At 35.1% G+C, this 72,089-nt stretch overlaps 4 protein-coding genes and 1 long non-coding RNA gene across 5 annotated transcripts in view; all 5 read right to left on the bottom strand.

Moving 5' to 3' along the window:
• The window catches only part of LOC116110786 (zinc finger MYM-type protein 1-like), a 2,442-nt gene extending 765 nt beyond the window's left edge, over positions 1–1,677 (bottom strand). Inside the window, exon 1 of the mRNA XM_031397002.1 lies at positions 1–1,677. This exon is cut by the window's left edge and continues 765 nt beyond it. Within this exon, the coding sequence (XP_031252862.1) occupies positions 1–1,677 (1,677 nt within the window).
• Positions 1,678–14,244: 12,567 nt separating this feature from the next.
• Positions 14,245–15,625, bottom strand: LOC116110819 (disease resistance RPP13-like protein 4). The gene is made up of 2 exons (XM_031397039.1): positions 14,443–15,625; positions 14,245–14,389 (listed from the first exon to the last, which is right to left on the bottom strand). Exon 1 carries the CDS (start codon positions 15,601–15,603, stop codon positions 14,497–14,499), a length of 1,107 nt encoding a protein of 368 aa, XP_031252899.1. The 5' UTR covers positions 15,604–15,625; the 3' UTR covers positions 14,245–14,389; positions 14,443–14,496.
• Positions 15,626–22,602: 6,977 nt separating this feature from the next.
• On the bottom strand, positions 22,603–23,858 carry LOC116110784 (disease resistance RPP13-like protein 4). Its single transcript, XM_031397001.1, has 2 exons — positions 23,661–23,858; positions 22,603–23,577 (listed from the first exon to the last, which is right to left on the bottom strand). The coding sequence occupies exons 1-2, from the start codon at positions 23,856–23,858 to the stop codon at positions 22,603–22,605; spliced, it is 1,173 nt and encodes a 390-aa protein (XP_031252861.1).
• Positions 23,859–23,908: 50 nt separating this feature from the next.
• LOC116110820 lies at positions 23,909–27,007 on the bottom strand. The gene is made up of 3 exons (XR_004124970.1): positions 26,916–27,007; positions 26,747–26,826; positions 23,909–23,979 (listed from the first exon to the last, which is right to left on the bottom strand). It is a non-coding gene; the product is annotated as an uncharacterized LOC116110820 (long non-coding RNA).
• Positions 27,008–39,104: 12,097 nt separating this feature from the next.
• Positions 39,105–50,954, bottom strand: LOC116110783 (probable leucine-rich repeat receptor-like serine/threonine-protein kinase At3g14840). The gene is made up of 31 exons (XM_031397000.1): positions 50,741–50,954; positions 50,510–50,657; positions 50,314–50,385; positions 50,055–50,126; positions 49,866–49,937; positions 49,666–49,737; positions 49,457–49,528; positions 49,258–49,329; positions 49,069–49,140; positions 48,914–48,985; positions 48,748–48,819; positions 48,531–48,602; positions 48,339–48,410; positions 47,834–47,905; positions 47,672–47,743; positions 47,456–47,530; positions 47,239–47,310; positions 47,078–47,146; positions 44,206–44,253; positions 44,008–44,055; positions 43,676–43,696; positions 43,550–43,564; positions 43,422–43,474; positions 42,970–43,334; positions 42,706–42,904; positions 42,479–42,601; positions 42,277–42,392; positions 41,640–41,841; positions 41,209–41,449; positions 40,977–41,127; positions 39,105–40,881 (listed from the first exon to the last, which is right to left on the bottom strand). Exons 1-31 carry the CDS (start codon positions 50,952–50,954, stop codon positions 40,672–40,674), a joined length of 3,306 nt encoding a protein of 1,101 aa, XP_031252860.1. The 3' UTR covers positions 39,105–40,671.
• Between the last annotated feature and the right edge of the window lie 21,135 nt (positions 50,955–72,089).

The following is a 72,089-nucleotide window of genomic DNA, read 5'->3' as shown; positions in this document are numbered from 1 at the left end:
ATCTTTTCTTTGTAATGCTTGTGACAGTTCATATGTGATTCCCAATACTTTCTTCATCAAGAATAACAAAAAGACGAATTCAAAATTCTCCATGATTCGTAATAAACTCCTTGCTTGACTTTTGTTTTGCCAATCATCTCCTTCAATCTCAATCACTCTGAGCACACCAACAACAGAAGAAAATAAGTTTATGACACTATGAATTGTCCCTATGTGTGAACCCCAACGTGTATCTCCTGGTCGTTTAATAGTACATTCTTGATTCAAACCGCGTCCCGTCTGAATATCACCATTAGAAATCAAAGATATCACATATTCATACTGATTGTCACGTAGAAGATCTCTGCGCTTGCAAGATGCTGCCACAGTGTTTGATAACATAGAAAGAGTTTGAAAAAATTCACCCAATGCTGAATGTTTACTTACAACTTTGACTAGCGCCAATTGGAGCTGATGAGAGAAACAATGAATGTAGAAAGCAAATTTATTTTCTCTCAATATTAAAGTCTTCAAACCATTGAACTCACCCCTCATATTGCTTGCTCCATCGTAACCTTGGCCCCGTAAACTTGTCAAACTCAATCCATACTTTACAAAAAAGGCATCTATTGCAGTTTTCAAAGACTTTGCAGAAGTATTCTTAACATGCACAATCCCAATAAAACGTTCGATAACACAACCCATTTTGTCCACATAGCGAAAAACAATAGCCATTTGTTCTTTCACTGCCACATCACGAGATTCATCAACCAGTAAAGAAAATGGTTGTTTATCTCTCACAATTTCTGCAATAATTTTCTTGGTCGTCAAATGAGCACAAACACTAGTTAGTTGCCTCTGGATTTTGGGGGCCGTCATTTGATGGTTTTTCGGAGCATTTCCCAGCACAACTTTCTTTATGTCGTCATTGTGATTGGATAGAAACTTCAATAGTTCCATAAAGTTACCTTGATTTTCAGATTCAACTGACTCGTCATGACCACGAAATGCTAATCCTTGATGTAAAAGAAATCTAATGCAATCAATTGATGCATTCAAGCGAATACGATAATCCAATTTGCCCTTTTTCGACACGCAACCAAGATTTACATCGATGTGTTGCCTTTGGTTCATCAAATCAACACACTTGGCATGACATTGGTTATGAGTACTAGAATGATCACCAACATGTTTTTTCACTTTTGCTTTATCTTTCCAGTTATTATATCCCTTATTCACAAAAACTTCACCACCTGCTTGGTCACCATAATCGGGTTTGAAAAGATAACAATTCAAACAGAAGATTGCATCTTTTGCCACACTATATTCCATCCAACATGAACCTTCTTTGTACCACTCTGATGTAAACCTACGTTTTTTATCTCCAAAAGGAGTGAAAGGAAAGTTATGATCTTTAGGTTGGCAAGGACCTTTCAACAAGTATGCTCTTCGAACTTCCTCTTTTTGTTTGTCAGTACAACAAAGCTCATTAATTGGTATCCTCAATCCTGGGTCAGTTTCAAGCTCATCTAAATTGAACACCCCGATTGAACGTTGAGCTTCTTTTTCTTGGTGTTGTTGTTGCTGTTGTGGGGTTTCTTCTTCTAATGGGGTTTGATTAACCTCAATATCAGTAGAGTCTCCATCAACATTTTTTGCTGGACTTTTCTTCAGTCTCTTGAAATAATTGGATATCATAATCTTATTTGTTAATGCTTTGGATTCCAAATCCAGTAAACATATAATGAATTAATACCAAAGTGGGATCCCAAAAATAAGAGACAAAGAGATTCCTATTAAAAAAAAAAAAACTAATTAATTTAGCAACTTAATTTTTTCTTGAATAAGATACATGAACAAGCCATGATATATTTAAATTCATGAAACATGATAAATAAGACATATTTTAATTTAACACATCTATTTAACACACGTTACACACCATGTCAATATGTCACCATATATAATACATTCAAATATTTAATTACATAAGACATGTTTGAAACAAGAGCCAGGAAAACAAAGTCAAAGATAATAGAAAAAAATTCTTTAACTTATTATTTGTCTCACTAAAAGTCTAAAACTGGGTCCACCACTGCTAAAATTTTTCACCCAAACGCCAAACCCAATACTCTAAAGGCATCAATAAGATTTTCTTCAAAAGCAGTAGTTTATTATTTGTCTCACTAAAACTGAGTCTGCCAGACTGCCACTGCTAAAATATTTCGCCCAAACGCCAGACCCAATACTTTAAAGGCATCAATAAAATTCTTCAAAAGCAGTAGTTTATTATTTGTCTTACTAAAACTGGGTCCACCAGGACCACCACTACTAAAATTTTTCACCCAAACGCCAAACCCAATACTCTAAAGGCGTTAATAAGATTCTTAAAAAGTAGGTAGTATGTCATTAAATAAGGAAATACTAATTACTAACCTTCAGAGTTCAGGGGCTTCAGCAGACGCAGTCACGCAGATGAGAGAAGTTGAAAAGGGGGATTTTTTTAATTTTCAGGTTGAGCTTCAGCCGCATGTAAAAAGGGAGTTGGGAACTGGGGTAGAAAAAGCTGAATAAGGAAAAGACGAAAGCTAACTTTTCAGTTTTTAACCTTTTATTTTATTTTTTAATCTTCCAAAAAAAATCAAAAAAAACTTTGCAATTTTTTTTAAAAATCTGAGGGCAGGCTTGGGCCTACCCTCAAGGGGCTTGGGTCCGCCCCTGCGTACACCTATCTATTTTGTTTAAGATTTTTCATTTTATTTTCTTAATTTTATAATTGGCGTCTTTTATATTATTATTTTAACTATTATATCATTAAAATAATTTATAATAAAAAATATTTTTCTTTGACTTAAACACTTATTATTTTAATTTTCCTTGGATAAAAGTAATTCTTATGAAAAACATTTTTCATATTTTTTTATATTCATTATATCTAATTATTGCTTTGTTTATTTTATTTATATTCAGACAAAGAAAAATGTTTTTTTATGTCTTTTTATCAAATTTCGTGTGTGAGATAACGGATTAGGTTTTTTTTTTTTTTTTTTTTTTTTTTTTTTTTTTTTTTTTTTAGACAATGTTTTTTTATCAACATGACATAATAAAATTTTAAAATTTATTAAATTTTCAAAATAATTTCATCCAAATCCAAAATCTAAATAACAATATAATATAAATAAAATATATTGAAAATCCAAACCTAAAGACGAAATAAAATTTTAAAATTCTAATAAACTTCCAAAACTGGCATTTTCGACCCTGAATGAATTTTTCACGATGGTTCTTTCTAAGTCATTGTCTTGTTTTGTTTCTTGATTTTAATTAATAAAAGTCGCTCTCTTTTTTTATTTCTTGATTTTAATTGATAAATTACTTCTATTTATTGAATAAAAGTAGAATATTTTATGGGGTTGTCTTAGATTTTAGAGTAATATTACATTTACATTACTCTTTACACTATTTTTGTTACATCATGATGTGTCATATGTCATAATTATATAAAATTTTAATTATTTAAAATTTTTAATATTATAATAGAATTATTATTAATAAAACGGTCATGATGTAATAAAAATAATGTAAAAAGTAAATTTTTTAATATTATAATAGAATTATTATTAGTAAAATGATCATGATATAGTAAAAATAATATAAAGAGTAATGTAAATATAATATTAAGGTAGATTTTAAGGAGGGAATGGGACAAGGTCTATCACCTCATAGGGCTAGGTAATCTGTCTTATTTCGATAGACTTTCCATTGACACCACTTTTTCATTATTATTTATTAAAGTTACAAGAAAAGAACCGCTAAATATATGAGTACACAAGACAGAAGCCATGAATGAATTTTCCACAATGGTTATTTCCAAAATTGTTCTATTTCTTCTGAGTGAACTTTGATTTGGACCTAGATTTTGGAGTTTAGCCCAGGAGTCGCCTTATAATGAAGGTGTTAAAATTTATTTAGATTTTTAATCAGATGTTAATAAATCTTAAATTTTCATGAAAACGAATAAAACATAAATAATCAACTATATACACAAACATAAGATTTATAGTAGTTACCGTTGTAAATAGAAATTACAAAAGTCATTCATAAGCCTCACAGATTGGCTGTCTCACTGAGTCTCTCTCTCTCTCTCTCTCTCTCTCTCTCTAATTGTAATATTGTCTTCTATTGTATTCAATTACCTAATTATATGATTTGATCTCTTTTTATAAGTAATATATATGATATTATTCATAATATGACTCAAATCTCTTATCCTAATATTGAGTGGGAGAGTGGCCATGCTAAATTAGGTCTCAAGGCTCTTACAAAAATTGGATCCTAGGGCTCTTTTAGAATGATGCATTCAGAATAATTGGATCCTTATTTTTAACTGTCTTAAAAGCTCACTTATTAATACTAATTAATAGGTAATGATATTTTAAAATTTTTTACAAAGTGACTCGGTCAGGTGATCGGGTCTTGGTTTGGGCGGCCAAACCAATTTGACTGACAGGTCGGATCAGCGATGTCATCTTGCTAACATCATTATGACCAAAAAATCCCAATAAATTTTAAAATAGTCATGTTCAGATTTTCAATTTAGTTTAATTAATTTCAAAGAATGGGATGAAATTGAACTCATTCTCATCCTTACCACTCAAAGGCTCACAAGAAATCCCTTCCACCAATCAAAACTCAAACCTTTGGATCATCTTGACCATTAGCCAATAACCAATTGCATTCCAGATAAGGCCATTTCATCCTCTCTTTCTTTGCAAAAAACCCAAAACCTGATCATGATCATCAACTAATACAAAATCCTCTTCCTTTTGTCCCTGAAGGATTAATAGCTGAATTGAAAAGAAAACTGAAGCAATGAACGAATCAAGAGAGAAAAGAAAAAGGGAAAAAAATCTGTTTAAAGTGTTCTGTTATTGAAAATTGGCAAAGCAGGTCAGTTACAGACGACTTTATATAGTCTGTTACAACTTTTGTTTCTTTACAAAAACAACCCTACTCAACTTCTAATCTTTGCAGAAACAACCCTGCTTCTTATACTTATTCCAATATCTTCCCGTAAACCAAAGCCCCTGAACTGATTTATCTTGATCAATATCTTCATCACAAACAACAACTCAGCTCTTTCAAAAATTCCACTATCACAAACATTTTTATTCCACTGTATCACAATAGCAGATTTCATTCCCCTGCATCACAAAAAGCTTTCATTCCACTGCATTTCACTGTATCACAAAATAGATTTCATGTTGCAGAAACTCCAAACCTATCTGCGCATCACCAAACAGCTTTCATCTACTGCATTTTCACGCATCACAAAACAGATTTCATGTTGCAGAGACTCCAACACATATTGCTTCCTGCAAAATCTTACAGCTTCACAAACAACAACAAGTTTCTGCAAACTAAAAAAAATCCACTGCATCACAAACAACAAACAATCTACAACATCCACTGCAAACAACAGCAACACAACCTGCAACATCCATATAACACAAAAAACAACCAAGCTGCAACATTCCACTGCAACATTCCATTGCCACACAAAACACAACCAATCTGAAAAATTCCACTGCTACAAAAACACAACCAAACTACAACATTCCACTGCAACACAAAACAGATTTCGTTGCAGAGACTTCAAACCATATTTACTGCTGCAAATTCTTACTGCATCACAAACGAAAAATTTCTGCACAAACTCCTATGTCATACAAATATATCCAAACTACTGTGAATACTGGTTGCAAGCTCATATGTGACAGTTAGTCTGTAGCATAGCAAAACGGGAACAAGGAAGGGCTTTAGTTAGGATATCAGCTATTGATTCAGAGAAACTACTGCACATTTAACAACCTTTTTGTCTAATTCCCTAACAAATGTACATCAATTTCGATGTGCTTTGTTCGGGCATGAAAAACCGATTTGAGGATAATGCCCTAGCACTCATGTTATCACACCATATGATGGGAGTGTTGTTTATATGAATGCCAAGTTCCTGAATAAGTTCTGAATCCAAACAAGTTCAGTGGTGTTTGACTAAGAGTTCGGTATCAGTTCGTAGAAGATAAGGACACTACCTTCTGTTTTCTAGATGACATTGGACCAAGTTACCTCCAAGAAATACATTGTACCACATAGTGGATCTCCTATCAATTTCTTCTCCCCCATCAGATCTGAAAATGCTTCTAAAGTAAAGGGGTTTCTTGGTAAAAGAATACCATGCTGCAATGTTCCCTTGACATATCTGAGGATTCGTTTACATGCTGTCCAGTGAGCTTAAGTGGGCTGCTGCAGAAATTGACTGAGCTTATTGACAGCAAAAGCTAAGTTCGGCCGAGATAATTAGATATTGAAGTCCACCAATGACACTTCTCTACAGTGTAGGTTGTTCAAACACCTTACTATCCTCCTTGCCAGTCGAGACTAGTAGCCATGGGAGTGGAACAAGGCTTCGAATCTGCCATTCTGCCTATGAGAAGATCATGTGCATATTTGGTCGGGACAGCAGTAAACCAGAATCATTTCTCTTTACCTCAAACCCCAGGAGTACTGCACTGACCAAGAGTTTTTAGGGCAAATTTGCTATTAAGTCAGACAACAAGCTGATATGAGCTCAGAATCATTCCCTGTTACAAGGATATCTCTACATACATAACAAATACATAATTGAAACTTTTTGTAAAAAAACAAACTCACATCTGAAACAGAATTTTCAAAACCCCAACTGATCAAGGCAGATTTGAGTTTATTAACCAAGCTCTAGGGCTTGCTTTAGACCATACAAGGCTTTACGAAGTTGCAAACCTGCTCAGGATGACCCTTGGCTGCTGCAGGACCAGGAATCCTTCAAGGGAAGCATAAAGACAGTTTCAGTTGTTCCCCATTCAGGAACGCAATTAACACAATTGCTGGATTTCCAATTTTGGTGCACTGATAGGATAACATGACCTGATTGTGGCTGCTTTAACAACCGGAGAAAATGTGTCGAAATAATCTAGACGGGTGTTTGTTGAAGCCTTTAGCCACCAACCTAGCCTTATACTTTTGAAGTGTCCCATCAGAGTTTAATTTTGTTCTAAACACCCATTGCATCCTACAAATTCATTCCTCTTCAAAGGAAAATCTCCTATTGTGTTATTGCTCATCAAAGCTTGATATTCAGAGTCCATGGCCTGTTTCCATTCAGGACTTAATAATGCTTCAGTAACTGTTTAGGTTCTGGAAGAATAGGAATATGAGTAACTTCAGCTTGATAGGCAGTGGAACCAGGATAATGGCTGACTTGATCTGGTTATCATGGATGTGTGTTTAAAGATGAGATAGAGGGCAATGGAAGAACTACTTCTAAGTTGATGCCAGTATGTGTTAAGTCTGATTCAAGGAAGGAGGAATCTGCATTATAATTGATGTATCAGACTTATTCGGTTGAACTACTGATAGGGAGAAAAATTGGATGTAGCAGCAGGTGAATAGGTCCTGAGTTAGGTGTAATGGTGATATTGGAGCAGGATTGGATGGGTAGCAGGTTGAACAGATTCTGAATTAGGTTGTAATGGTGTATTGGACCAGGATTGGAGTGGGTAGCAGGTTGACAGATTTGGTTTAGGAACACATTGAGGTAGAATCCAGAGCTACTAGAGGTGTTCATACTAAGATCAACTGGAGAGAGATCACCTATGATTGGGAGGAACCAAAATCACCTTTGAAGGGAAATCTGTCTCATAAACTGACTTGCTTGGCAAATACAATCTGCCAGTGGAGGCCAAACACAGTATCCTTTATGGGCAAGGCTGTATCCAAGAAAAGCACACTTCTCAGTGGATATAGGAGTTTGTGTCTGTGATATGGTCTTAAGTAAGGATACAACTACAGCAAATACCTTCATTCAGTGTAGTTGGGCTGCTGCTTAAACAAATAGAATAGGTGAGGCAGATTCAAGTACTGAGGTTGGTAATTGTTTATCAGGTATGTGGCTGTGCTAAGCTTCCCACTAGTACTTTAGTGGCATACCAGCATGAGCTAGAAGGGATAACCAAATTCTGTAATAGTTCTATGTTCCTCTCCACTCTCCAATTTGTGGTGGTAAATGTGGACATGGATGCCTAAATAAAATACCCATTTGCTGTATAAACCACGATGATCTATATTACCTCCCCAATCAGTTTGTAGGCTCTTTAGTATAACCTAACTGGTTTTCCACAAAGCAAGAAATTGTACAAATGTCCATAGCTTCCGATTTGAGTTTCAGAGGATAAATCCAAGTAAACCTAAAATCATCAACAAATATGATATAATACTTGAATCCTTCCTGGGTTAATTGGAGCTAGTCCCAAAGTCAGAAAAACTAACTCTAAAGGATCCTTGGCTCTAAGTGAGAAATAGGAATTGCATTGTTGTAACTTACCAAACTGACATGCCTCACCAAAGAAACTTATTTCTGCTTAAGAGGTGCTTTACATTCAGTTTGTCCAAAATGACATGAGGGTTCTACATTGGGATGTCCTAACCTTGCATGCCATAACATACACAAATCTAAATTTGCAGTAACAGATTGAACATCATCAGTGGAACATTATTAACCATAGCTGTGATAGAGCATGAGAGGATTCTGAGAACTGACAAGCAGCAGGGAGATATGGAACTAAGCTGAATGACTGATGAACCAGTGGTCTAACAACTGTGACAACTCAAGCTGATACAATCCATCTTGACTGCACCTTGAAGAAGCACAGCTCTACTACATTTATCCTTTACAAACAATGGTCAGAATGAAACTCCACAATGACATTGTTATCTTTAGTGATTTGAGAATACTTAGTAATGTTCTTGGCAATATTGGAACAATAGTATATTCTTAAGATGAATCAGTCTAGTTGTATCATAAGAGGGTACTAACATCATACCTGAATGAGTAATAGGGATGGATTCCCCATTCCCAACTTGTACTTTTGAGCCTCCTGAGTGAGCAGTTTTGAATGCCAAGTTGGAACCATCTGCAGTCATGTGATTTGAGGCTCTAGAGTCCATATACCAGGACTGGTCTTGCAGAATTTGTGGAGAGCCAACTGCTTGATAAGAGGTTGCTGAAGATTGAGATACTTCATTGGTGACTGTTTTTGGTGTAAAACTGACAGAATGACCAGTATTGGTTGAAGTATCAGGATGGTATTATTGAGTGGTATTGAAGAGAAATAAGCAGGAGTTGGTGCATTTGATTTAGGCATAGGAGGGTTGAGTAATCATGAAAATCTGCAAAATTATGATGATGAGTGTTGTGTGTAGTTTGGGGGTTGTGTGTAGTTGAATGTTGTGTGTAGTTTGCTGCAATTAGGCTTAGCAGTTCAGTAGAATGCTCAGTAACAACAGTTGGAGAGGGACCTATTGATATACAGAGTAGGCTGTATCTGGGAGCTATAAGAATGGCAGTAAAGCCTTGATACTTCTGATCAAATCGGTGGTAACACTGGGAGGAGATGGCCTATTTTGCCACATACTGGATACTATCTTGGCTTAAAGTAGCTTCGGCTCTGCCCTGCCATCATGTTGTTTGAAACTGAAAGTGTCCAGCAGAGTGATATGTGTTGGGTGAGTAACCAGTTCTTCCATAATTTGTTCTTTGATAACTGTTCTGTCCAAAGTCAAAATTACTTGCTGTAGGATATGCTGAACCAGGGGTTAGACCAGAGGTTGGAATGTAACATTGGGGTGTGTGAAACTCATGACCAACAGCCTGAGGATGAAATGGGACAAACCATTCTTTGACCAGATGAATTAGTCAGAGGACTAGAGCAAGTGATGTTTTCTTGCTTGCAGGCAAACAGAGCAGAATATTAAATGCTCATGAAAGTTTGACAGAGCTGAGTGTTGTCTCTCCATCTCATTTCATGTTTGTGAGCATGAATTGAGCTTGTTGAATGGTTGCTTACTAACTGGGATAGTAATAATCACCACACCGCATCATACTCTGGTTCTAAACCATCCAGTAGAACAAAAGCAACTCTTCTTCTCCAATATTAACACCACTTGCTACTAACTCATCCCCTAATTCCTTCATTTTCAGGACATACTCATTAATACTTAAAGAGTCCTTCTTTGTGGTCTGTAACATATTCCTTAAGTGAAGTGTTCTAGCTTTCGAAATTGATTGAAAATGCAATTCTAGTGTGTTCCATATTTCAAACGCACTAACACATTTGGCTACATGTCTGAACATAGATTCAGAAATTGAAGAAAATAGATAACTGACTAAAAATTGATCTGTTCTTTTCCAATTAAGATACTTAGGGTTTTGTTTCTTCACTAATTCATCAGTTGTAACAAGTTTTTCAAAAAGAAACATAGAAGGACAGATGCTCTCATCGGTGATAAAGCTTTCAAGACCGTGAGAGGCTAGGGCTGGAAAAACTTGTGATCGCCAGTGACTATAATTCTTCTCCACAAGTTTCACTGATATGGTTGGAAGCGTGGAGTGAACAGCTGAGTTATTTGCGTTTGCATTTTCAGCTGATTCAACTTCAGATTTTGACGAAACATTGAAGAACTCAGGATTCGAAGCCATTGACACTTGTCTACAGCTCTGATACCATGAAGGATTAATAGCTGAATTGAAAAGAAAACTGAAGCAATGAACGAATCAAGAGAGAAAAGAAAAAGGGAAAAAAATCTGTTTAAAGTGTTCTGTTATTGAAAATTGGTAAAGCAGATCAGTTACAGATGACTTTATATAGTCTGTTACAACTTTTGTTTCTTTACAAAAACAACCCTACTCAACTTCTAATCTTTGCAAAAACAACCCTGCTTCTTATACTTATTCCAATAGTCCCAAAAGTTGGCGGTGATGAGATATATCAAGAGATAAATGAAGAAGAACAACTTCTTTATGGGGTTTCAACATTCGATCCTTTTGCAACCGAGCTATGTACGTCTACCAACTCAAACAATGAAGCCGAAAAGAAGAGTGAGATTGGAGATCATGTAAATGGAAGCGAATCAAAAGTAATTGTAAAAGGTTATGAAAATTCAAACATGAGAGATGTGGATAGTTTACATGCATTTCTTCCATCTGATATGGAGCTTGCTGAGTTTGCAACTGTTGTACAAAGTTTGTTGGGATGGGGTTTTGAGAATGAGTCGTTCGCCATGGAAGAGTTGCGGTTGATGGATTACAAAGAGAGATTTGAAAGATGAATGAACAATGAAGCTCAAAGATGAATGAAGGAGAATGAATTTGATTTTGTTTTAACGGACCGGTTTTTCATCCCGATAATGAATCAAAGCGTGAATACAATGAATTTGACTTTTTGCATTTACTCTCACATCATTTTGTATAAATCTTTTGTCATATCATTTTGTATAAATTTCTTAGTATCTCTAACATTATTGTTAAAAATACCATCAATAACCATAAATTTTCAACAAAGAATCCATTGTTAAAATCTTAAGATGAAAAGTGAACCAATAAATAATAGTTTATTTGAATATAAAAAAAAAAAAAAAGGATATTTTTAGAAATATAGCCAATTTATATAGGCACCCGCAGAACTTTTCCAAAGAATAAAGGTACATGTAAGAAATCTTATTATCTTGATGAGGCATTCAAGGGCTGGCCTGAGAAGGTGAAGCATGCACTTCATGAGCATGAGCTTGTGCGCACTGAACGTACTATTTGTATCTGTGATGGATGTGATGAAGAAGGAAATCTCTGGTCATTCAACTGTGAAGAGTGTGACTTCGATCTCCATCTCAAATTTGCTTTGGAAGAGGATAAAGAAACCAAAGATGATGATGCCAAGGAAGAAAAACCCAACAAAGAAGAACGGATCTGTGATGGGGATGTCTGTCACAAGGCTTGAAATATTTGCCTTTTTGTGCTGACAAGAATATGGGTCTTTTTGTCCATGGACTCTCTTTGTTGTGTATGTCTTTTTATTAAAGAGTGATGTCTATTTGGCTATTAATAAACTTTAGTGATTAACTTAATAAGTAAATGATGTCCGACTTAGAATTATTAAATCGAATTTCATGAAACCTCTGGCTATGTATGGTAAAAGTTTCAATAAAACAGAATTAATTTATTTTATAATCAAAATTGTTAGATAATTACTTTTAAATTTAGTTTATCAAACACTCTTTAGGTTATTGATTAATAAATAAATAATTACTCTTTTTAAGTTATTCAATAAAACAAAATTCATTTATCATATGCATATACACTAATGCGCATAGTAAAATTCGGTTGGTTGTCATACAAGAAAAACTCTCCGCCTTTCTCTTTTAACCCTTGAAAATAATAACAGAGTGAAATAGGGACTGTTATTTATAGTCATAGTTTGTAATGCATCTGAGACTATATCAACTGTTTAAAGTACAATTGTTCCCTGGCAGTGGCACTTCAATTTTGTAAATTTTCTTCTAAGAACAAATCTTCTCCTTCGATAAGCATTTTGGCTTCCCTTCAAAGAACAACCAAGCTGAATGCATCTGGATCAACACCACCAAACTCCCAATATTTTCCTCTCATATGCAATGTCACAGAGTAAATTCACATGCTTATTGTCACAAAGAAACAGAGCATACATGAGTAACAACCAAAATACTTGCATACGAGCTATCTTAAAATCCCACAGCCAAATCGAATTTTGTTCATGAAGTTATCTAAAATAATCTAAGATATGGATAGGCAACATTGTCATCTAGAGAGCCTCTGAACTATGTAGCCAATTTTTAGCCCTTCAGCATTTCTTCTTAGGTTGAAAAACGAATCATAGGGTGACAAATTGTTAGATCGTTTAGCTATCAGTTTAAATTTGCGTACATCTTGTTAGATCTTGTATTAACATGAAAACTATCAGAAAACAGAGGAACCAAAAGAATTTGTATGGGATAATTATAAAATGCAGGAAATAGAGAGAAAAGTGTCTTTTAACTCACAATTTCTTTCCAACTTACAATCACTGATTTTTCACTAATAGAGAAGGCCAACGTATTAGCCATCGGAAACAACGTTTAAGTGCAAGAAGTCGGCAAAGTTTCACCCGAACTTTGATCGTGCCAACAGCGTCAGCAAACTCGTCTTTAGCGATGTCAGCCTTTCACCGGCTGCTGCTGATGTTTGGCCACATCACCAGTCAAGATTTTAATTTTTGCAATTGATATTTTCAAAAGGCCAAAAATTACAAAAATCTACTATAAAAACCATTTAGTAAAATAAATTTTTCATAATCTACCTCTTACACTTTTGGGTTTGTAGCTTAAGAAACAATTAAAGCTATAAAAACCTTAAACAGTTTAATCACAAATTTGTTAGAGAAAAATTATATGAAAATTTCTCCAATTATTTTAGATTACAATAAACGAATTTCATATTTTTGTTATGCAACGGAAACATAAACTCTAACGCTAGCTTATTGAATATAATAATACAAGTAGTAAAGCATAAATAAATTGTCAAAATTAAATGCAAAAATAAAGAATACCAGGAATTAACGAGGTTCAGTATTAAAACCTACGTCCTCGGGCGCTGCAAAAGAAAACTCCACTATCTCCAAACAATATTACAAATATTTGGGCAATACAACAAATACCCAAAACAAAGGGGAGATACAACAAAACTTGCAAACTAAAGGGTCCTTAAAGAAAGAACCCTAAACAAAAGAAGTATAATGGAATTACAACTTGGGATACAATTAACATTGATTTAGGTCCTTATATATAGGCCCCAAAAGTTTCCCACTTTNCAATATTACAAATATTTGGGCAATACAACAAATACCCAAAACAAAGGGGAGATACAACAAAACTTGCAAACTAAAGGGTCCTTAAAGAAAGAACCCTAAACAAAAGAAGTATAATGGAATTACAACTTGGGATACAAATAACATTGATTTAGGTCCTTATATATAGGCCCCAAAAGTTTCCCACTTTTCATTCCTTTTCAATGTGGGACAAACTAACTCATTTTGGCCTACATATAAGTCCCTAAACCTTTCTTCATTATCACTTCTACCCCATTTGATTTTGCTAAAAGCCATTTTTCAACAATTTTATAATTAAACAACTTTGATTGGAAAGAAACTATAAAGAGAAACTCGTGAAGTGAGGAGAAGGAAAGTAGTGTCCATGATGTGCTACTTCAAAGTTTGAACAAGCCAAGCAAACTGAAAATACATCCAAACCAGCAAAACAACAACATTACATGACAAGCAACAGCAGAAAGCAATTCATAACATGTCTTTGCTCACAATATATATATAAGTCGGAAATAGAGCGAGAACTTTCTTCAATTAACGATGTCTGTAGAACTCTTCCACCAGTGGTTTCTCAGTCTTGATTCTTCCTCCAAGTCATCCAATGTTGGCCATACAAATTGAGAGTGTTTAACAAGCCAAGCAAACTACAAATTTATTTAAACCAGCAAACCAACAACATTACATAACAAGCATATACAATGTCTGTAGAACTTTCCGTCACTGGTTTCTCAGTCTTGATTCTTCCTCCGAATCATTCAATGATTTTTAGACGAACTGGGAATGATTGTTGAGATGAACTGGGCAAGTTTTTCAAATTGTAACATTGGCTGACAAAAGCATAACGTAGTAAAGGCATATCTCTCTCCACATTCTGCCAGTCCAGGTCTAAGCTTTTCATGACACTTAAATGTAGACCCTTGAGGGCCCATGTGGAGCCGCTGCGATCCTCGCTTTCATGCGTAGGATTCTTTCGGAGACGGACGACGTTCCCATCCTCAAGACAAAGATATTGCAAACTCGAAAGTTGATCAGGATTGATCCATTTGGGGAGAATTTCATGACTGTAGCGCTTAAGATAAAGCTCCTCAAGTTTTGGAGGAGGGGAAATCAGATCAAGCATCTTAGATACACTTTCTTCTGTACAATTTTCTGCATCAATGGCTAAGACTGTTAGTTTCTCGAGCTTTGATAGCACGTTCAGTTCATCTTCTGAGATTTCAGTCTCAGCATTTATATTCATTCGAAGAACCCTTAGCTGCTTCAGGTTCTGCAGCTCAAGAAAGCGACAGCTTAGTTTGTTAGCCTTTCCAAACACTCTAAATCCAGATAGTTCTTGGAGATGGATTAGCTTCCCTAGTCCATTTGGGATGTATTGCAGTTTATATGATCCTACATCCAAGACAATCAACTTCTTTAAATTTGTAATTGATGGATGTAGTTCACTTAAATTACTGCAATTCCTCATAATCAAAATTTGGAGGTTCCGAAGCTTTCGAATAAAACGTGGCACATCCTTTAGGGTTGCTCCGCTCAAGTTGTGACATGCTAGGCGTTTAAGGGAACAAATCCACTTCCAGAGGTCTTCCACTTGATTTTCATCTAGCTTATTGTTAGAAAGATCCAACACCTGTAGCGACTTGGGCAACTTCACATCCCTACCAAAGGAAATTCGATTATTAGACATCATTAACAATGCCCTCAAATTTGAAGTCTCTTTCAATAGGTTTGGATCCATATCACTCATGAAACCCAACCATCGATCAGAATCTGTCGGTTCCTGTTTGCCTTGTTCATCAAAATTGAAAAATCCCTCATCTTTAGAGATCTTAATGGTCATATCCCTAATCAGATCGTGCATCTTGCAACTATAGACCCTCCCATCATAGCATCGTAGATTCTCGACGTCAATCAAGCATCTACTGACTAGCTCAGAAAGATATTCATATCCCAATTCAGTATGTAATACCCCGTATTTTTTTTAATGGAGTTTTATTAAATTTTATTTTGTGATTCTGGAGTAAAGTGTAATAATTTGAAAGTTTTGGGGAGTACAAGGTGATAGTCGAAATAAGTGAGGATTAAATTGAAATTTTCCAGATATTTTGATGAACAGTGATCATTCAATGAAAAGAAAAACGGGGAAGAAGAAGAAAAGAAAAGAGAGAAAAGGAAGAAAGAAAAGAGAGAAGAGAGAAAGAAGAAGAAGAGAAGGAGAGGAAGAAGGAAAGAAAGAAAAGAAAAAGATGGGAGAGAAAGATGAAACCAAGAATAGAGGGAGAGAGGAGATAGGAGACCGACGGAGGTGGCTGCAAAAGGGGCCGCCGGCGAGCAAAACTCCGGTGATCGGAGAGTGGGAGGAAGATCGAGCAAATGGGGTTAGTAAAGCTTGATATTTCTTTTTGGTGATTTATGATTCAGAACTCTCTTTGATTGTTTTGTTATGATTTGGTATAAATTCATGAAAACAAAACTAAAATAGGGAGATTTATTTTAATAATTTGGTGTGGGTAGAACATAGAGGTTGTTTTCTAAACAAAAATGGGTTAAAGATATGATTTTGAGTAAGGGTTTATTGTACAGAAATCTGACCATCTAGAACTTCGAAAATTGTTTGTAGTTTTGGGTTTTTGTTGAAGCCAATTTGGATATGGTGTTGTAGACTTCTGAGGAGTGTTTAGAAATTTATTCACTTAAAAATTCGAAGGATTGAATTTTATATGGATTTTTGAAGTTGCCTGTGATCCTGGAATTTTCGTTTCTGCAGAACATGTTTTGGAAAATGATTTGATGCATCTATTCTTATCCAAATTGAGTGTATTTAAATTCTGGTGAATCTATGTGTGTAGTTTAATCTGGAGAGTTTCATGAGGTTTGGATTAAGGGCTGAATTGTTATGTATTTTTCAAGTCAGTACCTCAATTTTGGAAACAGGGGACAGATTTGAATGAGTGAAAGGAAATTGTGTTTTAAATAGTTATTTATTCTGGAATGACTTGAGAAAATTATGGAACAACTTATGTGTCTTAGAACGCTCTGTAAAATTATGGCTTAAAAATGATAATAGAATTTTTAAAAAATCTGAGAGCGACGATGTTCGATTATGAGGAGTTTTGTTAAAGCAGAAGTGTGTTAATCTTTGGTGTGTGAAGTGTCCAATGATTTTAATATTGAGGCGTTACCTTATGGGGACTTATGTGGAGGATTTATTGAATTTGTACATAGGGAGGCAAGCGTGGGCAATTAGAAATTCAGTCATTTTTCGGCTTAAGGGTCGAGCTTCAAACGGTGAGTGGTTAATAAAAACTTTCCTTAAAAATTTCAGATCTATGCTTGTATGATATTTTCTAGTATGCCATTTTTATATATTTTGGTGAGGTTTAAGCCAAATGTGAAGCTGCTTGGTTTATTTCTTCTTTGCATGTTTTCGGACAAATTCTAGAATGGTTGTTTTGAGTTTTAAAGGGAATTGCTTGCTAATTAAACTGCATACATTTGGCTGTTTCATAAAAGAGATGGTGGTTAGATATTTTGGGTTGCATGCACTCAGCTGGATTGCATTTTGAGAGGTGCTTGAGTTATGTAGTTGGACTAAAAGTTGGTTGGTTAAATACACTTGTATGCTTCCAGTTGGACTGTCTTTGAGAAAATTGATTTCCAGGTGTTTTAAAATGCTGGAGGTTAAGGCATTTTGGCTGTTAAAATGTTAAAGAAAAGACTCAGATTTGTGAGGTTAGTAATAATTCTCAATCTGGGTTAACAATCAGTTTCTGAAACATGTTTAGAAAATTGTAGTTTCACCCTTATATGTGACTTTTGAATATATGTCAATATGTATGATTTATAAGCCATACGAAATATGCTATTGACTTACATGTTACTTGAGACTATGCATGAGTATGCTGTGGTGCTAAAACCACCTACGAAGTACCCATCCCCCAGAGTACAGATTTTGGCTTTGCCTGGGCGTTGAGTGGTCCGCAGGTATGACAGTTTCAGTGGCTCTGCCGTGCGATGATAGATCTTGCCGGGTATGATAGATTTTATTGGTTCTGCGGGCGTGAGTGGTCGCCGGGTATGACAGATTTTATTGGCTCTGCCTGGGGTTGTGGTGGTCCGCCATGTATGACAGTTTCAGTGGCTCTGCCGTGCAATGATAGATCTTACCGGGTTAGACGATTTATTGGCTCTACCTGGGCGTTGAGTGGTCCGCCAGGTATGACAGATTTTATTGGCCTTGCCTGGGGTTGAGTGGTCCGCCAGGTATGACAGTTTCAGTGGCTCTGCCGTGCGATGATAGATCTTGCCGGATATGACAGATTTTATTGGCTCGCCTGGGCGTTGAGTGGTCCGCCAGGTATGACAGTTTCAGTGGCTCTGCCACGCGATGATAGATCTTGCCGGGTATGACAGGTACGTCCCTCGCTCTGCCTGGTGGGGAGCCCACCAGTATGACAGATTTTCCCCAGGGTATAGTTGGGTGAGAGTTTTCACATGTGATTGAGAGATAGTTTGGATATGTATATCATTTATTTGAAAATGGGAACTAAAATGTAAATGTTATTCGTATATGAACTGTTTTTAGAAATGATGTTTAGAGAAACATGAGTATTTATTTGTTTATCATAATAGTGTTCAGAAAGAAGTCTTGCCATGAGAGATTTCAGCATGTGTATGAAAGATGGCTTATATTATAAAGTGTATACGGAAATGAAATTTATAAGCATGGGGTGTTTTATGTGATATGAAAGTTTTATTAATACTAACCCATTCCCCACTCACTGAGCATTTCTAGCTCACCCTCATTTTCAAATGTTTTTCTTCCCCCCACCAGGTCAGAAGGTGATCGTGTAGAGGAGTGAAATTCACTCAAGTTTGGGCCACACGACTCATTTCACCATGATCTATAGTTGTATTTTGTTTGCCGCTGCAAAGTTTATGTCTTTCATCATGTATTTATTTCTTTTGGATTATTAAAATATAGAAAATCTGATACCATAAATTTCATTTTGTGAAAATTCCAATTGCATTTGTTATATGCAAATGACGTTACATTTTTAGATATTTATTTATAAACAGGTTTTAAGTTTTCTCACATGGCACGTCTCGATACACTGAGTCTCATGGGTGCGCCGGAGCCTATGGGATAAGGGGGGTCGGGAGGGTCGTGTCACAGTAGCATCGTGTGTTGTTGCCTTGGATGAGACCCTCTCCAGCCCACCAAGTACTAACTGTTAGCTTGTATCTCTGTGAAACCCCGTTTTTAATCCTAATACAATTGCGTATTCTGTGTGATTTTATTTTATGGAAGGGGATTTGTTAGTTTTTAAAAGTTTATTGGGGATGAAATGGCAAGAAAAGGAAGCTGCTGGGTTTGCATGTCACAAGGGGCAAAATTGGAGGTTTATTTGAAAGAAAGCGTGATGTGGTAGGGGTTTAGGGTGATACTGTTCTAGGGGCAGAAGCATAAATAGAAAGATTAAAAATATATAAAAAAAAAAAAAAAAAAAAGAAGAGAGAAAAAAAAAGTTGTTCGCCCAAAGGAGAAGAAGCCGAGACAGAAGAAGACCTAGACAGGTGAGAGAAGGAGAGAGAAAAGAGGAAGGAGAGCGGAAGAGGAAGAAGAGAAAGAAGAAAGAGGTGTTTCGGTCTAGAGATAGAGTGAGAGAGGAAGAGTGAAGCAAAGATGGAGGATGAGAATTATGAGATATTGACGCAGATCCCACCATTTTTTATTTTAGGTGTGGAGGAAGAGAGTGCTTGAGGTTTCCTTTCAAAGTTTCGGTTGAGCTAAAAAAATGGTGAGTGGATTCAACCTGTATTCTTTTCAAACTTAATGAAAGCTTTGCATGTTAAATTTTATAATGCTATTTCAATGATTGAAGTAATTTTGGGTAAGTGTGATTATTTGGTGAATCTTGCTTTGCATGTTTCGGCTGACCTAATCTTTTGGTGAAAATGCATTAGACCTCGTTCCCAGGGTTGAGTTTTCATGTTGCATGCTATTTAAATATATGTATAACCATAAAGGGGGTTACTGGAGAGATGGTTAATATTATTGCTTGAAGAGTGGTTGAAGGAAGGGTTAGACCTGTCAGAATAGTCAAAAATGTAAGTTGCATGTTGCCATTATTGATTATCGGTAATCACCTATAAAATTACATGTGATTTTTCCTTAGTTTATTTAATTTAAATCGCTTCTCCATCATGTTGATTTCGATATGCCATTGGTGGATTTTCCTCAATTTGGAAAATATATTAAAATTGGAAATGTTGATTTCATGGGTGGTGACAGTTGTTGCTGTTGAAATGGTATTGAAGGAAAAATGTAAATGAGTTGAAAAAGAATTGTGTTTAAATAGTTATTGATTCTGAAATGACTTGAAAATATTACGGATCAACATATATTGTCTTGAAGCCCCATTGAAATATAGCTTGATTTGGTGAGTGGATTAAACCAAATCTTCTTCCAATCCTTAAATCCATGCTTGCATGTTAAATTGTGATTTTATTAAATGTTTTGATGAAGTTTGGTATATAGAATTTATATGTATTCATGCTATATGAATAAATGTTGCTGGTGAGAGTAAAGAATTGGTTGAATTGTATACGGGTTGAGGATCGTGTGTGGTAGATGGTTTCTTGGTAAAAAGAAAAAGAGAGGGTGCATTCTATCAGTTTTGAAAGTATGTTAAACTTGCATTCTACCCCCATTTTGCATGGAATTTCATACGATTTGGCATGATTTACTTTTATAAATGTGGTATATATCCTATGATTAGTGATGGACATATGCTATGGAAATGTGATATTGAAAGTAATTTTTAATCTGGGTTAAACTGTCAGTTTTAAAACATGTTTGGAAATTTTCAGTTTCAACCCTGGATGTGATTTTTGAATATTATGTCATATGCATGATTATAAGCACATATGTGGTATGTCTTGACTTAAATGTGTAGTTGAGATTATGCATGAGATTGTTATGGTGCTAAAACCACCCTACGAAGGACATCCCCCAGTTTTCAGGCTCTGCCACGCGATGCAGGATTCCGCTGGGTATGAGATATTTGGTCTCAGGCTCTGCCCACGCGATGCAGGATTCCGTTGGGTATTGAGATAATTGGTCTTCAGGCTCCGCGAGCGTATTGAGATATTTAGTGCTCTGCTGGACGTGAGTGGTCCGCAGGTATAACAGATTTATTGGCTCTGCCTGGACGTTGAGTGGTCTGCCAGGTATGACAGATTTTATGGCTCTGCTGGACGTTGAGTGGTCCGCAGTTGACAGATTTTATGGTCTGCCTGGGCGTGAGTGGTCTTTTTTTTTTCGCATTCTCGTTTTTCATGCTCATGCTTCCGTGTGCGTTATTTGTTTTGTTACGAAAATTTTTTTGTTGTTTTTTCTGTTACGCAGGTAAGACAGTTTCAGTGGCTCTGCCCGTGCGATGATAGATCTTGCCGGGTATGACAGATTTTATTGGCTCTGCCTGGACGTTGAGTGGTCCGCCAGGTATGACAGATTTTATTGGCTCTGCCTGGGCGTTGAGTGGTCCGCCAGGTATGACAGTTTCAGTGGCTCTGCCCGTGCGATGATAGATCTTGCCGGGTATGACAGATTTTATTGGCTCTGCCTGGGCGTTGAGTGGTCCGCCAGGTATGACAGATTTTTCCCCCAGGGTACTAGTTGCGGTGAGGGTTTTCTGTTATTAATATCATAATCAGTTTTAGAATGTTCAAAATCACATTCAGTTCTGAGTATCAGTTATGAGCGATAGTCTCAATATGAGTTTTCAAAATGTTAAGAGAGCCTTCAATATTAGCCACAGTTTTAAAATAAGATATCAGCTTATAGTTTTCAGTATCAGTGAAAGTTACAGTATCCAATTTAAAGTTCAGTCATCAGCACAAAGTTTACAGTATTCCAAAATCAGTTATCAATTTTATATCATCACAATAGTTATAAATTTAGTTACCAGATTTTGTCTTGTGAATCATGAGTGTTCATTGAATGATGGTTTGGATGTTTACAGCATGACTAGTAGAGTTGTTATTTCAGAATCACATGCATGAGAACCTTTAGTATCAGTTTACTGTTTCCAAACAGGATATCGGTTTAAAGTTTTCAGATACCAGCCTGCAGTTTTCAGTATCAGTTAATAGTTCAGTTTTCAGTATATGATGGATAGTTTGCATTAGCTATATGAAACAGTTGATGTTTGTAGCATGATTCATAGAAAACATTGTCTTTAGAACCATGAGCATTTACAGCTATTCTTTAAGTTCTCATAAAAGAGTTTTCAATATTTGGTGATGAGCTAGGATTCAGAAATTGTTGTCAGTTTAATTGATCATATTATAATACTTAGAACAACTTTAGAAAACGAGTTATACATGCATACAGGATGATTAGCTACCACCATATCATGTTCATAGAATCATGTTGTTTTCAGGATTTCATAAGAACTATTGCATGCCATGACTATTGTTGAAGAATGTTTTGCAAACTCACCGCAATCCCCCACTCACTGAGTATTTCAGCTCACCCCTTTTTAGACCCTTTTTCCCAGGTTCACAGGAAGAGTCGTGCTGAGGAGTGATTCCTCTCGAGGTTGGGCCCTTACGTCACCAACTCATCATGTGTGTAAAAATGTCATGCTTGTTACCGCTACCGAATTATGTTTTATCCTTATGATTATCTCTTGTGTTGATTATAAAAGATATGAATATCTGATACCATCCGTTTTTGGATTTTATGAACGTACAAGTTAGCTTTCAGATTTTCAAAATCTTATGTGTTTATGCTTTCAAAACGAGTCCAAGCAAATGTCTTTATGAAAAACTTATTTAGAGTACCGGTTTTTTTTTAGATTCCCACACGGCACGTGTCGGCCGCCCGAGTCTCATAGGTGCGCCCGGAGCTTATGGGGTAGGGAGGGTCGAGGCGGGTCGTGTCAATCTCAATGTCTTCAGGATAAATGGAGAAACACAATAGACATTGCTTTAGATGAGTAGGAAGTTCATCATAGCTTAGCTGCAGAGAAGGCATGATCGAGTTGTTTTCTTCTTCAGCTAATTTGAGAAAATCTTGATGAATCTTGTTCCATTCAGTAAGGGAGTCAAGTTTTGGCGCAAGTAAGGCTCCTATTGTCTTGATTGCTAGCGGGAGTCCCTTACATTTATGCAAAATTTCTCTGCCTTCTTTTTCCAAGTGGTTATTTGGGCATTTTCCATTGCTTCTGTCAAATGCAAACTTGCAGAATAACGACCAACTCTCTTCTTCATCTAAGAGTCTGGGTCGATGAATTCTTGAGTTGTCAACTCCCATGAGCTTTATAACAGCTTCATTTCTGGATATAATGATATAGATACTATGTTTATTACATAAACTACTCCAAAACTTTGTTTCCATCCTCCAAACGTCATCCATAACAATTAGGCTTTTTTTTGTACCAAGTTTTTCGCGAATTTTGCGCAATAGACAACCTTCATCAAATCTAGAGCCTTCCTCTCCTAATTGTTTCAGCATGACCCTCATAATCCTTTCTGTAGAGAAATTGTTAGAAACTGGAACCCAAATCGTCTCATCAAAATACTTGATTACATCTCTGTCATTGAATATTTCCTGGGCAATTGTAGTTTTGCCTAAACCTCCCATCCCTACAATGCCAAACTGACGATGTCGTTGATCAGTGAACAGCCAATTTTTTATCTTTTTTATATCATTTTGCAAACCAATAGGCTCAGATGGGTCATAATCCTGTGCCCCTGGGAAATATCTTTTATTTTGGTATGCTTCATATCCTCCATTGATTAGCCCCTTTGATCTCCAAGGATACGCCTGCAAGGAACGCTCTATACTTTCAATCCGTAAATTAATACCTTTCAATTTCTTTCCTGTCCTTATTAAAAAATACAATTCACGAGATGAGAATCTCCAGTTGCAGGCTGATGATCCATCATATTCCGATATTCACCTCTAATTTGGCAGTCTGTCAGTATATCATCAGCTTCATAAATTAGTTTTCTCATATTCAGCAACACCATCTTGAGATCATTCCCATTACTCCCAAGGTTTTCCGCGGACAAGAAGGCCCTCATAAGTTCAAGCTTAGTCCTCATTACTTCAAATTGATCTTTAAAATCAATTGCATTCTGAGCTTGAACTTGTAATGCACGTAACACTGAATTTAATAAGACAGTAATCATCGCTTCTGTTGCCATCGTCTTGCTTGTATTTTATCTGTGAATTGATTTTCAAAGTCATGATATAGTAAATAAACTCTCAACAGACAGAATTAGTTGAATATAATCACTTCTCTATATAAATATATACTTTCACAGGAAAGGTATATATTAAAGTTAAATCAGTTCACATTCCACTGTTGTGTACTCTATATTAGGTATTAAAAAGATATCACCCTCTTTGGTCTTCACTGTTACCATGGCCCATTAAATCGAACGGTGAAACGGAACTTGGATTATTTCAGACCCAGCAAATAGCCAATGATGCCTACGAGGCTACGAGGAAGAGAAATTCATGGCTACTTAATAATAACATCTGAGCTTTCAAAAATAAGAGAATGCTGTTTGTTCGATGGGAATGATTTTGTCTGGGAATTTATGATGTTTGGAGGTCATGCTGGATCTGGCTTGCGTGCTGCAGTTCTAAGTCAGGATTAAATAAGGGATTTGTGACTTATTGAGAGTGGTATTTCACTCTTTATGCGGAACGTAACATAACTTGAATTAAAAGTAGCTTTAGTTTAGTGCAAAAATGGGAGGTACATGGCTGCATGCAGTGGCTTTGTTTCTAACTTAATAACTCAGAATTTTTTCGTTCTTTTTCTTTTTGCGTTTCGAATCGAAAATTATTGAGTTTGTGTAATAGACAGTATATCTTGTTTGTCCCACAGGATTTATTTAACTAGAGCTTTAGATGATGATTAGAGGTCGAGAAGTTGCTGGGATCAAAGCTTGTTTAGAACTTGAAGTTGCTGGAATGAGTTGTTAAACTTGGAATTTGCTGGAAACAAGCGAAAGATAGAAGGGATGAGAATTTTTTTTTTTTTATTTTGAAAAATACATGTGGGATTTTGTAAAATATGATTTTTGTTTGATGATGGATTTGATTGACATAAGGAATTGATATAAATTGTTTTTTTTTTTTTTTTTGGTACATTTTTTATATTTACAATTTAAGACCACATAAGATAAAACATTGCTTGGGATATTACTTGCAATGTGTAACATTATTCTACAATTATATATAAATTATACTATCTAACAAATACATTCAATTTAATGAATTAGAATTCAATCACACCAAAAGAAAGACTAAACCCCCCCAAACCCACCACCCCCCCCCCCCCCCCCCGCCCCCCCCGCCCTAACTGCATAGTATATCTTTGTACAGCTTTTTTCTTACCCAAAAGAATAATGTTTTTATTTTTTAAACTAATTGCATTTCTATTTTGATATGATTTCTTAAATAAATAGAAACTCAAACACACAAGAAAATCACAAAAAGAAAAAGAAAATTCTCTACAAATGTCTATTTTATTGGACATTTTATTTTGAGCACACTGATTATGCTTTTAATATTCCACAATTTTAATTCTTTATATATTTATTTATTACCTATAGTTGTGTACGGGTGTTTATTATTCTAAGCTTATGTTATTATATCCATTCCTTTGAGGGATTGTTGAGTATTAAGTAGATCCATGATTTACATATATTCAATAACCTTTTACAAGCCATTGCTTTCTAATTTTTTTTTCTCTCCACTCTTGATCTCCTCTATGTTCTTTCTTTCCCATCTCTTCTTCCTCTTCCTCAATCTTTTTACTTTCTAGATCTAACAATTATAATGGTAAAGCATTAGTTATGGTTGCTGGCTGCGACAGGAGACTCGTAGCTATGCTTTGCAGTGCTGCTCCGTGCCAAGGGTGGACTTGTCTCCCTTATGTTTCTGTTTAATTGACTTTGTTTTTAATGAGTTTCAATTACTACTGCATTTGATTTAATTGTTTGTACAAAATAAAAATGTTAGTTTGTTCTTGAGTTAAATTGTTCATTTAGAGATGAAATTTTATGATGAAATATGAAGCAGAATGTAGAAAATATTTAGAGAGGGAATTTTCCCTGAGAAATAAGAGAAAATTAAAAAAAAAAAAAAGGAGGAAAAAGAAATTAAATTTTTAACTTGATAATTGGTGCAAAAGGGTAAAATAGACTTTTACTTTTAAAATTGAATATTAAAAAATTATTTGGAAGAAAACCTAATTTTTAACTGACATCAGGGGGTTGTTTAATACTTTTCATAAATCATGGGTCTGTTAATACTTGACGATCTCTGGGGGGCTGAATAATAACCCTTCTAAGCTTTGATGCTTCTCTACCAAGTCTAAACTCTTCTTCTCGTATTAGATAGTAAAAGCACTGTTAATTCAGAGTTCTAATGGAGTTGGCTGATAGTAATTAGATAGAATTCTTGTCCTTTTAATAATCAAGTAAATTGTTTACATAATATAAAAAATGAAAGAGAAAATCTTTGTTATTTGTGTAATCCTATAACCATATATAACTTTGAGAATCAAGAGTAACATCAGAATTGCTTATTTATTTGTTATTTTTTTCTTCTTAAGGGTATTTATGTTTAGAATCTGTAATATTAACGGTGTGTTTCCACTGATATTTCCTACACTGAATGTCCATATGAAGAAATTACTGGATTAGTATATTTTCTCTTCAGCTTCTTACCATACATCTCAGATATATATATAATAAAATGGTAAAGTAACCAACAGATTTGCTTCTCACTTGCTTAAATATAAATAATCTTTATGTTTGAACAATACACTTCTTAAGTGAGCTTAACCTTAACTTGTGAGAAGAATATCATGACTTATTTTGATAGATAGATAACCTTAACAACTTTTGAGCTGTTTTCAGAGATCATTCCACACCCACATAAAAGAAATTAGTTAGAGATATTAAGAACGTACCGAAATTTTGCAAGTAGAACCTTGATCGAGTGTGTGCCAACTTTCGGTCTTGAGAACAGACAGATCTGGATCGTAGGTATCTGGTGAACACAGAAAACTTCGATGGATTTAACTCATGGAAATAGATGATAGGGATGTTAAAAAAGGGGAAGAAAAGTTTAGGATTTACTTCGGAGAAATGGAGTTGTGATTTTGTGGACGAAGCGCAGCTTGATCTACAAGTGAACTCTGCACAGAAGGACAGAAAAAATAAAATAGGATGACTTCCAATTAGTAATTCAAATAGAAATTCCAAATAGGAAATTTAATCCGACAATTTTTTGGAATTTCCAAAAACTGTTACATAAACGTAGTAATTCTCTCTCGCTCTCTTTTTTTTTTTTAATAGTTTTTCACTTTCTTCCTTTGGTGCCTCCCAATTAATGTTGACTTTACGCGTTATATGGAATGTAAATATTGGACTCAGTGTCACATGGAATGCAATTTAACTACTAACACACAAATTTGGTAAATAATAATATTAGGCTATGATAACGGTGATGGGTCTTCAATATTCCTCCGAATTTGGAGGTCTTTGGGGTCTTCTAGTTCTATCCAACCAAGCTATGAGGAAGCATGAATAAATCGTGTATGGTGATCCCAGGTTTCAACTCCTTTTGAAGCTTGGGTTTATATTTCTGGGGGCTACTTTTTAAGGATTGTAAAATTATAGGCTTACAATATAGTTACTACAAGTAAGGGGTCACTTAGAAAATGATGGCGCATCATCCATGTGATGCCATCATGATCGCATACTTTCTTGGTCCCCCCCTGTGCCCCCACCCCCTCCCTCCCCTTCCCCGTACTTCAGAAAATGATGGCGCAGGATACAAATTAATTCTGTTTTATTGAATAAATTAGATATTCCATGGGGTCATTTCAGATTTCAAGGAGGGATTAGGACAAGGCCAATCTCCTCATCAGGCTAGGAAAAACATCTATTATGAAATATTGATGCTTTGCAATTATGATAATATGCCATGATTGACGGTGGTATTACCGTTAATGCTGATTTTACGTGTTATATGGAATGTAATATTGGACTGTGTGTCACATGGAATGCACTCAAAATTCACTTTCATTATCATGTGTGTAAAGAGACAAAGAAAATGTGAAAAGAGAAAATCATTTATTTTTCTATTTTTGTCTCTTATATACATGTCATAATGAGAGTAAAACAGTCATAAAAAGTATGCTCCTAACACTCTTAAATAAATGATAATATGCCATGATTGATGGTGGTATTACCGTTTTACAGGTCCATTGTTAAATAAAATTTGTAAGTTTATCTTTATGGTATTATTAAGTTAATGCGTTGGTTAATATAGACATTGTTATTAAGTAAACATTTTACAGACTGCATTTTCTTAGCTCAAAAGAGACCATTAATTTGCTACCATTAAATTGTGGGATATAAAGAGGGTGAGCAAAAGACAATTAATTCTTGAATTACATACAATATAGGGTTCATGCCACTTTAATAAATCTTTGAATATTAATCTTTTACATTTGTAAAACCAGCCAAGCAAATTAACATAGTGTATGAGCTAAAAATCGTATTAGATCTGACGAGGTCCAATAACATCATAAATATGACATGGCCCAAGGCCTTGGCCTAATTCCGATCGAGCCCACGCTTAAACTACCTTGTGAATTGTCTGCTTAATGAGTTGGGCTACTTTACGAGTTAGGCTGAACTGGTCAGGCCCATTCGCCCACAGTAGTCCATAATAGGGACCTGAGTTCTAGCCAATTTCCTCTTCTAATAAGATCTTAGATCCTACCCAAAGAGGAAAACCTGAACCAATAAAGGCAGGAAATCTAACCTTATTCCAAAGGGAGAACTCCGAGTCCTACTAGGAATCAGACCCTTCGGGCTCACTATATAAACAGAGGCAAACTCTCACATTAGGGATTGAGAAATCACCCCTAAGTTATAGTATTCTCACTCCCAAGCTCTTAGCATATTCTGACAACATTCAGATGTTACTAAAGCCCCCTCAACCGCAAGGGAATACTCGGCAGGTTCATCATGATTGTCAATGGTTTACACCACAAGATTATGTCTTTACAAGTTTAATTGTAAATTTTATCATTTACACAAAGAACATGTATATATCTCAAGTAATTGATCAAACAACATTACAAGAACCACACAACTCAAGCAACACCAATCCATAGCAATAACATCGTTCCCACACATGTAGGGCTAGTGTTGTCTTCAACTCATAGTGTCTATAGAGCTAGTTTTGCTCCATTTGTCTTGTCGTTTACATCAGCATTACAATCATACATATTACAAGGAGAATAATGATGTTCATTTATTTCATTTTGTAAGGGGCAAATCGAAAAATTGGTCTTCTCACACTTAAAATTTTAAACTGTCTTCATGGTCAACTTCTTCACTTTTGAAAAACAACGAAACAGGGGTAAATTTCTCTTTAATTTTATATTGTCCTTTATCATGCAACGGCTTATTGATGGCGTGTCATGGTTGGGGAGGAACTTGATACATTTCAGATTCAATGGGGGTAAGGCAATTCAAAACTGCATATTTTCTGAAACAGTCGGGGGCAAAGGTGATAATTTAATTTGAAATAAAGTAGAATATTCCTTGGGGTCATCTTAGATTTTTAGGAGGAATTAGGACAAAGCTTATCACCTCATAGGACAAGGAAAAACATCTATTATGAATTATTGGCGCTTTGCAATTATGATAGTTCCTCAATACTCCGCAGAAAATGTATCAGGTCAAATTGAGTTGAACATTAGCACGTGATAAACATCCATATGTAATATCAAAATAACCAAGAATAAAATGAAATTTACACTTACAGAGTTTCTAGACATGGCAAGTTGGTGGAGTTTGGGAAAGCAAAACCGATGCTTTTCAGATCACTAACTTGTTTGGAATAAACAAAGGCATTCAATAGTATTGAACGTAAGTATAAAGAGTTCGTTTAAAAATTCTATAAAGATATTTAATACTTTTCTACTGAGAGTGAGTTTGATATAAATAGTCACTGTAAAATTTATAATAAGATTTACACACTACGCCATGAAAAGTTGGTCTCAATAATGTTATATTTTCATATGTAGAATAATTAGATATAAAAATAACAACAAATGCTTGTTAATAATACAAAGTTGGGTGGCTTGAAACATTTAAAATTCGACAAGTTTGTTTTTAGTTTTATCATATTTTGTGGTGAGGATTTTGTAATGAGTATGTGTATTTATCCACCCATTCATACATAGTTCTATCTATGATATCAATCGCAACTCGGTCGGGCCAGCAGTATTATCGTTACTAGAAGTACACTCCACTTTTGTCTCTATTTATGGTTGATAACAAGGAATATGGACTACTTAGATCTCCATTATCCTGCAGCCTTCATAGTTAATCTTGAAAGGATTATTAATACCTCATAGGACAAGGAAAAACATCTATTGTGAATTATTGGCGTTTTGCAATTATGATGGATCAAAATTAAGGATATGAAAGAAAATGTGATGTGTGTTTACCATGTCTCTTTTACACTCTCTTTCGCTTTATGATGTGTGTAAAAAGATAAAGAAAATATGAAAAGAAAAAATTATTTATTTTTATAATTTTGTCTTTTGTACACACCTATAACAATAAAAGTAAAGGAGTAAGAAAAAGTGTGCTCCTACCACTTTTAAATTGATCAGTATTAAAGATGTGAAATGAAATTGCTGAGAGAGAAAGCAATGTGAAAGTCGACGTAAAGTTTTTTTTATAAGAAAGACTATAGAGTAGACAAATTCTGGAATCCAACCACATGCAGAAATCGAGGTCATTATCTAAGAGTGTGGACGGGGTAGTCATGAAAGCCACCATACGATTGTGAAGAAGGATAAAATTGTGCAACATTATTAGCAAATAATGCGTGTGCAGATTCATTTCCAGTTGATCACAAGGAGATATTAGGTGGTGCTGAAGTTAAGGAATTCACAACAGGATTAAGGAGAGGAGTTAGATTAAATCCAGGAGCTGCATTAAGGGCTGGATTAAAACTAGAGGTTGTATTATAACAAGGAGCTGCAAATCCTTGGTATCCATGATAAAAACAATGATAACATTGGAGGGCTGAGTGCCCTGTCTTTCCACAGACCGACAGATTAACTTTAGCCTGAAATAGCCTCCTCTTCCTCGACCTCCGCCCCTTATTACATTAGTATTGAACATTTGTGCATTGGGAGTAAAAAGATGAGAGGCCTTTATATATGGAGATCTAACATTTCCTCCTCCCAAACTTCCTGAATTTCCAATACTAGTAGGTCCCAGAGTACCACCAGCTAAAAAATTCTAAGGATAAGAGCCCATTTGGTGATATGGAGCCAAATTTGATTGAATTACAATGGTTGGGTGCTCAGATTGATTGAATTGAGATAGGCTAGTAGGATTTTGTTTGGAAGCTATCAATGTAGAAGTCAAGTGATCATGAAAGTTCAGATGTGCACTGTCTGCTTTTCTAGATGCATCTCATGTTTATGGAGTACAACTAGTGCCTCTTGGAGAGTTACATGATTGATAGTAAAGGTCAAACTTGCCACTACACCATCATACTCTGGTCCTAGACCATCGAGTATATATAAGAGAAGTTCCTCATCTCCGATTTGTACACCACTAGCTATCAATTCATTACCCAACTCTCTCATTCGTAAAACATATTCATTAATAGTTAAAGAATGCTTCTTTATTGTTTGTAATAGATTTCTTAAATGTAGAGTCTGTGCCTTTGAGAAGGATTGAAAGTGTAGCTCTAATGTGTTCCGTGGGAAAATGAGAGAATTTGAGAGAGTAATTGAAAGGAGCAATAACGAAATTGTCTTCTTAACAGAAATTTTATACAGTTAGGGCAGATACTTCCCTTTTTATACAACTATTCTTTACAAAATGACAGTGCTTTAGCACATATTAAAACAACCCCGTTTCTTGCATTTTATATTTTTATAACCAACATTCCCTCTCAAATAGAACCGTATGGTTTGGCTTGATCTTCCTTTCAATTGCTCTATGGCTAATATGCTCCCTCAAACAAGGCCACGTAGCTTATGCTAATTTTTCATGATAACACCTGGTATTTCAATAAGGACATTTAGAGCCAAAAAACCTGCCTATCTCAAATCCAAAAAATTTAGTAGTGCACAGCCAACATGAGAGAGAACACACATAGACACAACACTTAGCATTATACAAATTGAACAATATCAATCACTAAGCTCCATTATTATTGTCCATTAGATCAGTATCAAGATATCCTGTAGAAAAACTGCATAATCTCCAAAGTAGAAAAATTGCATAATCTCCACCAAAAAAACTACATAATTTCCAGAGCTGAACTATATTTTACTAGCACAAGAAAGAGTTTTTCCTGCTGAACCATAACTTCAGTAAAAACAGAGCTCAACCATAGCTACATCCACATCAGAATTTAACCACAGCCATAGTTATTCAAGAACACAACCAACTTTAGAACTGGAATTTCATATCAACATCAGAACTAAGCAAAACTAAAATTTCACATCAGCATCAGAACTCAACCACGGCCATAATAATTCCAGAACACAACCAATCTTCAGAATAGAGCAATTTCTCAACCACAAGCGTCAACACATTTGCAATCAAAACTAGAATTTCACAACAACATCAGAACTCAACCACAACCATAGTAATTCTAGAACACAACCATCTTCAGAACAAAGAGTAATTCCAGAACACAACCAACTTCAGAACAGAGCAATTTCTCAATCAAAAGTGTCAACACATTTTGCAATCAAACTAGAATTTCACATCAAACATATCAAACATGAATTGAGCAGACAAAGTAAGCTGATATGCAGAGCTTGTGAATGAAGCATATAATTGCAGTTTGTTCAAATACCTTCATTATCAGGTGACTAAGACATCTTGGTAAATTACTGATGAGTTGAAGAGGAAGTAACTGAGATAGAATCGTGCTCATGAGCATCATCAATTTGAACATTCAGCTTAGCCATTAGAGTGACAAACTGAGCTACGGACTGTGCTTTGGTGGGGAGATCTACAATCTATAGTTTACTAGGGACATATTGAATTGCAATTTTCTGGGCTAACACATGCTCTCTAATATAGTGGGCATTTATTTCGATGTGCTTGGTTCTAGCATAGAAAACAACATTTGTAGTCAAAGCTCCTACACTAACATTGTCACACCAAACAATGGGTAAATGGTGAATGGTCAATCCTAACTCAGAGAACATGCTATTAAGCCAGGCCACTTCTATAGCAGTTTGAGCTAAAGCCTTATATTCTTCTTCAGTGGAGGAGAGGGCTACCACCTTTGCTTTTAAGAACTCCATTGGATGAGATTAGGTCCCAAATAAATGCAGTAGCCACTAGTAGATCATCTGTCTTCCACACTACCAGCCCAATCTGCATCAGCATAGCATTCCACAAATAATGAACAGGCTGGTCTGAATTTTAACTCATAATGCAGTGTACCTTTGACATATCAAAGTACCCTTTTGCAAGCTTGCCATTGATGATCAGTTGGAGCTTGAAGAAACTAACTTAGCTTGTTGATAGTAAAGCTAATATTAGGTCTAGTTAAGGTTAAATATTGAAGAGCCCCAATGGTGCTTCTATACAAACTTGGGTTGTCAAAGATTGGGCTATCACTTGGGAATAGCTTGACACCTGTAACCATTGGTGTGGGACAGATATTAGACTCCAACATCCTGGTCTTAGCGAGAAGATCAGTAGCATATTTTGTTTGCTTTAAGTGGATGCCCGAGGAAGTCCTACTAGCCTCTAATCCAAGAAAGTACTTCAAAGAGCCAAGAGTCTTTAATGCAAAATTAGAATTTTGATTCTGCACTAGAGTGGTAATGTATGAAGAATATGAGCCTGTTATTAGAATATCGTCCACATAAACAAGGACATAGATAATACCAGAAGATTGTTGAAGCACAAACAAGCTTGAATATGAAACAACATTGTGAAAACCTTTGAGCTGAAAAGCATGTTTTAATTTGTCAAACCAGGCTCTTGGAGCTTGCTTAAGGCCATAGAGAGCTTTATGAAGCTTGCAAATAAATGAAGGTTGAGACTAATCTTCAAAACCAAGGGGTTGTTTCATGTAAATAGTTTCATTTAGAACACTATTTAGGATGGCATTATTGACATCAATTTGTTGAATATCCAAACCATTTGTATTTGTAAGAGTTAGAATAATCCTAATGGTGGAAGGTTTGATCATGGGACTAAAAGTTTTAAAGTAATCTAAACTAGAAGTTTATTGAAATCCTTTTGCTACCAACCTAGCCTTATACTTTTGCAAGGATCTATTAGCATTGAATTTGGTTCAAAAAACCCACATATTCCCTATGTATTCATGTCGGCACTAGGAGGAACAAGGCTCCAGGTTTGATTTTTGAGTAAAGAATCATACTCACACTGCATGACAGCCTTCCATTCATTTCTATCAAGAGCTTCTAGTATTGAACTAGGCTCTAGAATAGGAGATAGGCAGGTGGTTGGAAGAATTGTTTTGGTATCATTACTTGAACTAGCAGCAGCTGATTTTGCTCTAGTTTGCATAGGATGAGTGTTTTGAGCAAAGGGCTTGAAAATGTGTGGATCACTAGGGAACTTTGAGGAGGTAAGATCAACTTCAAGCAGACAAGAGGGTAAAGTGTCCTGAGAGGTAATGTAAGGTAGAGAGGAAACAATAGGTGGAGGACGAGGGGTATTTATTAATGGGATAGGATGGATAGTGGCAGATGGTGATATTGAGTTAGGAGACAAGCTATGATGGAAAGAGGGTGAGGTGTGTAATGGATTAGGCAGTGTGTTAACAATATTAGGTTATTCTGATATGTGTTTAGTTGCTATGTGTTCTTTTAGTGGTGGTGATGAATCATCAGGAAATAATTGTGGAGAGGATAATGGAGTAGAAGTAGATTCCTTACCAACTGTTGAGATATCATGACAATGTGTTACCTTGGGCATTGTAGGAGGGATTGAGGAAGCTATACAACTGGGGTATGGTAAGACAACAAAAGGAAAAGAGGTCATAGTATTTGAATTGGACTAAGACACTAAAGAAGAAACCTGATTGTCAACAAACTTATGTGTACTAAAAGGAAATTCACTCTTATTAAACTGAACACTTGGTGTAATAACAATGGTACCAACTGGTTTAAGACACTTGTAACCTTTATAGAGCAAACTGTAACCTATAAAAATACACTTTGTAGAGTGAAAATTTAACTTGTTGTTATGAAGCAAGAGTAGCCAAAGACCTTAAGAGTATCATAAATAAGAGGTTGATGAACAACTTTTGGTAAGGTGTAACAAAATTAAGAGTAATAGATGGTATTCTGTTTATAAGGAAAACAATAGTCTCAAAAGCTAACCACCTATAATGAAGAGGCATGAATGCATGGGCTAAAAGAGTTGGACCTGTCTCAACTATGTGCCTATGTTTTCTCTCACTTTTGCCATTTTGTTGATGAATGTATGCACAAGAATTCCTGATTTGTATGCCCTGATCTATGAGATAAGTAAGGAAAGCTTTGTATACTTTCCCTAATCAGCCTCCCTGATCAGATTGAAGACATTTGAATTTACATCCAAATTGTCTTTCGGCTAAGTAGTGAAACTTAATAAACACTGATTTGACTTCAGATTTAGTGCGAAGAGGAAATAACCAAGTAAATTTGTTGAAATCATCTAAGAAATGAATATAGTATTTGAACCCTTCTATAGAGGCAAAGGGGCAGGACCCTATACATCACTATGCATTAATTTTAGAGGAAAAGTGGTGTGTGATTGTGAAGGAGGAAAATTGGTATGATGTAATTTTCCTAGCTTGCAAGAGTCACAAAAAAGTGGAGTACTCAGCTTAAATTATGAAGACGTGTGCTATTTTGAAAATCCAGAAATTATTTTTTGTAAACTCATAGGATGAAGATGACCTAGCCGCTTATGCCATAACATGTGATCATGATATTGTTTACTAGTAGTTAGGCACACAACATTATCTCTAGAAACAGTAGTAGTGTTATTAGAATTGCAAGCAAAGATTGCAATGGTAGAATCAACGAATTATTAACAACATCAGTATGAGATTGAGAAGTGGAACAAGTAGCAGCTATATTAAAGCTGGAAGCATTAAAATTAGTAGTAGTGGAGTTGTCTACAACAACATTTTGGCAGTGACGAGCAAGTATCACATTAGAATTTTCAGTAAGCAAGTTATTGGAAATTTTATTAGTGCTAAGCTCATTACATGAAGAGACAGTTGATGGAACTGTGCTGTCACCAGAGTTTACAGTAAAAGAATGAAATTTATTGTTTGAGACATTAGAAGCCAAAGGCTTACAAGCAACTGAACACTTAGCTTTTGAAACAGAGCTAGACTCATTCTTATCAATCATTGCAGAGGCATTAATGTGGACACTAGAAACCAGAGGCTGACACATAGCAGGACAATTTCTGGAACATAATTGGACACACTTTGAATATTCATCACAAAATTTTTAGGTTGACACAAAGGGCTACCATATTGAGACAAAAGATTGGTGAGACTAGGAGACTGAAACAAAGAAGTAAATGAGGGTCTATAGGGAATTCAAAGTGAGTGTGGATGGGATGTGTAATTGATACAACCCTCCTTTAAGTCTCCCTTGCAGCAGAACTCCCTTGATTAGCTTGTCCGTAACAACACAAGAATTGGCATCAAACTCTATAATTACATCATTATCTTTGGTAAACCTAGATACGATAAGCAAATTCTTTGTAATTTAGGGAACACACAATATATTTTTTAAATGTAAACACTTTGTATGTAATTGACTTGGTAAAAATGAGCAACCTGTATGAGAAATATTGAGACACTCACCATTGCCGACTTGTAGATGATCGGTACCTTCATGTTGCTTGCTGACATTCAGATTTCCCAAGTGAGATATGACATGATCAGTGGCCCCTAAGTCCATGTATCAAGCTGGATCAGTTGGAGTCACTGCTATAGCAAGAGCAGTAGGAGAAGCATGTTGAGTGTGTTGACTATGATGAAATGGGCAGGAAAAATGATGATTAGAAGCTGAGCTAGTAGCTGCAAAATGAGCTTGAGCATCTGATATTGCTGTTTGTTGACTAGGAACACTAAAACCAATAAATTGAGTTGGAGTAGTAGTGCCAGGCATCTGCGGACCAGATATACCAAAATTTGAGAAAGAAGGGACATTGCTTCCATTTGGAGAATGGAAGTGTGACTGGTAACCAGAAAAGTTCTAAAGACTAGCACTACTTGAATGTGGAGTCCTTGCAAAGAAAGATCTGTTCTATCCACCATTATGAGGAGAGCCATTATAATGTGATGGAGCATTGCCTGAAGGTGAAAAGGAACCAATATAGGTTGCATTGAACCTATGATAACACTAAACGGCAGAATGGCCTGTTTTATTGCAGACTTGATAGATTAATCTGTTTCTTCCATTGCCTCTTCCTCCGCCACGACCATACACCACAGAACCAAGAGATCGAGTGTTAACTGCATTGTTTTCATATGGTATATATGAGGATGAAGTTGGAATAGTATAGGTTTGAGGATAATGAGGGCTCTCAAGAGATATCAACGAAGGTACACTATTGTGAACAGAAGACTCAGTAGATTTGGTCGCGTGCTGACTTCCAACAGGTTGATTTGCCAAGACATTAACACTGTCAAATTCATCATAAGAACCAGTAGAGTTGCCTGTTAAGGCTATAAGTGCATAACTGTTGTATAGGTTTGTAAAGTTAAATCAGTCTAACCGAATCTCATATTTCTATTGAAGAAATTGTGCCTCTTGTAATGTGACTTTGTCTATCTTAGATTCAAGTCGAGAGGTGAGATTCACAACAACTGTGTCAAACTCTGGTCCCAATCCATCCAAAAAAAATTGCAAAAGGTCTTCATCTGACACAATAGAGCCACTTGTAGAAAAACTTTCAACGATTTCTTTCATTTTGTTGATATATTCTCCGATACTAAGATTACCTTTTTGTGTGGTCTGTAGTAAGTTTTTAAGATGAAGGGCTCTAGCTTTTGAGTCTGTAATGAATTCATTTTCTAAAGCTACCCAGATTCCATTCGCAAATCGAAATTTAGAAACATAGCTAAACTTGGTCTCAAAGATCGATGCTAAGAGCTAGTTTACAAGAAATTTGTTTGTTTTCTTCCACAAAATGTAAGCAGGATTAATCTTTTCATCGAATGAATCTTTACTTGCCTTAACTCCTTCAGACATTTCACCTAAATTGTCATCTAATATAGTGTTGCAACTAATAAGTGGTGAAGGACAAGGAACCTTATCGAGCCAGTGGTCTTCAAGTTCATGGGAATCGACGGCAAAGAGTGCTTGTGAACTCTAGAAACGATAATTGTTACTGTTTAATTTTGGGTTTATAACCTGTAGACTGGAAGCTAGAGCTGAAGATGTGAGATTAGCTGAGTTTCAAAGCAATTCTTCAATGTCGTTAAACATTGATGAAGAATTGAATGTGTTTGCCATTGACATGAGTCAAGGCTCTAATACCATGTGGGAAAATGAGAGAATTTGAGAGAGTAATTGAAAGGAGCAAAAATGAAATTGTCTTCTTAACAGAAATTAAATACAGTTAGGGAAGATACTTCCCTTTTTATACAACTGTTCTTTACAAAACGGCAGTGCTTTAGCACATATTAAAACGATACCGTTTCTGGCATTTTATATTTTTATAACCAACACATATTTCGTAAGCACTTGTACATTTTGCTACGTGACTAACATGGACTCTGAAATTAATGAATTTAACCAGCTCACAAGGAATTGGTCAGTTCTTTTCCAGCTAAAATATCTAGGGTTTGGTTTCTTCATTAATTGCTTAGAATCTATCAATTTCTCAAATTGAAACATGGGAGGGCAAGGGGACTCACCAGTGATGAAGCCATCTAGCTTGTAAGCAGCAAGAGATGGTAGAACTTGTGAGCGCCAGTATGCTTAATTCTTCTCTACCAATTTCACATTAAGAGTTGGTAAAGATGAGTAAGCATTTGAGCTAGTAGCATTTGCGGAGCCAGCTTGTTCGATTTCAGATTTAGAAGAATTAAGTGTCTTAGGATTTAGATTAGCCATAGACGTTTGTCTCGGCTTTGATACCATGAAAATAGTTTGGGAGAGTTCAAGAAAGAATAGAGTTCTAGAACGTGTAGAAGAAAGAAAAATGTAGTAAAAGTGTGTAAATTCATTAACTGAAATGAGTAAGAACAGTTACAGCTTTTTATAGTTGGGGATACAAGCTAAAACGGTGTGTTTTATATACACACAAATATTACAATACAAAACGGTGCACTTTGCTAAGCTTTTTACATTTTACGCTTAAACCCAAACAGAGTTTATTAAAGCGCCTTCTGAACTTTTGAACTTTGCAGATGCACCCAAGACTCCAAGTATCAAATTCTGTCCAATGCTCTAAGGAATCTTTCACCTAAGGTCAACACTCCCTCTACATGATTTGGAGCATTTTTAGTGATATTTTAATGGATTACAGAGTGGACTTCCTTGATCTTTCCGTTTGTTTTCTTTTTATCAATTTGGTCCAGACAAGTTCGAAGAAAAAACTAATTAGGCCATAGATTTATTTTCATATATGAGACTTTGTTATAAGACCATTTGATGTTCAATTTATGTATAACGTGGCATGGTTATATTAGGCAATATTCTTTGAACAACTTCCTGATGATGAGTTGAGGTTGTCAGCAGAGGAGAGGAAGGCTGTCATAAGCTCAAGCTTTGTCTTCATTATTTTATTTCAAACTGATCTTTAAAATCAAGTGCAAACTGAGCTCGATTAATTAAAGGCCTGAACACCTTATCTGTCAGCGTCTTAATCATAGCATCTGTCGCCATAACTTCCGTTCGAATCTTATTTGTGAATTCATGTTCAAATCTGAATTATTAAGTTTTGTTGTTTTAATTTTTAGTATTCATCAATAAAAGTCTAATTTATTTGACGTATACGGATTAATGGCTTAAATCAACTTTTGAATGTTTTTTGGGTAACATTTAATGGACAAACAAACAAAGAACTTAGCTATAAATTTGAAAGGGATTTCGAAATAGCACATACCTTAACTTTTCAAGAACGTATGTGATAGAAAGAACGGAAGAGCTCCCAAAACAGAAAAAAGTTTAAGGTCTTATTTCTTGCAAAGAGAAGATAGAAATGTTAGCACGGAGAAGAACAGAGTATGGTTGTAAACGTTTGCAAGAAACAGGTTTGAATCTGACTCTCTAGCTAACGTGAGAGCATTAATTTTCTTGCTGCACTAAGTTGTAAAGACTTAACAACGAAAATTAAAAATTTAAAGGCACAAAAGGGACAGATTCTAATAGGAAGCAAAGAACCTGACTGACAATAGAAAGGAATTAAGTTTGAAGATTCTATAACTTTAATGGCGGGACTGACTGGGTTTTTAAATTGAATTTGTGACAAATTGTTAGATCTTGTATTAACATTTGTGATTGGATGTGACAAATTGATCTTCAGCTTTGAATGGCATGCAAAGGAACTTAAAAACAGAAACTTTGTGGACCTTCTTCCGAGAAATATGTCTTTTCCTTCAGAAAAACTACTATTGACAATCACACTCACTATTATCAATTTAATTTGAGGTTCCACAGAATGGTATGACTTCTGTAAAACTTCTTTAACAGAGTAATATGAAAACAATCAGAAAACAGAGGAACCAGAAGAAAATAAAAGAAATGATGACATGAACCTCAAAAAAAGAGACAAGGACAAAGGTAGGAAGCCTATTCCATAAACGATTTTGATAAAAACCAAATGCTCAAAAATCAAGCTGAGGGAGAGCGTTGACATTAGAAATTTGCTCAAGCTCACTCACAATTTCGAGCATTGTAGGCCTCAGAGTAGGTGAAAGATTAATGCACTGTATAGCCAAATCCAGCATTTTAAGAGCTTGCTTTTTATCATATTCTCCAGACAGATTTGTATCCACCAAGTTCAAAAGCATTTGCTCTGAATGTAAAACACAAGCCTGCATAATTGCAACAGTGTAAGCCCTCAAATGTACAATGGAATCTGAAAACTCAACTACTTGGCTCTGCATAAAATTTGGTCTATATCCCTCACCGTATTTAAAAGATAATCGTTCTCTTGGTTTTTTTGGCTCTTTGAATTACTCTTTCCACTAACTATTTCAAGCAGAAGTACTCCATAACTATAAACATCAGCTTTGTCTGTTATGGCTTTCCGCATTGCATACTCAGGTGCCATATTTACTCTAAAACAATAACAAGGAATCATACAAATGGCACAAATAACTTGTTAGTTTGATTCAAAAGAAATGGCAAATGATTCTTACACTGTTCCTATTTCTTTAATGAACTGATATGGATTTTCCTCGTCATAAAGCTTTGCCAGTCCAAAGTCCGAAACCTTAGGGTTAAGATTTCCATCAAGTAGAATATTACTTGCTTTAACATTTCTGTGAACAACTTTACCACTTGTATGATCTTGATGTAGATACTTTAGACCCCTTGCTATTCCAAGGCATATGTTAACTCTCTTTGGCCAATCAAGTGTCTCTTTAAAATTTGACTCATCTGCTTAAATTAACAACATTAATGTTGTTAAAAAAAAAAAAAAAAATAATATAATAAAAAAAACAAAACATAAAAAAAAAAAGAAAAAAAAAAAAAAATAAAATAAAAAAAAAAAAAAAGAAAAAAAAAAAAAAAATAAAAAGTAAAAAAATTAAAAAAAAATAAAAATTATGACTAAAAGAAAACTTACCAAACAATACTTCTGTAAGTGAGCCTTTTTCCATATATTCATAAATCAGCAAGTGTAGGTCCTTTTTGGAATAAACATCCAACAATTCGACAAGATTGTCATGCTTTAACTGTTTCAAGGCATAGACTTCAGTTCCTATTTGATCAATGTCTGATTGAAAAGAAAGCTTCTTCACAGCTACCGTTTGATCTGGCAATTGACCCTTACACAAAACAAAGAGCAGTAATAAATAAGAATATCTCTAATAGTACTAGTTATTTTAAAGAGCAAATTTCACATAAATAAAAAGTATCTTCATTGATTTTTAAATATAAAAAACGAAATGTATATTTAAATCTAATAGACTCTTTAAATTAGACTTAATAAATAAGAGAGATACTTAATAGGAGATAAAATTAATAATAAAATATATAGAAACTTGTAGTTTATTAAATAAAATAAGGATAGAGAGTAAAATTTGACTCTCTAAATGTGTAGAGTCAAATTTACTCTTTAATTTATATTTAAAGGATAAAGAGTCTATTGGACTCTTGTTTTTATAGATAAACTCTTTATAATGAGTCAGATGCTCTAAAGTGCCCAAATGTATAAATTATTTACATACTAAACATTCATCCCAACATAATTAAAGTATAACCTTGTATATCATCCCAAAACGCCCATTGCCAATCTTATTCGTAGGGCTGAAATTTCGAGTTGCATCTTTCACTTGTTTAATAGTGTAAGACTTGCCTCGGAGTTCCACCTTTGTCACTACACAGATTCAAAAAATAAAAGCATAACTAAAATTGTCTTAACAAAAGAATTTAAGTTTGTCATTTGAATTTATTGCACATTACCACGCAACTCTCTGTCTCCCAGATATCCCATTCTCCACATAAAAGCCAATACAAGAACCAATAGAAGAAGTCCAGTTAATACAGAAGCAACCGCAATCCATGCTATCGGTAATGGTTTGATGTCTGAATACAAAAGTAGATTGCAACAAGAACCATACTGTCAGCATAGTCATAAAAATGGGAATTTGAACAAAATTAAACAGAAGGGCAAGTGTGAAAATTTGTACTTCGAGTGACAGAAATAGCTGATATGAGAGGTCCATTCAGATCAAGCGGATCATAATTAGATCCCTTTCCGGCCCAGAATAAACGGATCTCCAGTAGATTATCATGAACATAAATATCTTTGAAATTTTCAATCCACTCCATATTTGGAGTATTCCCAGTATTTTTTTTTATGTTGAAATTTCTTCCTAATTGCTTCCCCTGTAATGGAGAATTCCTTAGTAGATGGCAAAACTGAAAATTGGCATAATGAATTAAAGCATTACCTGAATATATATATCAAAAACTCGCTTCCCTAAACTGCTATAGTCTTCATCTTTTGCAAATACAATTTCAGCGAAGTGAAGTTTCACATTATAATGGCCATTGTGTAAGCAGAAACCATAATATGTTAGAGATTGAGGGCAAATACGAGCTTTAACATATAACTCAGGAACAGAAGTTCCACATGTAACGTTCTGTATGTAATTTGTGGAATCGCTTGACGATTCGAACTCTCCCAAACAACTATAAGCCCAGGGCTTTTCTGAATTTTCATACAAAGTAGTTAACAGTGTTGAATTATCTTCATCAAAGACATTTTGTTCAAAGTTTTTTCGCTCGCCACCAGCATTTATAAACAAAGAATGGTCTGAAAGAAACAAGAATGTAAGTATAATTAAAATTATTTTTGTCATATCAAGGCTCAAATTGTGTGCTTGCTGAAGAATAAACGTACACTTGGATTTTCTTGTACCACAACGATTATCCATGATCTGCTTGAGGGATTCCCTAAAGAACACAATTCAATTGGTGAGAAAAATTCAGGGTTATATTAATTGCAGAATATTGAAGATATGGACTCACCTGTTATTCGGTTCACTGGTTGCAGCAGTACATGCAGACAGGTCCATGCAAAGATTAAAAAGAGAGAGACATCCAGAAGTAAAATTTAAAGCTGAAAAGAATGGGAGAACGATGGAATTTCCTTACATATTTATATTTGAAAGATTCCTGCAAGATGAGAATTTACAGATTTTATGATATATTTCCTCTATTGATATGAGAATAAAATATTACAATACTTGGTAGATAGTTTAGCAGATACACATGTATATCTTTTACTTTAATGACGAAGATATAGTATACCTATAATTGTTTCAACCGTTGAGCAGCAGCAACATGCAAACAAGTCCATGAAATATGAAGTGAATCTTTTATAAGTGATAGTTGATATACAAAAAGAATTTTCGGGATAAAAAGAAAGAAAGAAAGAAAGAAAGAAAAGAACAGTGGAGATTGATTCTGTGTTTCTATTTCCTTACACATTCTTCTTTTCTGCTTCAACAGTCAAATTATTGTGTGAAATACCCCTGCGACAGAATAATCAGGAATTTCATAGAAGAGTGATTCTTTTATAATTAAGTTATATTTGAAAGGCAAAAATAATTTTAAGAAAAGTAAAAAGTAGAAGAAAAGAATAGCAAAGATTTGATTCTGTATTTTTATTTCCTTTCACATACTTCTTTACTGCTGCTTCTTCAGTTGTAAAATTATTGTATGAAATACCCCTGCAAGAGAATAATCAATAATTTCACAAAAGAGTGGAAATTTCTCTTTAACTTTGTATAATGTGTAACAAGTATATATGGTCACAGACATGCACCTTCTACTATAAGCAGAAATGTACTTTTATGTTTGCTCATATGACATGACAATATTAGACTAAATATTAACATTTATTGAATCCGTCTTATTGTTGAAAATTAAACTTGACTTTATTGCAAAACATTAATTTTCAACCAGAATTTTAAGAGTCTATATCCAAATTCAGTGTATAATATGTCAAATTAAAGCATTGTCGGTCTAAATTTCAAAGTTTTAAATCACTCATCAATTGGATCTTTATTTGAGCAGGTTATGATCAATTTACTACTAACTATTAAATGAAACCGAGAAACTAGGAAAACCAAAATATGTCTTTTGGTGGGTAAAATGTCATGTGGTTGTGAATAGCATTATATGTTCTTAAATTTAGACTCTTGATTTTTCTTTTAAGTAGTATATATAGCCATGTACTGAAGCTATGTTTGAAGAAGGGAAATGAGAAGTTTGATTTGTGAATTCCTCTTCTATTTCCTCTTTCCTTGTGCCCATCTTGCTTCCAACAAAGTGGTATCAAAGCCTTGATTAAATAGAATGTCTTCTAAAGCACCCACTCTTTCTTTCCAATATCCACAACTCGTCAAGCACAATTATGAGAATTGGGCATGCAATTTGAATGAAGGCTATCCTTGGTTCCCAAGGAGTATGGGAGATTGTTGAAAAAGGTTATGTAAAACCTCAAAATGAGGAGGAGTTGAATCAAGCTCAAAATGATGCCTTGGAGAAAGAAAGGAAGAAGGATTAATGTGTGCTTACTGTTGTTCATCAAGGCCTAGACGATAATATGTGCCAACGAAACCAATTCCAAGCAAGCATGGGATACTCTTCGAAATTCCGTCATGGGAATTGAAAAAGTGAAGAAGGGCCGAGTTTGAATCTCTTTTGATAAAAGAGAGTGAATCCATTTCTGATTACTTCACAAGAGTCTTGACAGTGGTGAATCAAAAGAAGAGGCTTGGAGAAAGATTTGTGTTGTTGAGAAGATTCTTCGCTCTCTTAATTCCAAATTCAACCATGTGGTGGTAGCCATTGAAGAGTCTTAAGTATTTGGAGTTCATGTCCATCGACGAATTAAATGGATCCTTACAGGCCCATGAAGAAAGAATGAACCAAGGCAAGCAAGAGCATGTGGAGCATGCGTTGCAACCAAAGCTTTCATTGAAAGCCAAAGGAGAAGCTTATAAAAATGGTAGAAGAGGTCGTGGACGAGAACGTAGTCGTGGAAGAGGAAAAGATGAGCAAAGTTCTTCTCAAGAGGGAAGAAATCAAAATTATTCAAGAAGACGTGGAAGAGGAAGACGAAGAGGCAACTATGAAAGATACAATGAAGTAAAGAATGACACAAGTCAAATTGAATGTTATTCTTGTGAAAATATGGGCATTATTCTTGGGAGTGTCCAACCAAGGAAGTAGAAGAGGAGACAAAGCTCATTATGCACAATGAAGATGTGGGAGAGCCTGCATTACTCCTTACACTTAAAGAAGTATCCAGTCATGACAAGAGTTTATGGTACCTAGACAATGGAGCTAGCAACCACATGACAGGCGATAGAAACATATTCGCGGAAGTTGACACCAAAGTGATGGGACATGTGCGCTTTGGTGATGAATCAAAGGTGAAGATTAAGGGTAAAGGTACAATTTTGTTTGAGGCAAAGAATGGGAGCCATAAGATTCTTCCTAATGTTTATTACATTCTAGAAATGAAAAGTAATATTTTGATCAGTATTGGGCAGCTTATGGAGAATGGTTGCAAAATAACTATGGAAGATCGTTTTCTTTGGCTTAGAGACAAAAAAGGGAATCTTATTATTAAGGTTTCCATTAGGGTTAAAAAATAAAATAAAAACCGAACTAATCCGAGAAAACGGACCAAAAAACCAGTTTTCCAAATTAACCAGTTTGGTTTTGATTTACAAAAATGACCAAAACTGATTTTCCGGTTTGGATAACGGTTTAAGGGCAATGTCAAACCAGTTAACTAAAACTGGTTTTGAAAAAAAAATAAAAAAATCCCTACTTTTCCCCCACTTTTTGTTGGTTATTGGTCTGCAGTCTGTTTCTCCTCCCCTTTTTCTTGGGTCTGCTTTTCCAGTTTTTATTTTTATTTTTCGTCTTCTTCTTCTTTCACTACTTTAATACTTTTCTCTTTCTTTTTCGTCATTTGGTTTGTAAAACGTAAAGTGGATGTGAATAGCATTATATGTTCTTAAATTTAGACTCAAGTTTTCTTTTGAGTAGTATATATAGCCATGTACTCAAGCTATGTTCGAAGAAGGGAGAAGTTTGATTTGTTAATTCCTCTTCTATTTCCTCTTTCCTTGTGAGTTTTGTGCGCATCTTGCTTCCAACACTTATTAGCTTAACATTTTAGGTGGAGTGATAATTTAACTAGAAAGGGTGTCTTGAAGCTTAATTAATATTATTGAGACTTGCACCTTTTATTTACCTATAATCTAAAGGTTTCTGGCGGTCAAGTTCAATGTATTAAGTTGCCAAATATTAATGCTAGACTTTTACTAAATAGTTTAGACTTTTAGTCAGGTAAGGTATTTAGAACTAAAACTTATATATACGGGTGACAAGAGGATTCATCAACACTGTGTAACCATATACAGCTGTCTGTACTATATGAAATATGATCTACGGTGAAATTAAAGTTCATGCAACCTGATGCAATAAGTGTTATTAACTTCTCTTATATATATAAATATATATATATATATATACCCCTTAGATTTTACTGTGTTATTAATCCAGCGGAGAATTGCCTGATTGATCACATCTCCGGAAAGAAACCTGAAACCAAAGATGCCAATTAACGTCAGTGAATCTAGTGATGAAGGAGAACAGAGATAGATTGACGGTGATCAAGAAAAGTTATCACATACATGCTACTACTTGATTTCAGATTCAGAATGGAATTTGGGATCACACCAGTAAACTTGTTGAAGCTCAGGTCACTACAATGTACATAAATAATATCTTGGAATAATTAGTCATTGAAGGTACTCGAATAAATTATTAGTGACTTAATGAACAGTTATCATTAGAACGACAGAAGAAATCTAAACAAAAACTTTGTATTTTATCAGGAAAGAGACGTACAGTCGGCTCATATATGTGTTCTCATCAAATATAAATGATGGGATTTGACCGATGATATTGCAGTTCCGCAGTACCCTTAGAAAATTAGTCAAATCAATTGGAGTTCAGGATCTGTCAGATAACTTAATATATACAAATTAAGGATCTAAAAAAAAAAATTCCTACAATTTACAGGAATAGATATATGGTGTGTAACAAATAAATTGGACTACTTACAGAGTACCCATGTTTGTCAAATTAATTGACATTGGTAACTGAAAACCGGTGTGGTTCAGATCAGTAACCCTCCTGGTACAACAAAGACATGCCAGAAAGTATCACAATAACTAAGAGTTCATTTCTGCAACAAGAAAAAGCACGAGATTGAATTTTTCTTACAAAGTCTGAAGATTAGTCATTGTAAAAATTTCCGAAGGCAGATTGTCTTCGAAATTGTTTCCTCCGAGATCTCTGTGAGCAACGGAGAATATCCAAAAATGCAATAAGCTGACTGTTCCTCTATAATTAATCATCCTAAAAGACTTACTATTGTAAAACTATATAGTCACGCCGTTCTATCGAAACCATGTTATAACTCCGACTCATTGCATGGCATTGAGTTTGGCCATTGACCCATTGTCATATGGCCAACCCATGGCCTTTATCAATGCCGACGATGCATCGGGCCAACCAGCAAGCCTGCGCTGCAATGTCAAAAGGCTTACACCGGTGCAGGCTGCATCGGTGATCAGCCCTGACTTGTATCCTAATTGAAAAGTTTTAATGATCGAGATCCGGATTCATTATGGCTACAATTTCTCGATTTATATCATTAGGGTCAAAATTTAGAATGACTGAAATATTGATTAACATTTAGATATATAATACAGTAAAAAAGGCTTACAGGGAAGAGAGATTGACCCATTTAATAACGAATTTGGGAAACGGACCCGTCAAATAGTTCCCGGCGACGTAACTGCAAAAGAAATTAATTAGCTACAAGTTGCCGAGGAAGAAAATTATTACAAAGATGAATATATAGAAAATTATTGCAAGCTGAAAAGAACAAAAACAATGTAAAGGATGGCTCACTTACAAATACTTCATGGTCGTAATATTTTGATACTCGTCGGGCAAATTCCCAGTGAAATTGTTGGATGACAAAGAGCTGCAACAACATTATAATCACTCCCAAAAGGTCAAGACCCAAATTCATTGTTCCAGGAACCAAAACAAAAAAAAAAAAAAAACTTTTACTAAAAAATCATCCTATCCTTCCTTTTGGTCTTGTACGTCCACCTAGATATACTTACAGAGTCCCAAGACGGCTTAAATTTCGAAGTTCTTTTGGAAGTGCACCGTTTAGTTCATTCTCCTTAAAATATCTATGAATAAAATGGAGAAATAATGGGGTTAATGATTGTGAGAATCATTTGTTTATGACGTGCAGTAGAGAGAGACCGAAAGAAGATTTCATACAAAGTCTCGAGTTTGCCAAGTTTGCCAAGTTCACCAGGAATTGAGCCTGATAGCCTATTAAACGATAAGTCCCTGCATAATAAACCCATAAACATGAGATTACGCAAATCCAATGAAGTGAATAAGGAAAGTACTTTGTTTCTGAAGATGCTTACATGTCTTCCAGAGATGAAAGACTACCAAAAGATGGTGGGATGCTGTCATTGAGAAAGTTCTTAAACAGGTAGCTGCGACGGCAAAGCAGAATTATTAGAAGACAAAGGAATGGATAGAACCATATCTCTATCTTTATATAAGAAAACTAAATGGAACTAGGAAACTTTTATTTCAATATTAAGACTTACAGTGTTTCTAGCTTCTCCAATCTCCCCAAATGGCTAGGAATAGCTCCAGTCAGTTGATTTTTTGAGAAGTCTCTGATTATCATACGAATTCAAATTAAGGCTCATTATAGTAATGTAACATAGAATTCATAATAAACCCACTGGGAGAATGACAGGAACTAAAAACATTAATGTACGATCATTTTGCGACAAAACTTACAGTGTTTTTAGCATCTTTAAATTCCCCAGACGCTCAGGTATAGGTCCAGTCAACTGATTATATGAGAGGTCCCTGATTATTGATTATTATACGAATTCAAAGGCTCATTATTGTGAAGTTAATTTGTAACACAGAATTCATAATAATTCCACTTGGAGAAAATTAATTGGAACTGAAACCTTGATTTTTATTTCTATAACGACACTCACAGTGTTTCTAGCTTCTTCAAATTCTCCAAATCCGTAGGTATAAGTCCAGCCAACTGATTGCCGTAGAGGTATCTGATCATTACACAAATCCACTCATCATAGCAAAGTTTGTAGCATATAGAATCCATAATAATAAATTCACTAGGAGAAAATTAATCGGATCTAAAAGCCTTAATTTTCATTTCTATAACAAGACTTACAGAATGGCTAGGTTCGTCAAATTCCCCAAATTCGGAGGTATTGACCCTGTCAACTTATTGTTTGCGAGGTTTCTGATCATCATACAAACCCACTGGCTCATTATAGCAATGTTTGTAACATAGAGTTCACCCTAATCTCACTCAAATAAAAAAATTATCATTGAACTTGTAGTATAGAAAAACACTTACAGGTGAGTAAGATGAGATAAACTCCCCAGTTCGGGAGGAATGGAACCGTAAAGATTGTTGTTGGATAGATCACTGTTGAGTTTGGACGTAAAAATAACCAAAGATTCAGCCAAAGGTTATTTCTATGATTCCGGGCTGGTACCTCTTATTGCCCAGAGAGGGAATTACTCTCTTTCTGTGGCAAATGTGAGAGAGCCCAGCTACGTTACTGGGGAGTACAGTCAGGGGAAAAGAAATGATTAAAAGCAATTATACTTACAGCATCTCCAGGTAGTTAAGATTTTTCACAACAGCACTGATATATCCATCTAAAGGTACACTCCTCAAAATTCTGTTCCACAAGTATGAATGAATTTTACATGAAAACCTTAGTTATGATAAGGATCCTGGATCAATTTGACTGTATTGTATCAGAGTCAAGCTTACATTGCAATGATATGCTCTTTAGAACTTACATGTGAGTGATGTGCCAAGTATTGCTGATATTGGTGCAATTGATGACTTTGCCATAACCAAGATCGTGCTCCTCGTCACAATAGGATTCTGAAACAAGTGGTGACGAACTTAAAACTAAGTTGAATATGATTGTGGAAAGAGCCTCAGCTGCCAAATATTTTGACATAAACTGAATTAATAAATGTTAATTTACTGAAAATATTTATTAAGGAAGAGAGATTAGATAATACATTCAGCAGAAGGCAGTATTGCTGGCCCTGCAGAAGGCGGTATTGCTGGCCCAGCAGAAGGCGGTATTGCTGGCCCTGCAGAACTGTCCGTTGCTGGCTCTGCAATTTGACAAAGGAGAAACAGAATAATTAAAGGATCAACAGACTTGGTAAGAAGCATCAGACAACTTCTATTCATAATTTTCTTTTTCTTTTTCAGCTCACTCAGTCTCATATTCTCTGCTACTGAGCTTGGTTCACCTGGATCTATTTATGAGAAGAAAGTGTAGTAGAAAACTAGCTGTAAAGTCGTCACTCAAGGAAAGTAACCTAGAATGTCCCACATTGGTAGGAATTTTTTTTTTTTTCTTAATTAGGATAGAATTAGGATAATTATGTTGAGTCATTTTATAATTATGCTATTATCTAATTAGAATAATTAGAATATCTTTAGAATTAAACAATTAAAGTCCTTCTAGAATTAGAATATAATATGTAAGAGTATCTCTAATGGTACTCTTTATTTTAAAGAGCATATTTCATATAAATAAAGAGCATTTTCATTGATTTTTAAATATAAAGAACAAATTTTTTATTTAAATCCAATAGACTCTTTAAATTTTAGGACAAAGAATATGTTTTTCAAGAAAAAACTTAATAGAAGAGATAAATAATAAATAATAAATAAAATGTATAGAAACTTGTAATTTATTATTTAAAATTAGGATAATGAGTGAAATTTGACCCTCTAAATATGGAGAGCCAAATTCATTCTTCAATTTATATTTAAGGAATAAATAATCTGTTGGACTTTTATTTCTATGGATAAACTCTTTATAATAAAGAGTTTAAATCATTTAAAGAGTTATTTGGAGATGCTCTAAAGTTATATAAAGCCTAAAACAATTAGTCTGGCAGAAAATAATCAATAAAAGTTCTCTTATTTGTAAGAGCATCTCCAATGGTGCTCTTTATTTTGAAGAACATCTTTCATATAAATAAAGAGCATCTTCATTAATTTTAAAATATAAATAACACAATTTTTATTCAAATCCAATAAACTCTTTAAATTTAATGAATATGCTTTTTATTTTTGAGAAAGAGACTTAATGGGAGAAAGAATTAATAAATAAAATGCATAAGAACTTGTAGTTTATTAATTAAAATTAGGATAGAGAGTGAAATTTAACTTTCTAAATGTAGATAGTCAAACTCACTCTTTAATTTATATTTTAAAGATAAAGAGTCTATTGGACTCTTATTTTTATGGATAAAATATTTTGGGTCATATAAAAAGTCATTTAGAGATCTCCAATGGTGCTCTTTATTTTGAAGAGTATCTTTCATATAAATAAAGAGTATCTTCATTAATTTTAAAATATAAAGAACACAATTTTTATTCAAATCTAATAAACTCTTTAAATTTAAGAAAATGCTCTTTATTTCAAGAAAAAGACTTAATGAGAGAAAGAATTAATAAATAAAATGCATAAGAACTTGTAGTTTATTAATTAAAATGAAGATAGAGAGTGAAATTTGACTCTCTAAATGTGGAGAGCCAAACTCACTCTCTAATTTATATTTTAAAGATAAAGAGTCTGTTGGACTCTTGTTTTTATCGATAGACTCTTTATAATAAAGAGTTTGGGTCATATAAAGAGTCATTTGGAGATGCTCTAAGCCTATATAAAGGCTAAAATAATTAGGATTTAACTGGCAATAATCAATAAGAGTTATCTTCCCTTAACCTCTCAATTCTCATTCTTCCTGGAATTTCTATTTCTTTATATAAAAGAGAAACACTATTCTATCATTGACAATGTCAAAACTTAAGCCCAAAGGAGAGTCTAACCCAAAAGACTAGCCTGGTGAGAGAGCCTCTAGGCTTTTAAGTACCACACTTTGTGGGTATGAGATCCCAATATGGGATCCAACACACAACCTATTAACGCCTTTGTTTTTTTGGTTACTTTCTTAAAGAAGTGTTACGTTATTGGATAATGTTACATTAGTTAAACTATCATGAAGAGATTTAATGTGTGTTATGGACATTGTAGTAGAACTCCACTTTTTTTCCTTCAAAAATCCTTGTACTCATAATAATAATAATAATAATAAAGTCGTATTGTTTTTGCAATCACAGATAAAAATTATTAGGCAAAAATATATACAATGAATATTGAATTATGAAATTTAGGTGTTTTAGCTTATAGCTTATGTCCAAAGTTTGAAAACTTTATCATTGATGCCCCTTTACCCTAACTTGGTTACATTGCCGTTAGGTTTATGAGAGCAATTATCCTATTACCCCTCTTATTCAATTTTTAGGAGAAAAAAAATGTTTATGAATTTATCAATCTACTCTTTCTAAATAAATTAATGCAAATGCACTTTAAACATGTTACATAACTACGTTTCTTTAAAAAATTTCAAAACACTTTCTTATAAGGCTAGAGTTACAATTTTATCCCACTAACACCAACGACAACATAACGGAGAAAGGAAAATGGTGTATATGTGATACAATTTTAAAGGTCCACTCAATAAAAAGCGCGAAAAGTGTCATTCACGTAATAAATTCACAAGCCGTAGAGATAGTATACGTTATTCTCTCAATAATAAAGAAAATAGTTAAATAATTGATAAATTCTGCTAGCTTTGGCTGTGTCAACTACACAAATTATACATTGGAGCTCTAAAATAGGTAGTAAGAAATAATAAGTATTGCAAGCACCATGATCTGTTTTAAGTTAGATCACGAGTTTAAGTAGTAATTATCATTTTTTGCTTACAAAAATTGTTAACATTTTAAAGTAATGACTTAATATAAGATAATATTTCTAGGGGTTTGGACCAATGTTTAAAACCCAGCTTGACCCAACCGTTTCGATCGATCAGATAGGGAATCGATGCCTTCTCTAGGCCGGGCACCCCTCAAACTCGGTTATACCATTTGGACTGGATTAGCTTGCGATTCAACTATCGGAACAGTGTCGCATCGCTGTTTGAAGCATCGGGTCAGAGAACTGATCGTGGGCAAAGGTCAATAATCAACCAAACAACCCATGCAATCTTCAAACAGTTGCTGATCTATCAAACAAATATTTGTGCACAAGGGGGTGACTGACTAGGCACTGGTTAACGTAAACAAATAAACAGGAAATGGGCGTATTTCAAACTCCATAAAATTTGGTCACCAACGATAAGAAAATGGTTGGGAATAGGTTACAATCAATCCACAACAATCACACACTCCACACACACACTCAATTTCATCCAACAACTCCAAAAAAACTCTAGACAACCTTCAAATCATGAAAACCCTAGGGTGGGTGGTGATCGGGGAGCGATTTTGGTAGGGGGTGTTGGGGGGTTTTGTAGAGGAGTGGCCGATGATGTTGGGGGTGGTGGTAGGTAGGATTTTGTGTAACGGGATCGGCTAGAATCCGGCCTGAAAGAGGTGATTGCGTGAAAACAAAGGCATGTTATGGCTGGTTGTTTTGAGGGAGATGATGGTCGGGTGGTGATAAGGGAAGAGCTTGGGAGGTGTGAGGAGGTGCGCCAGTCTTTTATGGGCGCGCAGACAGGAAGAGACGACAATGTGGAAAAGGGAACGACTATCTTTGTTTCTTAAAGATAGAGATTTGGAGAGGTAAATAGAGAGAAAGAGAGCTTACCTTGAAGTGGTAAAAATAAAAGAAGGATGTAAAGAATCATAGGGGTGTGTTTGTTATATTTCAAACTTGTGGGGACTGATGAGTAATTTCCCAAGAGGGTGTTTTCTGGATTTCAAACCTGCTAGATATGAAGACGTCAACGGTCCGACCCATCGATCAGACTGGTTGAACTACTTGACCCAAGAATCGGCCCCTTGGTTAGGTTAGTCCCTAGGTAAGGTATTAAACCATTTGTTTGGACATATATTGCCAGTTCAATCATTAAACTTTCCCAAAATGTGTAGAAGGTTTTATTTAAAATACAAATCCAACCGTAAAATCCAATGACTTACCCATTATACCCTTAATGAAACAACAAATGATATATTACAAATACATAATGTTAGACTTTGTTAAACTCGATAATCTAGCTCGAGTTTAGCATTTAATAGTATGATATGGCAGTCTAACTAAAGCATGCTAGATCATACTACCATGCTAGACTTGGTAGTCTAGTGCATTCCGACTATTTTTGTTTTTAATATTTTTCATTAAGGACAATTATGTTAAGTCATGTGATTTTATGGCTAAATCTATCCTTTAAACAAACCTGCAGCATTATGGAAATCAAAATTAGTAAAGATGGTTATATACGGAGATATTTCATATTTCTAAATGAGCTTAACAAAGGAAAGATATATTAGGGATAAGCTCTGACAAAAGATGTCATTAAGAAAAGTTGTTTAACCATTTTGTAATTTGTCTTTCCTCTGAAACTTCTAGCTTTCACTTATTCTCTCTCTTCTTCATACATATAAGAGCAAATAAATTTCAAAGAACTAGGGTCACGTTGTTTTAAAAAGAAATAATAAATCTCACCAAAGATCGTGAACATGATGTCAATGTCCATTAAAGAAAGAAGATACACATGATTAGTGTTTGATGACTCTTGCTAGTACTATTTAAGTTTTTCGTATATGTGTGTCTAATTTGTGTAGTCGTTATATATTTTCTTTTCAGCATTTAGTTATGTTACCCAACCAAACAATAAAAATATGTGGATCTAATCAGCATAATAATTGTTTATGACTATCATCAAACACTAAAAACAAAATTCAGACAAAATTTAGTTTTGCCAAATATTTCAGAAGTTATTCCATGATCATACACTAATTAATTAATGAACTCATCAAAAGAAGTTGAACAAGAAAAAAAGTAACTTGATGAGGAAACATAATAATGAATAAATAGACTCAATTAGGAAAAGAAATTAAATTAATCAGTGCGTATCTTCTTTTTCTTCAATGGACATTGAGGTCATGTTCACAATATTTTGATGAGATTTATTATTTCTCTTTAAAGCAAGGTGACCCTACTTTGTAATTTATTTGTTCTTATATGTATGAAGAAGAGAGAGTATAAGTAAAAGCTGGAAGTTTCAGAGGGAAGACAAATTAGAAAATCCTATTTCCCATTTTCAATATTATTGCATAGATCGCCAACTCTCTCAACAATGTTGCACATAGCAACTGGACTTTTTTTTTTTTTTTTTTTTATATGACGGGGGGTGTCGGAGCTAACTTATGCGTAGGTCAACTAATCCTCCGAGACTTCCAACTACCAGCCAGATAAAAGTTCCAGTGGATACCCCTATTACAACCAAAGAGGGATTCAAATTCTGAACCTTTTAAGTAATATACCCAAGAGTCTTTATTAAACCACTTGACCTTTATTGATAATTGATAATAATGACTCTTTATTTATTCAATTATGTTTATCAAAAATGATAATATTGTATTGCGATAATTGATCTTCTTTTTTTTTTTTTTTTCCTGTTCTTCAATTCCCTTATTGTTTTGTTAACTTTATGAAACGTCAGATGTTTATAGGGTTATCTATAGTCTTGATCCTTTCTTTTTATTAAAATGGACGTTGTATTATTGTCAATTGTCATGACAATTCTTCTTTAGCCATCTTTAAGTAACTTCAGTGTAACAATCAGAAGCCAATTCTTTGAGCACACAAGAGAGTGTGTATATGTTGTAGCTATCAAGTTTTGTGCGTTGTCTACATCTGTATTGGTTAAAAATATTGTTTAAGTTAAAACAAAATTAAAAAGGACTATAAATCTTAGTGATCTCATCCTGGCTTGCTCCTGGAAGGCATTGAAGCTGAAGTGTATGAATCAATTTATTCTCCTTTGAGATTATAAGTAGATCATATAAAAAAAGAAGACCAAATGAAGTCAGCACTCAATTTACCCTGGTTTGAATAGGATTTGCTCTCACAACCCTTAGGGNAGGTGACCCTACTTCTTTGTAATTTATTTTCTCTTATATGTATGATGAAGAGAGAGTACAAGTAAAAGCTAGAAGTTTCAGAGGAATGACAAATTAGATATTGCACAGATCTCTAACTCTAAAAAATGTTGCACATAGCAACTGGACTTTTTTGCATTTTTTTTTTTTTTAATGACCAGGACTTAGAGATATTAGGGAAGGCAAAACATTGTAAATTGACCCAGAAACCTTATCAGATTGTTGGCTGATAGTATCATTTTTTAGAAGAATATTTGTGCTGTTGTTTGGGTTACCAGTAGAGGCAATGTGGGCTGAACAGTTATACAAATCGACTGAATTGAACTTCTCAAGTCGAATTTCATATTTTTCAAGTCAGAATTGGGCTTCCTATAATGTAACAGAGTCAAATTTTGACTAAATCCTGGAAGTTAAGTTCACTACTACTGCGTCAAATTCAAGTCCAAGACCATCTAAGACATATTGTAATAAATCCTCATAAGCTATTATTGATCCACTAGCTGATAAACTCTCCGCTATCTCCTTCATTTTCTTAATATAATCGACTACACTTAGGTTGCCTTTTTGTGTTGTTTGAAGCAAGTTTTTGAGATGCAAGGCTCTAGCTTTAGAATTAGTAATGAATTCATTCTCTAGGGCAAACCAATCTCAATAGAAGTTCTACATTTTGACACAAATCCAAACATACTTTCTGAAATCGATGCCAAAAGCCAACTAATTAAGAACCTGTCAATTCTTTTCCACATTATGTAGGTAGGATTCAATTTCTCATCAACCAAAACACTACTAGCTCTTACTGTATTACCAATTTGACCTCAGTCCTGTTCAATAGCTGAATCAAAAATTAATAAAGGTGAAGGGCAAGAAATTCTACCGAGAAGATGATGTTCGAGTTCGTGTGAATCCACGGTAGACAAAACTTGGGAGCTCTAGAAACAATAGTTGTTCTGAGTGAGCTTTGGGTTTATCACCTGTAGGTCAATAGCTGAAGCCGATGTGGTTCGATTGGAAGATTGCTTCAACATCCCGTCAGAGTTGTTGAGTGAACTGGAGGAATTCGCCATTATACCCTTAATGAAACAACAAATGATATATTACTAATATATAATGTTAGACTACGTTAAACTTGATAATCTAGCTCAAGTTTAGTATTTAACAATATGATATGACAGTCTAATTAAAGCATGCTAGATCATACTACCATGCTAGACTTGGTAGTCTAGTGCATTCCGACTATTTTTGTTTTTAATATTTTTCATTAAGGCCAATTAGGTTAAGTCATGTGATTTTATGGCTAAATCTATCCTTTAAACAAACCTTTAGCATTATAAAATCAAAATTAGTAAAGATGGTTATATACGGAGATATTTCATATTTCTAAATGAGCTTAACAAAAGAAAGATATATTAGCGATAAGTTCTGACAAAAGATGTCATTAAGAAAAGTTGTTTAACCATTTTGTAATTTGTCTTTCCTATGAAACTTCTAGCTTTCACTTATTCTCTCTCTTCTTCATACGTATGAGAACAAATAAATTCCAAAGAACTAGGGTCACGTTGTTTTAAAAAGAAATAATAAATCTCACCAAAGATCGTGAACATGATGTCAATGTCCATTAAAGAAAAAGAAGATACACATGATTAGTGTTTGATGACTCTTGCTAGTACTATTTAAGTTTTGCGTATATGTGTGTCTAATTTGTGTAGTCGTTATATATTTTCTTTTCAGCATTTAGTTATGTTACCNGGCCCACCAAAAATTGCAACTAAATTTATTAGTCACTAAATCAGTTTGTTCTGCAACTAACAAAATAGTCGCAGAACATTAACTTTAGACGCCAAAAGTTGGAACATGTGGACCTCAAAATTGAGTTGCTCTTTGCCCACTAATTACAATTTAGTTGGTAAATATAGCCTTTTTGCAACTAATTCTGGTTAGTTGCTAAAAAATTGGTTGCAAAATGTAGTTTTTCTTGTAGTGGGTGTAGATGGATTCCTCCCATTGACAACCTTAAATGGAATCTTCTTCGTGGTTCAGTTGGGCGATCTATTGTATGTGAACTCAGCTTGTGGCAACACCAAGTCTTACTGTTGCAGAATGTCACCAACTAAACTTCTCAATAAATTGCCCAAAATCCGATTAACAACCTTTGTTTGTCCATCTATCTAGGGATGATCAGATTAACTAAAATGTAACTTTGTCCCCATCTTTCATCACATTGTCCTCCAAAAATGACTCACAAACTTCACATCACGATTTGAAGTAAGCAATCTTAGAACTCCACGCAAATGAACGACCTTTTGCAGGAATAACCTCGCAATTTGTGATGTATCAAAGGTTTTGTTACACGGAATGAAATGTGCCATCTTGGAAAAATGATCCACCACCACCATGATTAAGTCTTTGTTCCTCTGTGTCCTCAATAATCCCAATACAAAATCTAAACTTGGATCTTCCCAAGGTGCCATAGGAACTGGTAAAGGCGTGTATAGCCCACTATTAGTGCTCTGAGTCTTCGCTAGTCGGCATGTCCGACGTTGCTTGACATATCTCATCACATCTCTTTCCATGCGAGGCCAAAAGAAGTATTCGCTTATCAGAGTCATCGTCTTGTCTTCCCAAACTGGCCAACTAGACCTCCCTCATGAGTCTCCTCGATGATTGCTCCCCTCAACAAACAGTCAGGAATGCAAAGCTTGTTTCCCTTGAAGATATAACCTTCCTGAATCAAGAACTACTGATAAGGTCTCTCTTGACATTTCTCCCAAATCTCTCCAAAATAAGGATCATCATAATACAGCCTCTAAAACTCTTCAAACCCTGCCACCTGAACTTCCCTAGTTGCGAGCAAAGTATGTCTCCAACTCAAAGCATTTGCAACTTTGTCAGTACTTTGGACTAATGTTTGATAGCACATGCGAAAGCCTATAGAAATTCTACCCGTTTCGCATGCCTTGAATTGAGCTTATGCTTCCTATTAATATACTTCAAATATTCATGATCATAATGTAGCACGAACTCTTTGGTGTACAAGTAGTGCCTCCAATGTTCTAAGCTTCTCACAATCGCGTAGAACTCTTTATCATAAGTCAAGTACCTTCTTCTCGCATCATTCAACTTTTTGCTGAAAAATGCTATTGGTTAGGTTTTTGGCTTAGTACTCCCCCTATTCCCACTGCTAAAGCATCATAATGTAATTCGAATACCTCATCAAATTCTAGCAATGTGAGTGCTGGTGCCTCTATCATCTTTTTCTTTAATAGCTCAAAAGCTTTTTCAGCCTCTCTGGTCCACTCAAATTTTCCACCCTTCAAACATTTGGTGATTGGCATGATAATTGTACTAAAATTGCAAATAGATTGTCTATAAAACGATGCCAACTCGTGAAAGCTTCTAACGTCATGGATACTCTTTGGAACTGGCTAACTTAAGATCGCCTCGACCTTAGCTTCATCCATTCTAATTCCTTCTGTGGACACTACATACCCTAGAAATGCTACCTCGACAAAGCATAACTAGCACTTTTTCAGATTTGCGAACAACCTTTCCTTTCGTAAAATCTCAAACACTTTCTTCAGATGCTCCAAGTGTTGTTCCAAGCTATTGCTATATATGAGAATGTCGTCGAAATACACAACTATGAATTTCCCAATGTAAGATCGAAAAGCTTGATTCATCAACCTCATAAATGTACTTAAAACATTCGACAAACCAAACAGCATGACCATCCACTCATACAACCCATCTCGTGTTTTGAATACGGTCTTCCATTCATCACCAAGTCTCACCCTAATCTAATGATAACCACTTTGCAGATCTATCTTTGAAAATATGGTGACTCCATGTAATAAATCTATCAAGCCATCGAACCTTGGAATGGGGAATTGGTACTTGATCGTTATCTTGTTAACACCTCAACTTTCAGTACACAATCTCCATGAGCCATCTTTCTTGGGTACTGATAGTATGGCCACATGGGCTCATACTCTTCCTAATAGCTCCCTTAACAAGCAACTCTTGAACTTGCTTCTTGAGCTCATCGTGCTCCTTAGGACTCATACAATAAACAGCCTTGTTAGGATTGGTCACTCTTGGCACAAAATCAATACAATGTTGGATGTCACACATTGGTGGCAAACTTGCTGGCTTCTCCTCGGGAATCATATCGCTGAATTCCTCTAACACTGGTTGCACTTGTTTTGGCACTTCAAATTGTTCTTCGTTCTCTTCAATAACGACCAAAGTAAAGACCTCTACTCTACTGTCAATCTTTTCTACTATGTCAGCCTTCGACAAATAATGGTTTTCTCATGAATCTCCAACATGCTTCAAATCTGTTGGCGCTGGAGTAATCTTCTTTTCGTCCTTTTTGAACAAATAAGTATTCTTGTAGCCATTATGCATAGACCGATGATCGTATTGCCATGGTCTTCCTAACAAAATGTGGCATGCATCCATTAGAATGACGTCACACCAGACCTCATCTTCGTAACTCCTTCTGATTGAAAATTTTACAAGGCACCTCTAGTTGACTCATACTTTGTTACCCTTCTTAAACCATGAACGTTTATATGGCCTTGGGTGTTCTTGTGTTTGCAAACTCAATTTACCAATCATAGTTGATGTGATCAAGTTCAAGCAACTTCCTCTGTCAATGATAATGTTGAACACTTTACCATATGTTGTGCACCTTATGTGAAAGATATTATTGCAAAGCCAAGAATAACCTTTGCCCATGACCTCCACATTTAACATCCTTCTAATGACCAAACATTCTTCGTGATCATCATAAACTATCTCTCTCTCTTTCGACTCTTCTGACACTTCCTCTTCATATATTAGTTATCCTCTTTTTCTTTGATTAGAGTAACAATTTGTCTATTCGGACAGCTTACTGCAAAGTGCATGATACCCTGATATTTATAACATTGTTTGTCCTTATAGCTCACCTCTTCCACTTTCTTTCCTTTATCAATGGGCTTAGAATTTTCCTTGAAATTCTGCTTAGCTCTCTTCTATGCGCTTGAGTCTTCCCTTTCTACAAACTTCTTCAGATAACGCAAAAAGCTCCTGTTTCTTGTTTTCAATTGCTTTTCCACGCTCATCACTAAACGATAAACACTGTTGTACCCATAGTACTACTATAGATACACCACATTAGATACTTCACATTGTAAACCTCCCAAAAACCTTGCGATTGTCTGTTCGTCTTCCTCCACAACATCACATCGCATTCTCATTAGATCAAACTTAGCGATGTAGTCTTCCACGAACAAACAACCTTGCGACAGGTTGTGATACTCAATATAGGCCTCTTGCTTGCAATGCATAGGCACAAACTTGCGCACTAGCAGTTTCTTCATCTTTTCCCATGGCGCGATCTTAGGCTTTCGTTCTTGTGCTCGCTGCTTCTTGACATTTTCCCACCATATAGAAGCATGTTTCCTCAAGCAAATAATGACCACCTTCACCTTATGTTCATTTGCGAACTCTTTAACATCAAAGATTCTCTCGACTATATGCAACCAATCTAAAAAGTCATCTGAGTGTGCCTTCTCATCGAACTCCAGAATCTCCACCTTCATACCAATGCTTGACGATTGCCTCCTTCACCTTGGTTCATTTTAATGACCCCTCTCACTTAACGACTCTCTAAATGGGTTATCGTACTCATCATTCTCACCACCACTTTCAGTTGCATCATTTGACCCACTCAGATGATTCCTATCAACTGAGTCCTCCAACCATAAAACCATCTACCAGCACTACTTGTTTTGCAGTTGGGTTTCTTAAAGCAATCTCCTTTGCTCGTCATTTTCTATATCTCTTAACTCTCTCCAATTGGTGATGCTTTGAAATTACAACATGCAATGTGTAGCAAGTGCACTAGTCGCAAAAAGTAATAAAGTGATAAGTAGAGTATCGTTCCCATGAGGATTGCATGTTAAGCACTAATTTTCCTAGTTGTTTATCAAGTTGGAGAAACCAAAAGATGTTTGGATTTGCGGGAGAAAAATTAAGCTAAAGTTGAAACAAAATCCACTACGTAAATTAAAAGCTAACTAATGACAGCAAAATCAATTCAAGAGAAATATCAATTAAAACAAAGCAGTTAGGGTTTTGACTTCACTAGGATTTTATGAATTAATCTATGATTTCTGTTACTTCTACAGTCACATGCACGGATTATAAATCGGACACCCTAACATGTAAAACATACCTTCTTAGGCTATGTTCTCCTACTTATCCCTATTAAGCTTCCGCACCCAACAAATTGAAGGTTAATAGTTCCAAGTTCGTTGAGCTAAATGGAGTCCTAAATTGATTTCATTGATTCTCGAACCTATCTCTAGCATTCAATCAATCAATGGCATTTACCCTAAGAGGCTAATACATGATTCACTTCTCAGTCTCATCATGCTCCACAAGAAATTTCAATAAAAACAAGAGTAATTACACAATCCATGCAATAGAATGTAAAAGCAACATCAATTTATTAATTAGACATTTAAATCCCAATTACATCAAAACCCTAACCCAAAAGTGAGTTAGTTCATACTAAAATTAAAGCAAATCAAAATAAAATCTGTAAACAAAGAATTCAACATGATGGAATAACGAAAAGAGAGTAAATTCTTCCTTATTGATGAACCTAGAGGCTTCCAATCTTCAATTTCTCTCTTCTTTCTCCAAACAAAGTTGAACCCCCTCTAAAATGACTAAGTCCCACTTATATAGTCGATCCCTCAACCCTAAGACTCTCGCAAAACAATTAAAACACACAATTTTAATAACTAGAAATTGCAGACTTTGCCGTGACGAAGAATAAACTTTGTCGCGGCATCGAGTTGGCTTCTAAATCACTATCTAACCCGACAATTTATTGTTACGGTGAAGAAAGAACTTCGCCACAACAAACTTTCCTGAACTATTCTAAAATTACGAAACTGCCCTCTGCTTGCTTCCTTGCTTGAATCTTCAATCTTTAGTGATCTTCAATAGGAACAAACTTCATAGTGCTTTGAATCTGCATCAGAACTTCCCGGAATCCTGAGATTCGCTTGCTTCTGGGTCCAGAAACTCAATTCCACTCAGTCTTTCCTCTAATTGCATGTTTTGGCTTGAAAATAAAATATATGAAATTAAGTTGTAATTCAGGCACAAACGAAAGAAGAAGTATCCAAAATCTGGCTAAAAAGCCTAGATAAAACAATGTAATCCTAGGATTATCAATTTGCACAAGCCTCATCCTCTGACTCTGAAGCCCGACCTCTTACTGGTTTCTACCATTTTCACAACTTAACACACAACTCACTCTCTGAACTCAAAACAGAACAAAAGAACTTGTTCTAACCAAAAATCTCTCCCAGAACTAGAACTTGCTCTAATACCAAGACTAATGTAAGGAACCAAGGGTTGACCCGTTTCTACATAAGACAACCTGTTTAGCGGGGCTAAAATGGCAACCAAACAAACAATAGGATAGACACCCACTAAGGACGGTGTAAGCCCACTAAGGATTTACGGCTTGATGATCGCCCACAAAGGATGGTGAACCCACGAAGGATTCTAGTATTAGAGACCACAAAAATTTCTGAATATATTCTCTATATATTTCTTCAAAAGCTGCGTTTACAATGTGAAAAGTGCCCTTATATAGGCGCACAAAACCCTAACAGAAATCTGACACCTCCTTTAAATCTTATCAATTTTAATAACAAGTGTCCCTACTTTTTAATTCCCTGCATACACATGTACTATTCTAGAATAAAGCAAGATAAAACATTTGCGCATATTTTCTCTAAGTTATTCAATTTGCTAGCCAACCTCATTCAGCTCTTTACAACTCGCAAGTCGCTTCTTAGTCAAATCACTTAACCCCTTAGGTCGTTCCTTTGTCATATCGCTGATTGTTGTAATGACCTGTCAAGATGCTCCTGCATCAGTAAAATTTTGACATTAGTCTTACAATCGTGAGATTATAATATTAAATAGTGAATATATGTTATATTAATTATGGATTTGATTATGAAGCATAAGGTACATCAGCTTTGTTAAATACTGTAAGTTATATAATGATTTTTAATTTTTATTATTAAAAATATCATAACTAAACCTAAAAATTATAGATGAAAATAAAACATTTCAATCATATGGAGCTAATTAATGGTTCTCTATGTCGAATATTTGTGTGGGCTACAGAACCCTCTATTTGACCTTTTAAAATTAAAAATCAAAATTCATAAAAAAAAAAAAAAAAAAAAAGAAAGTTATATTCAGTTTTAAAGTTGGTTGTTATTCTAATTGTTAAAACCAAAGTGTTTCTCTAGATATTCTAATTAAATTAACTTCTTTAGCCTCAACTAAAATCATGAGAATTTCACATCATCGAACTTGTAATTATCAGTTAATTTAATTTCTTTAGCTCGAGCCCCAAAGTTATTCCTTCACACATTTTGCATTTTTTCGCTTCCTAATTTATTTGTTAGTTTCCATGTTTTAATCTTTTCTGGTTGAAAGGTAAAGGTCAAAACTATCCTGTTGGTCTCGGTTATAAAGAAAAGACCAAACGACATATTCTTACCTAAGGTTTAGCAAAATCCCATGTTGATACCCCTAGTTGCATTTATTCTAGATTCTCACCTTTAAAGTAATGTTGTTTCCTTTTTTAACAAATTCAAAACTTTTCATGATAGCATGGTGCATGATAGCACACTAAAGTGCATCGGCGCTTTCTTTGACCGAAGAAGGGCTCATGTTAGCAAAAAGTGACTCACATTAGTAATGCCCAAGCTGGCGGTTTTATGCTTTTTTTTTTGGTCGATTCATAGTCCAAAATCACTTCCAAGACCACCGTTGGACTCTCCACAACCTCTTCTACAAAACCCATACCATCACTTTCCAACCTCATTCACTTTTTCCTACCACCTCTAACAGTCACTAACAGTGTTAGTTTAAGGGTGGGAATCTGGAATAAAGGCAACCAGGGGTATCAACTTGGGATTTGTTGACCAAATCTGAATTCTTAGCAGTCAATAGGACTAAAATGCTAAGTTTACAAACTTTAGTACTAAACTATAAAGCTCATAAACAATACTGTTTTAAGTCTATACTCTTCCTGTTCACTGTCTTCACTTTCCCTTTTGCACAACTTGTATATAAGCTTTAAACTTTGTAATACTTTTCAGTTAATGAAAAATACACATTATTCTTCCTAATTTTTCACGTTTAACTTAACATTTACATGGTATCAGAGCCAACGACTAACATCAATGGCCAGATTTCCTGGTTTCGAGCAATCTTTCAATAACATGGAGAAAGGAGCTTATAATTTGTCAAATTTGTTCACCTTGGCATTTCCTTCGAGTTTACAAGTTGTTAATCCAAAGCTAACAAGAAACAATTATCAGGACAACTATAGGTTTTTAAGATCACATATTTTATTTGCTATTAGAACACATGAGTTGGAGGATCATCCAACGGGATTAATCTCTTGTCCTCTGCCACTAATTGATTCTATATCTAAGAGGAACTCTAAGTCAGGAAAAGCTACATCTGCTGAGATTTTTGTCAAACAAAAGGTTAATCCTGCGTATATAGCATGGAAATGAATAGATAAGTTTCTTGTTACTTGGTTTTTAGCATCAATTTTAGAATGTATGTTTGCTCAAGTGTCCAAATGTCAATTCGCTACTGAAAGTTGGCTTACTCTTGAACATTAGTTCTTATGATTCCAAAGCTAGGGCTTTACAATTAAAAAATTTTCTTCAAAATACACAAAAAGGAAATCTTAGTATTTGTGAGTATATTAAGAAGATGAAGAACACGGCTACAAGTCTCTCAACTAGTGGTCAAGTGATCATAGATGAAGATCTACTTCAGTATGTTTTAGATGGTCTTGGTCCCAAGTTTGATGCAGTAGTAGTCAACTTAACCTCTAGAATTGAGTCTAAATTTGACGTTGTAACGTTGCAAGAAGCTCAATATCTACCTTAGAAGTATGAATTACAACTGGAGAAGTTTAACTCAACTGAATTTCAAGGTGGATCTATCAATGTTGTTGCCATTGGTAGTATAGGTCAGCAATACTCTCATGTTTCAAATCATACTCATCCTATGTCAAATTCAATCAGTTTTGCCTCTAATAGTCCAATTTCACATCCTAATACTCTACCTTACACTTTAAACACTTTACCTAATACCTTACCTTACACTTTAAACAGTTTACCTGCTACAAACTTCAATTCTAATTCACCTGGACTATTCCTACTTCGCCTACTCCATTGCTTAGTTTTCACCTGCCCCTAATTTTAATCAGTATGGCTTTAGACCTCCTGGATTTAATGGAGTCAGTAGATGTAGAGGAAGAGGGAATGGCAAAGGCAAACCAAGTTGTCAAGTTTGGAGTAATGGGTCACACTGTCATTCAATATAGGTACAACTCTACCTATAATGGAGTGCCTCCTTAGCAGTTTAGGAATTCTAATCTATTTGGTAGTTCTTAGTTTGTTAGCACTAGAACCTCTTCCTTTAATAATTCTAGTGTTAGTTCTAGTCAATTCAATAATACATTTGATCATGCTAGATAGTTTGGTGCTGCGAGTCACTTTGTTAATACTACTGGAACACATAGACTAGCTTCACACAATTACAATGGTGATTCTCATTTGTTAAACTCTGAATCCTCATATGCAGCACATTTAGCTCCTTCCCCTGATAATTTCTCTCCTAAATGATATCCACAGCAACAAACCTACCCACAGCCTTGTCCATCAACCTTCACCAATACTGCACCTAGCCAACAACTCTTGACTACAAATCAGGCAAGTCAAGCTCAATATGCCTCTTCTTCTCATCGACATCCTAGACATCTAAGTGTTTTTATGGCCTCTTGCTCTGCATTGTCTCTTAATCTAGCTTAGTATATGTATTTTGGTGCCACTGACCACATTACTTTTGACCTGACTCAATTGAATGGCAGCAGAAACTATGCTAGAGTGAACCAATGGCAAGTGGGCAGTGGTGAATTTCGAAACATTTCTCATATTGGATTTACTACTTTACCAAGTTCCTTGTAGTCTAAATGTCTTCATTTAAAAAATGTCTTGTGTGTACCTAGAATTACTAAAAATCTACTTAACATATCCAAATTTACAAAGATAATAATGTAGTGGTTGAATTTACTTTTGATTGTTGTGTTATTAAGGAAAAGGTTACAAGGACAATGTTGCTGCAAGGAGAACTTAAGGCTGGACTTTATCAACTAAATTTCCCTTCAAACTCTTCATCATAGTTTAATCCATATCGATCTGCTGTACCTATTTCTCCTAGGTTTCCACCTCTATCATATGTTTCTAATGTTCAATCTAGCAATCCTTTTCACTGTACTTTAGAGTCCAGTAAGAATAAGATCATAGATTCCAAGTGTGTGTCTAATTAGTCCCAAAATTTTCATTATAATGCAGCCTACTGTAATACTAGCTTGATCAATAAAACTTTGAATGTTTCCATTACTGATTCTGTTGGTTTTCATTATGATGATTTACATGTTTCTACTTATTATGCTAGTTTACATTCTGATGATTTACATGTTTCTGCTCATACTTTACATCCTTCTGTTTCTAATTATGAGGTGTATGATAATATTTTTGGTGATATTAATGTTGCATCTCTAAAGCCTGTAACTTCTAGTACATCAATTCCTTATTCATCTTTAGTTCTACATGCTAATAACACTAGAGAAAGTTTAGGTATACTTTGGCACAAGAGGTTAGGACATCCCCACTCTGAAGCATTTCATAAAATTTTGCAACATATTAATATTGATTTGTCTACTAAATTACAATTGACATTTTGTGATGCTTGTCAACTTGGGAAAATGCATAGGAATAGTTTTCCCATTTCCAATTCTAGAGCAAGTGAACCTCTTGTCTTGTTCATAGTGATGTCTGGGGCCATGCTCTATCTGTATCCATTAAAGGATTCAAGTATTACGTTCAATTCATTGATGATTTTAGTAGGCTTACCTGTTTTTTTCCTTTAAGAACCAAAGCTGAAGTTAGGTCTCACTCCTTGTCTTACCGATATTCAAATTTAGTATAAACATTCTTATGCCTATATTCCTCAACAAAATGGAAGAAGTGAAAGAAAACATAGGAATATTGTAGAGACAGGCCTTATTTTACTTGCACAAGCATCCATGCCTTTAAATCTTTGGCAGTTTGCATTTGAAACAACTGTGTTCTTAATAAAGAGGATGTCTACAGTACTTTTAGATTTTATTTCTCCATATCAAGTACTATTTTGTCATACACCTGTGTATTCATCCCTTAAAATTTTTGGTTGTGCTTGTTTTCCTTTCTTAAAAGATTTTAATAAACACAAGTTTAACTTTCACTCATCTAAGTGTGTGTTTGTAGGTTATAGCTTAATCCATAAAGGCTATAAGTGTCTTAGTTCTAATGGTAAAGTGTTTATTACTCCCAATGTTTAGTTCAATAAAATTGAGTTCCCTTTTACTACTAGTTTCAGTTCTATCTTGTCTCATCAAAATCCTACTTTGTCATCGCCCTTGTCTACTCCTTCCAATATGGCCTTTCCTTTTATATCTCATTAGTTTGATAATAGTTCAGATCCTAAAGATATTCCTGCAGTGACATGTTCTCAACCAAGTCCTCACATCGCAGCAAAGGTAAGCAAATTTCTTCCCCTGCTGTTATTACTTCTACTCATTCCATACAAGCATCACATTCCTCACAATTGCCTCATTCTCCTACATCAATGTCTCATATAGTCTAGTCACCTACAGCCTCTAACTTAGTTCCTATCTCTGCATTGCCATCACCTTAACTTGAAATAGACCTTACAGCCTCCCAAATTCCTTCCTCACAACCTACTCATCCTATAACATCTTCATCATCTATCTACCATCTTGAAGTTGATCTCACTACAGCTCAGTTTCCAAGTCATTCAGTTGAGTCACAAGTTCTCGGCAACACTCATCCCATGTTAACCAGAACCAAAACTGGCACCATTTCCAAGGAAATTGCCTTTCTTATGACCAATCAGGTCTTAGTTCACCCTGAACCTTCTTCAGTTAAGGAAGCTCTTCTAAATTCATATTGGAAAGAGGCTATGTAGCATGAATATGATGCCTTAATGCAGAATAATACCTGGACCCTTATTCCCCATTCTCATGATATCAACGTGGTTAGGAATAAATAGGTATTTAGTGTCAAATATCATTCTGATGGTTCTCTCCAAAAATACAAAGCTAGATTGATGGCTAAAGGGTTCCAATAGACCCCTAGTTTTGATTTTTTTGAGATCTTTAGCTCTGTCATCAAACCTTCCACCATCAAGATCATTTTGACTCTTACTGTGACTTATAATTGGGATATACAATAGGTTGATATAAAAAATTCTTTCCTAAATGGAATCTTGTGTGAAACTGTTTATATGAAGCAGCTAAAGGGCTTTGAAAGTACATAGTTTCCTACCATGTATGCAAGCTCAACAAAGCCCTTTATGGACTTAAACAAGCACCCAGAGCTTGGTTTGAAAAATTAAAGCAAGCTCTTCTGAATAAGGGTTTTCATAAAGGCTTGTTAAGGATTTGAATACACAGTTTTCCCTAAAAACTCTTAGGTCTGTTAAGTATTTTCTTGGCTTAATGGCTACAAGGACAGATCAAGGGATTCATCTCAAGCAATCTAAGTACATTGGGGACCTTCTTGCTAAGACTAAAACGATGGATGCTCATCCCTATCCAGCTCCCATGGTTGTGTGCACTAAACTATTTACACATGGCAGTGAAGTTTTTAAGGATCCTAGCCTTTGCAGAAGCACTGTTAGGGCTTTATAGTACTTGACTCTGACAAGACCTGATATCAGCTATACACTTAATAAGTTGAGTTAGTTTCTCTAAGCTCCCACAAAGCTGCAGTGGCAGGCTTGCAAGAGATTATTGAGATAATTAAGGGTACTCAATTCCATGGTTTACGATTCAAGCCATGATCTTCTTTGAGCATAGAGTGCTATGCTGATGCATACTAGGGTAGTAATTTAGATGATAGGATGTCCACTAGTGTCTATTGTGTTTATTATGGTCCTAATCTCATTCAGTGGAGCTCTAAAAAACAAAAGGTTATTGCACTATCTTCTATAGAGGCTAAGTATAGAGCCTTAGCCCATACTGCTATAGAGATAGCTTGGTTGCAAAGCATATTTTATGAGTTGGAAGTTAGGTTGACTGCCTCTCCTGTCATTTGCTGTGACAGTGTCAGTGTAGGAGCATTGGCTGCTAATCCTGTTTTCCATGCTTGAACCAAACATATTGAAATTGATGCCCATTACATTAAGGATCAAGTGCTTGCCAAGAAGTTATCGGTTCAATATGTTCCTTCCAAGCAGCAAATTGTGGACATTTTAACCAAAGCCTTGTCCATTGCCTAATTTAATGAATTGAAACAAAAATTAACTATTGTGGAGATTGCTACAGCAAAAGCATCCCCAAGTTATAATCTATCCAATGCAACTTTGGCTGAGGAGCACTATTGAAGAGCAGTCTAACCCTTAAGAAATGCAGTATTGATGTGCAAGAAAAGAAAAATTCAGAACTTTTGACGATGTGCACTAATGAACTGATGATAATGTGCAAATATTTTTGGCTGAAGAGCAGTACTCAAAAGAGTGCAATTAATGATGATGAGCACTAATGACCAGGTGATAATGTGCAACTATTTTTATTTTTTTTTTGGCTGCAGAGTAGTACTCAAAAGAGTGCAATTTATTATTGTTATTATTTTGCAATACTCAAAAGAGTGCAAATGTTCTTTGCTGCTGAGCAGTTCTCAATAAAATGTGCAAATTTTTTTGTTTGTTGATCAGTTATGCAGTCGTTCAATAATGAAGGGAATGTAGTCCAGAAGAACTGTTTACCTTTTTTATATCATTGTGTAGATGTTTTTTGACCATTATGCTGATGTTCAACTAATGCAAGGAATGCAGCTTAGAAGAATGTGCAGTGCAATTTTTTTTATCAGTCATGCAGATGTTCTGATCAATTAGAGGAGTCTTGAAAAATTATGTTAAGCTGATAGGATGGTGAAAGAATAGGATCATCATTTTTTTTTTTTTTTCAAGTCTTTGAGTTGCAATTCCTACTTGGAAGCTAGTTGTTAGAATTTTTTTTGTTATCAAGGGAAAAGCTGATCAAAGGAATTCTCTAGATCTAGCAAAGAAATGAAACAATGGAGTTCAGTTTAAGGAGGGATGTTGACCAAAGGTGATTTCTCATTCTCAGCAGCCACAAGATCACAGGGGAGTTTGGTCTAAGGGTGGATTTTGATCAAAGGTGACTTCTGAGCAGTCAACAGGACTAAAGGGCTAAGTTTA

Source organism: Pistacia vera, unplaced genomic scaffold (genome assembly GCF_008641045.1).
Source record: "Pistacia vera cultivar Batoury unplaced genomic scaffold, PisVer_v2 Contig614, whole genome shotgun sequence".
NCBI classification, from domain to species: domain Eukaryota; kingdom Viridiplantae; phylum Streptophyta; class Magnoliopsida; order Sapindales; family Anacardiaceae; genus Pistacia; species Pistacia vera.
Note: the sequence above shows the minus strand (reverse complement) of the source record. Positions and strands in the feature narration are given on the sequence as shown.

What these genes read in the sequence shown, in the direction of transcription:
- LOC116110783 (XM_031397000.1), bottom strand. Translation starts at nt 50,954, where the DNA reads ATGAGACTGAGTGAGCTGAAAAAGAAAAAGAAAATTATGAATAGAAGT. An exon ending in TTATCTCATCTTACTCACCT is followed by an intron (nt 49,938 to 50,054) that starts GTAAGTGTTTTT and finishes TATGATGATCAG; the next exon opens with AAACCTCGCAAACAATAAGT. An exon ending in TTGACAAACATGGGTACTCT is followed by an intron (nt 47,531 to 47,671) that starts GTAAGTAGTCCA and finishes TAATTTTCTAAG; the next exon opens with GGTACTGCGGAACTGCAATA.
- LOC116110819 (XM_031397039.1), bottom strand. Translation starts at nt 15,603, where the DNA reads ATGCACGATCTGATTAGGGATATGACCATTAAGATCTCTAAAGATGAG.
- LOC116110784 (XM_031397001.1), bottom strand. Translation starts at nt 23,858, where the DNA reads ATGAGGACTAAGCTTGAACTTATGAGGGCCTTCTTGTCCGCGGAAAAC. An exon ending in CAACTGGAGATTCTCATCTC is followed by an intron (nt 23,578 to 23,660) that starts GTGAATTGTATT and finishes CGTTCCTTGCAG; the next exon opens with GCGTATCCTTGGAGATCAAA.